We start from the raw sequence: 72,089 nt of genomic DNA, 5'->3' as shown, positions 1-72,089 counted from the left end.
GGGGGCCCCAGGAAGTTTCATTTCTAACAAGCTCCTGGGTGGCGCCAATGCTTATGCTGCATCTCAAAGTGCACTCTGAGAACCACTGGACTCAAGGAGTTCTGCTTGAAAGAAAGGCAAGAAATGGAGCAACAGAAACTAATATAGTATTATAAATCAACTATACTTCAATTTTAAAAAGAAATGGAGGGCTTCTCTGGTGGCGCAGTGGTTGGGAGTCCGCCTGCCGATGCAGGGGACACGGGTTCGTGCCCCGGTCCGGGAGGATCCCGCATGCCGCGGAGCGGCTGGGCCCGTGAGCCATGGCCGCTGATCCTGCGCGTCCGGAGCCTGTGCTCCGCGGCGGGAGAGGCCACAGCAGTGAGAGGCCCGCGTGCCGCAAAAAAAAAAGAAAAGAAAAGAAAAAGAAATGGAGCAGTACATAGATAGTGAAGTGCGTCATGAGAAGTTTTTTGGGTGTGTGCATGTGTGCGTGTGTGTTTTAAGGAAAGAAGTAATGATACATTTGTAATCTAATGAGAAGAGTTCAGTGAAGAAGAAAATAATAGTGATGCAAGAGACAGGGGTGTTAAGGATGGTAGGGAATTGCTGAAGCAAAATCCCTGAGCTGGTAAGAGAGGATAGAATCAATGCCAAGAAAGAGCTGGCCTTAAAGAGGAACCTGTTCAGTTCATTCATAGTAACAGGAGGAGAAGCAGAGCATATTGGAACAAATGGAGTTAGCTAGGAGAGGCAGTAGTAAGGTCTTGTAAGTTCTCTGCTGATTGCCTCTCATATCTCAGTGAAAGAGAATGCAAGGTCATCAGCTCACATAGAGGCTAGGGGAGATGATGTTAGAGGTTGGAAGTGAAAGAATGAAATAATCTAAGAGAATGGGACTTTGAATAGATTCGAAAAATATGCAATGGTTGCTGTGCAGCATCAAGGGTCCTGCTGGGGTTAAGTGATCAGAAATTGACAGTGAGACCTGTCCAGTGTGGTTGTGTTTTATTTTCTCCAGCCACATTCAGAAGTGCAGGAGCCGGTGTGGTATAAGAGAAGACTTGGATTTGAGCAATATGTGATTTTGCAAGGAAAGACAGTACAGAAGGGGAGAAGCAGATTTGCCTTGTTGGCTGTGATGAAAGCACTTTCAATTTCTGTTTTGCCTTATGAAATATTCAGTATAAATACTTTCTAAATTTATCTTTCCCATTACTGAAGCAATAATAATAGCAATTTTGAAGGCTGTGAACATCATGTTTATAATATATCATTATTGGAAAAAAAAGTAGAATACAAAACTGGGTCTGATCTGGAATTACACTTAAATAAAAATGATGAAAGAATGTGGACAAATCTGGGTCCAGAGAGAAGTAAAATGGTTTGATTCACTTAGTGGCAGGATTTGGGGGGAATTTCTTTCTTACTTTCCTTTTATTTTATGTTCAATTCAGGTCATTAAACATTAATTGAGCATCTATTGATGTCGGGCGCTGTGTTGGGCTCCAAGAGTACAAGAAAAGGAGAAGCACGCAAAAAAAAAGGAAGAGGGGAAGGAGGAATTATAGTTTTATACTTAAGAAGCATATAGGCTAAGAATGATATTGTTGTTTCTTTTTGTATAATAAATCATTATATTAAAACTATTACCGTAAATGTGGCAAATAGGATGTTGGTCTCTTTAAAAGACTACATTAGTTAATATTCTCTTAGTTGTAAGTAGTAGAAACCTACTAAATTGACTAAAGCAAAAAGGGGGTGATATGATTTAAGGACTGGATCACAGAACCTAAGGGCAGTAGACAGTAGGACCCCGGGAGCAAGCTGGAAGCTGGGACCTGAACTCAACTAGTCTCTCTGTCTGTCATCTCTGCTCTGCTTTGCCTTCATTCCTCAAGAGATACTGGCCAAGCTTGGGCCAGATGGACACCTCTGAATAAATCAAAAGTGGCCAAAGGGTTGTGTTATATTTTCAAAACATGGCTGCTGGGAGTCCCACCACTGTAAGCATGTGGATGAAAGGGAGAGACCATTCTCAAAATTAGCAGGGCTATCATCCCAGTAGATATCAGTTACAACCTCCCCTTTTCTACCTACCTCATATACTCTTATACTGCACATAAAACTCCAAAAATGACCTTACCTAACATACTACAACTATTATCTCCCGAGGGGCAAAGTCACACCCAGCTACTGTACTGAGAGGAGATTTCACAGAACCACTGTTCTTCATTCAGGATCTTTAGGTAACATCTATTATTTCTTTAGTACAATCCCAATCTGGACCAGATATGCTTCTTCCTGATTTTGCAACTGGTGGGAAAATGATAAATGTAACCAACCCTTACCCAATATACAATGGTGCAGGGAAAATAACTACAAAAAACAGATCTCTAGATGGTCACTGGCCCAAAATATATATCTTACCCTTTTGTTAGACACAACAAGTATATGAAATTACTAGTGTATTTCATGTATCACTAATAAGTTCCATTTAAGGAACTTCATTTGACAATAGTCCCCCTTGGAACAAATCTTCTTATTACCTTTACATCCCTAACTCTGCTAAGTAGTACTCCAGGAACAGAGCTATGTTCATGCACCTCCTGTTCCTTAGCAAAAACACTGAGGATTCTGCCCATCACCTTTGTATCCATTTAAGGACCTCGGTCTTGGGCCACACATGTAGGATATGATAGCAAGGTGGCTTTCCTCTAAAATTACATTGAAATATTGCCCCTGTAACTCAGGCTCTATCCTTAGTCCTGAAAGCCACATCCTTTGGTTCAATGAAAGACCTAGAAGAAGGTGCTTTGCAGGGATGTAGGTCCTCCAAGACTTCTCTTTCCTAACTGCCAGATTCTCCACCTTCCTAATGAGAACCTCAATCTTAGTTTTTAAAATGGGGTATAACAGAGAATGCAGCTATTATCTTTCAACCAAACAAGCGATTTTATGAACTTAAATTGCCTCAGTTCACTAGCTACTAACAGGAAGGATTATTCTGGATGATTTACATCCTTTTTCTATCATTCTCTGACTACTTTCAGTCCAACTCCTGAGACTGAGACTTACCACTGACTGTGACACCACCTTGAGAACACAGAATGCAGCCTCACCTGCCTCCAGTTACAATGCCCACTCCCCAGGACTGGGTTCTCTACTAGTCAAGACTCTATTAGTTGTATATGAAAGATGTCTTCTCAAAGGATTTAATAAACAAAAGGCTGTGAGAGTGAGGGATGACTGGCAGGGGTGCAACCCAATTTCAATAACATGAACTAAAACCAGGATTTAATCCTAACCAAACCTCTGCCTCCCATATTCACTCAAGTCAGCTGTGCTGATGCCTCTCACTGCAGAATGGTTTTCTGTTTTTCAGGCAACGGGATGGTAAATGTGGCTGCCAATAGCTTCTGACCTTACATGTTACTGCTCTATGTGACTGAAGGGAAAATAGCTCCTTCTCAACCCCTTGTTGGTCAGATGGACCAGTCAACAGTATCTATGCAGCCTGGTTCATATCTTATAAATGTTGCTAGGGGACACTGCCACAGTAACCACAGAGAAAAGGGGTGGACAATTCCCCAAAAGATGGGGGGATACACTTGGTCAACAATCACATAAAATTGTATACCAATAAATTTTGATAACTCCGATTGAATAAAGTCCCAGAAAGATACAAACTATCAAAACTGACTCAAGAAGAAATAGAAAATCTGAATAAACCTATAACAAGAGACTGAATTAGTAAATTTAAAACCTCCCACAAAGAAATGCCTGGGCCCAAATGGCTTCACTCATGAATTCTTCCAAGTGTTTAAGGAAGAAAGTGCCAATTCTTCACAAACTCCTCCAAAAACTAGAAGAGAAAGAAAGGAGCAATTTCCATCTCATTCTGTGTGACCTGGTTCCAAAGCCAGACAAAGGTTTTTAAGAAAAGAAAATTCCAGATCAATATCTCTTATGAATATAGATTTAAAAATCCTGAACAAAATACTAGCAATCCAAATCCAGCAACATATAAAAAGGATTAATCACCATGACCAAGTAGGATTTATCACAGGAATGCAAGATTGACGTAACAGTCATAAATAAATCAATGTAATGCATCATATCAATAGAATAAGGGACATGATAATCTCAATAGATGCAGGAAAAGTTTTGTTTGAGCACTTCTCTGGTGGCGCAGTGGTTAAGAATCCGCCTGCCAATGCAGGGGACACAGGTTTGAGCCCTGGTCCAGGAAGATCCCACATGCCACAGAGCAACTAAGCCCAAGCGCCGCAAATACTGAGCCTGTGCTCTAGAGCCAGCAAACCACAACTACTGTGCCCTCGTGACTCAGCTACTGAAGCCTACCCGCCTAGAGCCCATGCTCTGCAACAAGAGAAGCCACCACAATGAGAAGCCCGCACACCACAACGACCAGTAGCCCCCACTCACCACAACTAGAGAAAGCCCACACACAGCAATGAAGACCCAACACAGCCAAAAATCAATCAATAAATTAATTAATTTAAAAAAAAGACAGTCTTGCATTTGATGGACCTTATCAAGTTGTGTACCCATCTTGCCAAATTGTTAAGTCTTCAAAAGTTCTTTAAAAAAAAAAAAAAAGAAAAAGCTTTGTTTGAAAATAGCTTTGCAGAAAAGTTTGACAAAGCCTAACACTTTGTCATAATAAAATAACAAAGAATAAAAGGGAACTTCCTCTACCTGATAAAAGGTATCCATCAAAAAAACCTACAGCTAATATCATTCTTAATGTTAGAAGACTGAACGCTCTCCCCCTAAGATCAAGAACGAGACAAGGATGTTCATTCTTATCACTTCTATTCAACATTGTGCAGAAGATTATAGCCAAGGCAATTAGGCAAGAAAAATAAAAGACATCTAGATTGGAAAGGAAAAAAAAAAACTATCTCTATTCTGACATTACTGTATATACAAAAAAATCCTGGTGAATCCACAAAAAAGCTATTAGACCTAATTAACACTTTCAGCAAGGGTGCAGGACACAAGAGCAATATACAAAAATCAATAGCATTTCTATACACTAGCAATGAACAATCTGAAATTTTAAGAAAATAATTCCATTTACCATAGTACCAAAAAAATAAAATACTTAGAAATAAAATTTTTAGAGGAGTACAACTGAAAAGTACAAATTATTGTTCAAAAAAGTTAACAATTTAAATGAATAGAAAGAATCCCATCCCATGTTGATGGATAGGAAGAATGTTGTTAAGATGGCAATATTCCTTAAACTGATATACAAATTTAGTGCAATCTCCATCAAAATCCTAAATGACTATTTTTTTTGCAGAAATTGACAAGCTTATTCAAAAATTTGTATGAGAATATAAAGGACCCAGAATAACCAAAACCATCTTTTAAAAAAAAGAAGCTCACACTTTCTAATTTCAAAACTTACAACAAAGCAACAGTAATGAAGACAGTGTGGTAGTGACAAAAGGATGACATAGGTCAATGGAATAGAATTAGAATCCATACATTAATCTTCACATTTATGGTCAATTGATTTTCAACACAGATGTCAATGCAATTAAATGGGGGAAGGAATAGTCTTTTCAACAGATGGTGCTGGGACAATGGGATACCTCCATATGAAAAAAAAACAAAAGAAATTGGACCCATTCTTCAACCACACACAAAAACTCCAAATGGACCGTAGACCTAAATGCAAAAGTTATTAAAACTTTTAGAAGAAAACATAGGTGAAAATCTCTGTGACCTTTGGTTAGGCAAAGACTTCTTAGGTATAACACCAAAAGCACAAGCAGCAATGGATAAAACAGATAAATTAGACATTATCAAAATTTAAAATATGTACTTCAATATATCATAAAAGTGAAAAAACCCATAGAATGAGAGAAGGTATTTGCAAAGTATATATCTGATAAGGAAATTGTATCCAGAATGTAGAAAGGACTCTTACAATTCAATAATAAGAAGACAAATAACCCAATTTTAAATAGGGCAAACATCTGCATAGATCTCCGAAGATATACAACTGGCCAATAAGCACATGAAAAAATGCCCAACATCACTAATCACTAGGGAAATGTAAATCAAAATCACAACTGTATACCATTTCACACCCACTAGGATGCTTATAATCAAACAGACAGATAATACCAAGTATTGATAGGATGTAAAGTAACTGGAACCCTCATACACTCTTAATGGGAATGTAAAATGATACGGCTACTTTGGGAAACAGTTCGGCAGATTAAACACAGAGTTATCAAATAATTAAACACAGATTAATCAAAAGATTAAAAATACAAAATAGGGCTTCCATGGTGGCGCAGTGGTTAAGAATCTGCCTGCCAGTGCAGGGGACACAGGTCTGAGCCCTGGTCCAGGAAGATCCCACATGTCGCGGAGTAACTAAGCCCGTGTGCCACAACTGACCCTGCGCTCTAGAGCCCGCAAGCCACAACTACTGAAGCCTGGGCACCTACAGCCCACGCTCTGCAACAAGAGAAGCCACCACAATGAGAAGCCCACACACCACAATGAAGAGTAGCCCCTGCTTGCCACAACTAGAGAGAGGCCACACGCAGCAGCAAAGACCCAACACAGCCAAAAGTAAAATAAATAAAAATTTATATATATATATATATATATATATATATATATATAAATATATATAATAGAGTTACCAAATGATTCAGCAATTCCAACAGAAATAAAGACAAATGTCCAGGGCTTCCCTGGTGGCACAGTGGTTAAGAATCTGCCTGCCAATGCAGGGGACATGGGTTTGAGCCCTGGTCCGGGAAGATCCCATATGCCACAGAGCAACTAAGCCCATGCGCCGCAACTACTGAGCCTGCACTCTAGAGCCCACGAGCCACAACTACTGAGCCTATGAGCCGCAACTACTGAAGCCCGCGCGCCTAGAGCCTGTGCTCCGCAACAACAGAAGCCACCGCAATGAGGAGCCCACACACCACAACAAAGAGTGGCCCCTGCTCACCGCAACTAGAGGAAGCCCACACTCAGCAATGAAGACCCAATGCAGGCAAAAGTAAATAAATTAAATAAATAAATAAGGCAAATGTCCACACAAAAACTTGCACAAAAATGTTCATAGAAGCATTATTCAAAATGCTTCCTGAAAAGTGGGAACAACCCAAACATGCATCAACTGATTTGTGGGTAAATAAAATATGGTATAGTCATACAATGGAATATTATTTGGCAATAAAAACTAACAAAGTCCTGATACATGTTATAACATGTAACATGGATCTTGAAAATATCATGCTAAGTGAAAACAATGACAAAATACCACATAATTTATGAATATTTTATATGTAATGTCCAGAATGGGTTAAGGGGCAGGGGATTTGAGAAAAAACAAAGAGAACTGCTAATGGGTCCAGGGTTTCATTTGGGGGTGATAAAAAATGTTCTAAACTTGACTTTGATGATGGTCACACAACTCTGCAAGTATACTAAAAACCACTGAATTGTACACTTTTAATTGTATGGTATGTGAATCATATCTCAGTAAAGCCATTATAAAAATAAAAAGAATTATCTAAATCAAGTCTTTTTATTGAAATATAGTTGATATACAATATTATGTTAGTTTTGTGTATACTACATAGTGATTGGATATTTGCATACATTATGAAATGATCACCACAATAAATCTAGTAACCATCTTTAATCAAGTATTGAGATAAGACCCAGATCAGAAAATGTTGAGACTGGAAGCATTCCAGATTCAGTGAAAAGATAGCCAATGGATCTTTAAGAAAACTTTTAAAATGATACAAATGAACATATTTACAAAACAGAAAAAGACTCACAGACATAGAAAACCAACTTACGGTTACCAAAGGGGAAAGGAGAGGAGAAGGATGAATTAGGAGTTTGGATTAACATATATACACTACGATATATAAAATAACAAGTACCTACTATACAGCACAGGGAACTATATCAATATCTTGTAAAAACCTATAATGGAAAAGAATCTGAAAAAGAATAGGTAAATATAACTCAATATATATATAGCTGAATCCCTTTGCTGTACACCTGAAATTAACACAACATTGTAAATCAACTATACTTCAATAAAAAATTTTTAAAAAAGAAAACTTCCAATGTTAAATTCAGTTAAAGTGGTATCACAGAGTTTATTTTCTCTTAAACTTGCTTTATTAGGGAACTTAGCACTTGTGGATATTTTAATAAAGAGTGGCCTTTTCATTTTAAAATTTTAGGGTAGGAAAATATGCTACCTCCCCTTACACTGGAACACCCCCAAAATCACCAACTTCCACATATGACAGTGTGCTCTAATTACAATCTCGGATGAGGTACAAAGCTCTCCACAGTGACACCTTATAAGCTTGATTATAAGCTTAATGTGAATTAAGCAGAAGAATGAAATATTGGTGAGATGTTACATTTTAATTTTAATTCCCTGGAACTGGTAGTGTTTGGAAAGGTTCCAAACATTAACTTATAGTATCAGTGAGTCAGTTCTCAAACTTAAGTTGCTTTTGTGACCTAGAGTTGAGGTCAGGTACAATTAGTGAAGGAGCTGAGGAAATTTCTCAGAGACCCAGAAATCAATCTCTAATAGTAAGGAGAAATTGCAATTGAGGTAGATAAGCCTATAGTCATTTTGCCCACAAAAGTTTTGAACATGGAATATATCTCACTCATAAGAAAGCAATGTGTTTTGAAAATTGAAATTATTCCAGGAAACATAAAGTCCTTTTCAGGTGATACTTAGATCCCTCACTGGCCATGACTTATTTCCAGAACCAACAGTAATTATTTTTCATCTGAAATAATTCGGTGACTTTCAAATCACCTCTATTTTTGAGAATTCATTTTAGTGAAACTAATCTATTTTTACTGCCTTTTCTGCACATGAACTTGTCCTTGTAAAAATTTACTTTGTTCAGATTATTCTTCTCAAAAAAAAAAAAAAGGCTAAACTTCACTTTGGAAAACTTCAACGTGAAGAACTTAACCATACATCACCCTACTCACACCTGGTTCCCTTAAACTTGTGTTTAAAACCAGCTGGGTTCCAGCCCTGCCACCAGAGGGAGTAGTAGAGGTCCTTTCTAGTAATACTAGCAGCAATTTTATTTATCTATTGATTTATTTAAGATTCTTTTTTTGATGTGGACCATTTTTAAAGTCTTTATTAAACTTGTTACAATACTGCTTCTGTTTTATGTTTTGGTTTTTTGGCCCAGAGGCACGTGGGATCTTAGCTCCCTGACCAGGGATCAAACCTGAACTCCCTGCATTGGAAAGTGAAGTCTTAACCACTGGACCGCCAGGGAAGTCCCAATACTAGCAGCAATTTTAAAATGCAAAAGCTCCTTTTTCTTTTCCCCAATTTTCCCACAGTACTGGACATATTTCTATTATATTTTGGCCAGAGGGAAAGTATATTTTTATCATTTTTCTCAAAGAATAACTTAAATTGTGTTACTAAATCCACTGAACATGCTGTGGGCTTCCAGCCACTCTTCCAGATTTCCTTTGACTTGAGCTCACAAAGAACTCCAATTTCACTGTTGGTGGGAATGTAAATTTGTGCAACCACTATGGAAAATAGTATGGAGGTTACTCAAAAAATTAAAAATATAACTACCATATGATCCAGCAATTCCACTTCTGGGTATTTATCCAAAGAAAATGAAAGCATTAATTCAAAAAGACATATGCACCCCAATGCTTATTGCAGCATTTTTTTTACAATAGCCAAGATATGGAAGCAACCTAAATGTCCATGAATAGATGAATGGATAAAGATGTGGTGTATATATACAATGCAATTTTACTCAGCCTTTTGGGACAACATGGATGGACTTTGAGGGCTCTGTGCTAAGTGAACTAAGACAGAGAAAAACAGATATATGATTTAACTTTTATGTGGAATCTGAAAAATGAGACAAATGAACAAACATAACAGAAACAATAGATACAGAGAACAAACTGGTGGTTGCCAGAGAGGGGAAGGATGGGTGAAATAGGCGAAGGGGTTCAAGAGGTACAAACTTTCAGTTATGAAATAAATGTCTTGGGGATGTAATGTACAGCACAGAATATAGTCAATAATATTGTAATTACTTTGTATGGGGATAGATGGTAACTAGAATGATTATGGTGACCATTTTGTAATATATAAAAATACTGAATAATTATGTTGTATATCTGAGACTAATAAAACATTGTAAGTCAGTTATACTTCAATAAAACAAACTACAACCAACCAACTCCAATTTAAACAAGTTCCCTGCAGTGTGAAACCTGGAAGGCAGGGCACTCAGGGGGCTCAGGCAGAGGCTGTGTACTAGTGCTCATAGAGGCATTTCAATATTTTAGTAACTGGCACAGCCCTATATTTGGGAACCAGCCAGGTATCAGCTGGTGCTTAAAGATAGGTCCGAAAGGAAACACAGACCTTTAGCATCAATTGCCTTGGGAGAGAAGAGAGGGACTTCTAGAGACTATAATTTTATGCTCTACGAAAGTCCATGGCACTTAAATTTTTTTACAACAAACATATTCCACTTTGGGTCATTTTTTTTTAACCTCAAAAATAGCAAAGATTTGGGCTTCCCTGGTGGCGCAGTGGTTGGGAGTCCGCCTGCCGATGCGGGGGACACGGGTTTGTGCCCCGGTCCGGGAAGATCCCACATGCCTTGGAGTGGCTGGGCCCGTGAGCCATGGCCACTGAGCCTGCGCGTCCGGAGCCTGTGCTCCGCAACGGGAGAGGCCACAACAGTGAGAGGCCCGCGTACCGCAAAAAAAAAAAAAAAAAAAAAAAAAAGCAAGGATTTGCTGCTCTCCCTGAGCTTCTGGAAGACCGTCCCAGGATCCCGGTAAATTACTAACCTGACATTGTTGTATAAAATATGAGATCCAACACTTTTATTTCTCCAGACCATGGTACTATTAACAAATAAACAAGAAGAAGGAAAGTTTGGGGCCAGCTAGGTTAAGCATCCAATCCCAGTAACTTAAGCAAGTAGCAAGGCATTGAAAAACACACTTGAAAATTCTCATCCTGGACCTTTTCCTCCCTTCTCCTCTGACAGAAGGAGGAATAAAGCTGACACAGAACGTCCACAGTCAGGCAATGCTTGGAGTATCCCTTGGTCTCCCTGGCTGGAGACAACAGGGACAGCTGGCCCCTGGACCAGCAGCATAACCTGGAAGCCTGCTACCAATGCAAATTCTCAGACCCCACACCAGCTGAATCAGAAAGTTTGGGGGTGGGGCCCAGAGATCTGCATTTTAACAAGCCCTCCAGGGGAATCTGATGCAGTAAAGTCAGACTCTCTGCCTTAGGGCATCTGCTTTCCCCTTAAGGGATCCATTGCTGGAGGCCACCTGAACAGAGGAGCCGGCTGTGGGAGGCATGGGACCCTTCATAGGAGGAAATGAGCTTCCTCCTTGAAACCCTGGGGAGAAAGGATGTATTGAGACTGCTGTTTGCCCGTGTATTCCACAACTTGTATCACAGGGCCTTTGAAGCTTCTCACATTATTATATACCAAGATGGAAAATACAGATGTTTTCTAACCAGAGAAAAAGATGGACAGAGGAGGGCAAATAGAGAGGGAAAGTTGGATCGGAGATGATTTAAGAAGGGACTTGCCTTTCTGAAGAAACATATCCTACCTACACAGGGCTCATCCACGCCTGAAATTCTACCACCAGATCCCTGCTCCTTGCGCATGACAGCCTCTGAGATCGTCAGCTGACACCTCAGTGGTGATGAGATCAGCTGAGAGCACACGGGAGGCAGTTGAGGGAAGGTGAGAGATGAGATAATGACTGAAGTACCCCTTGCACTGTTATTCCTAACCATAACCCTCATGGGGATGAAAGAGTGAACACTAGGAAGGAGGCTAGAAAGCTATGTTTCTTGAAACCAGTGTCTTGGGAGATTTCAAGCGAGTTTCACTTTGCTTTCAAAATTGTGCCATAACTCTTCCAATTTCCCTCAAAAGGCAATAGAAGGGAGGGCCAGTGGTTCTCCCAGGACACAAGCTCAGCACTCTGCTGTTTATTGGCTATGTGACCTCAGGAAATTACTTAACCTTTCCAGTTGTCTGGTCTGTGAAACAGGGCAATAGTAGTACAAGTAAGATCCCTGGCATGTAGTAAGTGTTACCTGTTATGATTATATCGAAACTTCTATTATTATTATTATTATTATTTTTGCGGTACGCGGGCCTCTCACTGTTGTGGCCTCTCCCGCTGCGGAGCACAGGCTCCGGACGCGCGGGCTCAGCGGCCATGGCTCATGGGCCCAGCCGCTTCGCAGCATGCGGGATCTTCCCAGACCGGGGCACGAACCCGTGTCCCCTGCATCGGCAGGCGGACTCCCAACCACTGCGCCACCAGGGAAGCCCGAAACTTCTATTATTGAATTAAATTAAATAAATGAAAACTTCATAGTAAGACACTGAAAGACAAGGGCTTCCTGGGAACAAGAATAAAGCATTTTGATTCACCTTGTGTTTATGTCTGAGGTTTCTTCAACTAGAATCACATTAAAACTCCTGGAAATGTCTACTTTTCATTTGGAGCACGGACAGCACTGTCACTGGCAGGTGAAGAAGGGATGTGAGTCAGAAACCCACAGGGCAGCCAACGGTCAGACTCATTCTATACGAACTGGAGACCTCTCCCAGCCAGGAGGAGCAAGGTGGTTCCTTTAATACAGGAACTTAAGAGCCCAGGAGGGAAGGCCTGAGAGCCCAAAGAACCCAACAAGAGAGGGGGTGTTACCGAACCAGGTGTTCGCCCAACTTACAGCAAGCCAGATAATGAGATGTGGAGGTCTGCAGCAGAGAAAAGGTTTATTCCAAGGCAGCCAAGCGAGGAGAGAGGAGAACAAATCTCAAACCCACTTCTGCGAAGGCGAGGAGCTCAGGATATTCACGGGATAAAGCTGGGTCGTCAGGAGCATGGAGGAAGGTGATTGGAAATAAGAAAAAGGTGAGATAATCATCATTCTGCACAGGTGCAACTAAGCTACAAGCTTCTTCATGGGACATGTACTCAGAAAACGGTGCCTTAGCACCTTGGGAGGGTGGAGTTTTGGGCCCTCTGACGTCAAAAGGACACTCGTGCATGCTTGGTTGGTGGGTCAGTGTTCCCAACCAGTCTTAACCAGTCTTAACCAGCTCAAACTCAAATTAGACACAGCTGACTCCAAGTTACTGAATAACAACTTGGGTAAACACCTTATTGATTAGGCCACGTGATGCTTGTAGGACATGCAAGTTTTTGTAAAAACAATTAAAGGGAGCTTGGTCAGTGAAGGCAGATTACAGTTCATTATTTATTAAGCAAGCTATAGTTTAATGAATCTGACTGATGACTACCCTCGGTTTCTTTAAAGAAATACTAAATATAACACAGTAACAAACTGTTATATCCATAAATAAAGATTACAGTTCCCAGGGTCCTTTGAAGTTGGGTGTGGCTATATGTCTAAATTCTGGGACAACAAAATGGGATGTAAGCAGATAACAATGGGATGTAAGCAGAAGTGAGTTTACCCTATTCTTTCTTCTTCCTCCTCTCTGCTGCTTGGAATGTAGACATGATGGCTGGAGCTCTGAGCAGCCATCTTGAACCATGAGGTGACCATGAGCCTGGAAGCCTGTGCTAACATAGATAGACAAGAGCCTGAGTCCTCTACGATTTTGTGAAACTGCCATCCAGTCTTGAACTGCCCACTTCCAGATTTCTTTTATATGAGAGAAAAATAACTTTCCAATTTATTTAATCCACTCTTATTTTTGGCTTTTCTGATACATGCGGACAAATATAATCCCAAATGGTACAGAAATTTGACACATTAGTTATCTAAAAAGATTTTTTAAGTTTTTGAGTGTACAACATAATCAGGGAAACTAGATATTTGATGATGGTTCCTGAAGAAAGGGATAGTGAGTATCCCAAATGGCAAAAGAGATAAAGAGGGAACTTTCATAATAAAAGAATAATTTCAATAGGAAGATATTTTTAATCTTAAATGTGTATGCAGTTAATACCATAGCTTCAAATTATATAAAGCAAAAACTAACAGACTACTGGGAGAGGTAAACAAATTCACAAATTATTTTAACAATCTCTCTTAGTAACTGATAGAACAAGCAAACAAACAAAAAGGTAGTAATAATGTAGAAGGTTTAAACAATCCAATTCCCTCCTGGGTATATTCAAAGAAATGAGCTCTTATGGGACTTCCCTGGTGGTTCCACACGCCTCAGGGCCAAAACACCAAAACATAAAACAGAAGCAGTATTGTAACAAATTCAATAAAGACTTTAAAACCGGTCCACATCAAAAAAAAAAAAATCTTAAAAAAATAACTTAAAAAATAATTTTAAGAAAATAAAGAAATGAGCTCTTATGTCCACCAAAAGACATGTGCAAGAATATTCACAGCAGCTTTATTTATAATAGCCAAAAAACTGGAAAAAGCCTATATGGTTATTAATAGCAGAATGGATAAATTGTGTTATGTTAATCAACAAATATGGCACAGCAATGAAAAGAAACGGATGGCCAATACAGTTCATTCATCAGTCACATAGATGTGATGTTGAATAAAAGAAATCAGTTACAGAGTATATATTCTAGGATTCTGGGCACATGAAGTTCAAAAGTGGATAAAACTGATGTATAATACAGGTCAGAATGGCATTTAACCCTTGAAGGTTACGAGCTGGAAGCAGAGCAGAAAGGAGCCTCCTGTGGTGCTAGAATGTTCCATATCTCTACCTAGGAGGTGATTACATGTATGTATGTATGTGTAAAAATTTATCACATTTATCTGTATACTTTACTATATATATGTTATACCTCAATAAATAAAATAAATTGAAGAGGCATTATTTGGGTGTTTAATGCAGATAAATTATTTCATATCCTCCCAAATATCTAGCATTTTTTCTTGTTATAATTATGTAAAGAAAAAGTAATGTTTTCTCACCAAGCACCATGCATACACCCCCAAACCCCTCCAGTTCATACTTGGGTGCAATAAAAATGTTTAATTTTCTCTATGTACCTTGACATGAATAGGTTCGAAACTTCGGCTGTGGGTAACAAGAAGTTACTTAGGTTGTTTGGGAAGAGCCTGGGAGTAGAAGGATCAGTGATGGAGAATTCCGGCATTGGACCGGGGAAGGACTTGGCTGACAGAGGTGTGATGTCAATTTTATGTGTCAACTTAACTGGGTCACAGGATGCCCAGATGCCTGCATAAACATTATTTCTGGGTGTGTCTGTGAGGGGTGTTTTCAGAAGAGCTTAGGTTGTGAATCAGTGGACTCAGTATAGCAGACGGCCCTCCCCAATGTGAGTGGGCATCATCCAACCCGCTGAGGGTCCGAATAGAACAAAAAGGCAAAGGAAGGTTGAATTCTCTCTCTCTCTCTGCCTGACTGAATGGGCTGAGATATCAGTCTTCCCCTGCTACTGCCTGATGTGGAGGGGTGTTTAAGAAAGAGATGTGTGAAAACTCCTATTAAATTGTCTGTAATGAAGGAATAGAGGGTGTGTTGTCCTCAATGTCTCTCAGTGTCCCCTATGTAAGGAAAACCTCTCTCACGCCACAGCGACAGGAAGGGCTGTGCTTTTTGAGAAGCTGGTTTGGGCTTACCTTATGATGAATGATTATTTTCCCCACCTTGTCCTGGCTGCTAAGGAGCTTGCAGCTACGGCAACTAGAGAGGGCTTTGAAATGCACCTGTGCACTCATCTACTCCTAGCTTCACCTTCTTTTCTTTGTTCTGCTTCCTTTTACTCCACTTTCTCAACTATTTCATTTTGCGTTCTTAAACATATCTTTGGAAGCTGCCACAACTCCTCCTTCAGGATACAGGTGGGGAATAAATAAATAAGAAAGGAGATGGACAAGTCCACTAAGATGGAGAAAGATTGCAAAAAAGGCTGAATAGACATTACTCCAAAGACAATGGTCAACAGGCATATAAAAATATGATTAAAATCACTAACCACGCAAGCAATGCAAATGAAAACCACAATGAGATTTTGCCTCATACTGATTAGGATAGCAGGAAGGAAGGAAGGGAGGGAGGGAGGGAGGGAGGAAGGAAGGAACGGAGAAAGAAGGAGGGAGGAAAAACACAAGTGTTGGCAAGGATGAGGAGAAAAAGGAACACTTGTACACTGTTGGTGAGATTGTAAGATGGTGCAACTGCTATGGAAAACATTATGGAGGCGCCTCAAAAAGTTAAAAATAGAACTACCATATGATCCAGTAATTTCACTTCTGGGTATATATCCAAAAGAACTGAAAGTTGGGTTTTGAAGAGATATTTGCAGACCCATGTTCATAGCAGCAGTATTCACAATAGACAAGGGGTAGAAGCAACCCAAATGTCCATCAACAAATGGATAAACAAAATGTGGTACATACATACACTAGAATGTTATGCAGTCCTAAAAAGTAAGTTCTAACACACGCTACAACATGGATGAACCTTGAAGACATTATGCTAAGTGATATAAACTTGTCACAAAAGTCGAATACTGTATGATTTCACTTATATGAGGTACGACAGAAAGTAGAATGATGGCTACCAGGGGGAGTGGGGGGTTGTTCTTTAATGGGTACAGAATTTCAGTTTTGCAAGATGAAAAGTTCTTGAGTATTAGGTACACCTACATTGTTGTGTGAGTATACACAACAGTGTGTACTTAACGGAGAAAGGATTAAGATGGTAAATTTAATGTTATGTCAATTTACCACATTTTTTAAAAGTAAAGGCAAAAAAGATAAGCTTATATCCTTTCACAGTTTTGCTCAGTATGCTTCCCAATCTCAAACTGAAGGAAGCTGGTGGTTTCATTTGGAATCTGTCACATTCCATTCCTGCCATTCAGGAGAGAGGGGAGCTATTTCCATCCAACCAGTGAGGGTAAGAAGAAATTTAATCACCTGGCTTGGATGTCAGTAAACATTCAGCATCTGAACAAAGAAGCCTTTCACTTGTATGATAATTTTTCTTAGGTTTCCTTTTTCCTGAGTAAGATTGCCAAAACTTTCAACTGCTTTCCTTGAATACATAATCAGAACCATGTGATTATGAGACAGGAATTTTTTTTTTCCTTCTGCCTCTCTCTCAACATCTACCCCCTTGTTCTTACATGCTTATGACAATGTATCTCCCACACACAACTAAAGAAGCAAAAATTTTTCAGTGAAGTGCTTTATATTGAAGATCCAAGTTATTTAACATACTGTGTGACTAAAGCAGGCTAACGGTATAAGCAGAGAAGAATATAGGTTAGTGAGTCAACACTTTTCTAGTTCATCTGAGGCCAAGCACTCTTTTCAGATGATTCATGGTTCATTCACTTTTATTCAGTCTTGGTTGCTTTACTTTTTTTTTCACTCATGGGTCGCACTCATGGGTGGTTCCCGTTCCATGCTGTGTTGAAGTTTTGTATGAGGTTAAAACATGATAAGTTTGGTTCAGATATCTGGTTTTAAGGTCATATGATAAAAGCCAGAGATAAACCAAGAAACAAAACCAAGTAAGAATGTATAAAATAAAGTGATTGTTCTGTGAATTTAAAGAGTGAAAAACTGTTCACTCCACCTGATACATCACCCCACACTCAAGTATAAGAGCTGAGTTAAATTTATATGGTAATCATACTTGCTCTGTGACCTTGGGAAAATCTTCAACTTTCATCTAATTTTTTCCAACCATAAATGATCATTAATATTCTGTACTTCAGGGACTTCCCTGGTGGTCCAGTGGTTAAGACTCTGCACTCCCAATGCAGGGGGCCCGTGCTCCATCCCTGGTCAGGGAAAAAGATTCCGCATGCCGCAACTAAAGGAGCCCATATGCCTCAGCTAAAAGATCCCACAACTTAGTGCCACAACTAAGACCTGGCGCAGCTAAATAAATAAATATTTCAAAAAATATTATGTACTTCTGACTCAAGAAATGTTGATTCCAATGAGGAACAGAAATGCTATGGGATATGCTCAGAATTTCATACAGGGGAAGAGAAAAACAAGCTGACAGAATGCACTTGAGGGAGGTCAAGGTGAGAATGGTGCTTTCTGCTTGCGACTTTCTCAGTCCAGCTTATCCAACAAACCAGCTCCACTAGGAGTCATGCTTTACTTGAAATCCAAGCCAGTCCCTGCCAATGAAGTATCAGAGGTAAGTTTCTTCTCCCCTCTCTCCCATCCCCCCTTCCTTTCTTCATTCCTCCCTTCTTCCCTCCCAGTCCTTCCTTCAGCAGGTGTATTTTGAGCACCTGCTATACACCAGGCACAGCACGAGATGCTAAGGATACAGACATGGCTCCCACAGTCATGGAGACAAGAGTAGCGTGAAGACGGACCTTTAAAAAAGTAAATGTGGAAACGAAATTACAAACCTTGTATGCTTTAACTCACCTTGGTTAGAAAAGGTAATCAGAACAGAAGCTAACTGCCTCAGTCACCTCAGTCAGCAGTTAACAAACAACACTTAAAACTGCAGTTCTTAAAGTGAGGTCCACAGAACCCTGGGATCCCCTGGGAGCTTGACGGCTTCCCAAGACTTAAAGTCTTTTCTGATGAGATCGATGGTGATATTACAAAGATGATTTTTTAAATATATTGTATAATGAAGTGTGTCAACATATGAGTGATTTGCCCCTGTGAATCTATTTTCCAAGCGACCAGTGCACGATGTTACAAAATCACTGCATGGGTAAAAGATCCATTCAAAGTGCAAGACTGATCAAGGGATTTTAATGTAAAAGAGAACAAAAAGTTCATTCATATGGATTCAGCTTCCACGTTGCAACTAGACTTTAAGAAACTACCACTTATCAAGTTTTGATATAATATCAAAGAAGAATATGGATAAGGTTCTTAGAAGACTTTTAAAATGCCCCACCCACCATTTCCAACACATGTCCATGTGAGGCCAGAATTTCTCTTTTGTTTTTTTTCTAAAGGTTTAATTTTATTTTTATTTTTTGGCTGCATTGGATCTTCGTTGCTGCGTGCTGGCTTTCTCTAGTTGTGGCGAGCAGGGGGCTACTCTCCCTTGCACTGCACGGGTTTCTCATTTCAGTTGCTTCTCTTGTTGCAGAGCACAGGCTCTAGGCGCACGGGCTTCAGTAGTTGTGGCTCGCGGGCTCCAGAGCGCAGGCTCAATAGCTGTGGCTCACGGGTTTAGTTGCTCCACGGCATGTGGGATCTTCCTGGACAAGGGATCAAACCCGTGTCCCCTGAATTGGCAGGCGGATTCTTACCCACTGCGCCACCACGGAAGTCCCCAGAATTTCTTCAAACGAAAACAACATATTAATTGGACACAGAAGCAGGCATAAGAATCTTCCAGCTGGGACACCCCTGGTGGTCCAGTGGTTAAGACTCCGTGCTTCCACTGTAGGGAGCGTGGGTTTGATCCCTGGCTGGGGAACTAGGATCCCACATGCCTGGCGGCCAAAAACAAAAAAATCCTCCAGTCTTCTATTGAGCCAGACATGAAATAGGTTTGCAAAAATGTAAAACAATGCCACTCTTCTCATTAATAATTTTTTTGTTTTAGAAAATATACTTTTCATAAAATAGGTTATGTTAGCATAAAATGGGTTTATTATTTTTATTTTTAAACAATAAATATTTTCAAGTGTCTCAATTATAATTTCTAATACAGTAACTGTAAATAGACATAATCCCTACATACAAAAACACTTTGGAGTCCTCAAAAATTTTTAAGAGTGAAAAAGAATCCTAAGACCAAAACTTTCAGAACCACCATGTTAAAAGAATGGCGTAAGGAAACTGAGGTTTCTTTTATCTCCGCCACTGAGAAACTGAAGTAAGTCATCTACAGAGTGAAGGAGGCTGTGGGTGGAGGGTAATCTAAGATTTGAGAAGAGATGAGGAAGCTTGAGATGGTCACTATGGAAAGCCAGGAGGGTGCTAACAATATAACAGGACGCTGCTCTCGGGCTTCTCTTAGCTTCTTCCTCTTGGACATCCTTTCTGATGCCAGCGCCAGTGTGAGCAGGGGCTTTCTTGCCTGGGGAGCTGTTTCCAGATGACCCAGAGTGCCAGCCTTCATGCTGTCCTCACTGTCCCAGAGCCACACTGAGATTCAAGCATCAGTGGGCTGAGTGTCCTCCCCCAATGCCCAGTCTCACGTGGCCCACGAGACCCAGCATGGTCAGACACCATGCTGCCTACCACCTTCTTTGTCCATTACCTGAGAGCCTCTTCCTTCACATTCATATCAACTCAGGCAAAGGTGGCCTTGAGAGAGGGCTCACCGGCCACCCGGCACTTCAACAGACACAGCCAGACTCTGAATTTAATTTGAGCTTAACCTGCCCCCCCCAGTCAAAGAATGTTCTCCCTGACTATACTATGGTTTTTCTCCTCAGCGTGCCCTCTCAGACCTCTCTATGCTTCCAGAATCCTCTCTCTGTAGTTTTTGTTTTTAGCAAATATTTTTTTTGTTTTAATTAATTTATTTTATTTATTTACTTTTGGCTGCATTGGGTCTTTGTTGCTGCGTGTGGGCTTTCTCTAGTTGCGGCGAGCGGGGGCTACTATTCGTTGTGGTGCACGGGCTTCTCAATGCGGTGGCTTCTCTTGTTGCGGAGCACGGGCTCTAGGTGTGTGGGCTTCAGTAGTTGTGGCTCACAGGTTCTAGAGTGCAGGCTCAGTAGTTGTGGCACACAGGCTTAGCTGCTCCGCGGCATGTGGGATCTTCCCAGACCAGGGCTCGAACCCGTGTCCCCTGCATTGGCAGGTGGATTCTTAACAACTGCGTCGCCAGGGAAGCCCCTCTTTTTTTTTTTTTAAACTTCTATTTGCATTTATTTTTTGCGGCATTTATTCCCGGGCCATAAGTTGTTGTTTCTTCAGTTTTTTCTGGGATATCTTTTTCTTCTGTGCAACCTCCTCTTCTAGTTTAGGAACAATCTGCTCTTCTTCAGCAAGGATCATCTCAGTGTGGCAGGAAGAACTCATGTATGGGTTGCATCTTAGGGGCTTTGTTCACCTGGATGTGCTCAATGACCAGACAGTCTACATCTAAGGCCCTAAGTTCAGCATTACTCTCTGCATTTTTGAACATGTGCAATAAAAATTCAGCCCTCTTTTTGGGCCACCTGCATCCAGCCCCACTGTTTGGCCTGGGCACACCTACCAAGTCCACCACTGGAACAATGGAATGGCACACATTGCTCTGTAAAGTGACACCCTTCAGGTACTTCGTGGATTTTCAGATATGCATACCCTTAATAGCCTGGGCAGTTTCATGAGTGTTCTCAAAGTGAACCTCTCATGATTTTGTGGGGTTTTCTGGGTCAAGTGAATAGCGACTCATTTTCAGAGGTAACTTCAGGCTGCTTGTAGTTTCTTATTAGAACCCAGAGGGGAAAAAGCAATCCTCCTCTGTCAGGCAGTCAATTGACTGTGGTGGTAAGCCATTTATTTATTCAACTGTATTTGCACAGTACCCACCATGTGCCAGGTACTGTGCTAATGATGGGAATACAATTGTAAGGAAAATGGTTATGATAAGGACTTTCATGGAGCTGACAATCAAGAAGGGGACAGATGTTAAACAAAGATAAAAATAAGTGTCAGGCAGAGTTAAGACAGCAGAGTGGGAGGACACGGAGTTTGTATCTCCCCACAACTAGGGCACATACCAAATGCTGGCGGGAGACCTCAATGCCCAAGGAGACAGGAGGAGCCCCCAAGTGACCAGGTAGGACATGGGGGGGAGTGAGGGAGGAGGAGTGGAGGCCAGACAGTAATGGCACCCCTGAGGGGTGGCTGGGAGAGGGGAGGAGTTCCCACAACTGGAGGGACCCTAGGGGGCTTGGACGATCAGCAGGGAGGGCAGCTAGCATTTCCCCTGCCCAGTCGGGCCCCAGGAAGACTGCTGGGCTCCTGGGCCAGGTCCTCTGCCCTCTGAGGCCCGCTCCAGCTGCATTGGTTCCAGGGGCGTAGGAGGGAGGGAGGAAGGGGGAAGAGGAGAGGCAGACAGGGCATGGGGGTGGACCTTCCAGAACCAGAGGATCAGAGGAAGCACAGCGGGTGTTCTCCCACTCACTTGGGCCCTGGGAAGCTGGCTGGGTTACCAGGCTAGGTCCTCTGCCCTCCAAGGGCCCCTCTGGCCGCGTTGGTCCTAGGGGCGTAGAAGGGAGGGCCGCAGGAAGAGGAGGGGCCAACGGGAAGGGACCCTCTAGGAATGGAGGATGGGGGACCATGCCTAGCATTTCCCCCACCCACTCGGGCCCAGGGGCCTGCTGGGGTCCCAGAACTGGCCCTCCACCCACTGAGGCCAGAGGCCCTCCTGGGCCCCTCCGGCTGCCTCTGAGCCTAAGCCCTGCCCCCCAACCGCCCAGGGCCTTTTCCACGCCTGTGGATCCTATGCATAGGCCCCGCCCCTGCCTAAACCCCACCCCTGCCTAAGCCCTGCCCTTTTCTGGCTTTTTGTTTTCCTCTTTTTTGCTACTATGTTTCTGTTTTAACTTCCAGTTGTTGTTTCATCTATATTTTTATTTTTTTAACATATCTGTTAGTTTTCTAATTTTATTTTACTTTTTGCTCTGTTATTGTTCTGCTCCTTTTTTCCTTTTCTTTCTTTTTTTTTCCCGCTGCCCCACTCAGCTTGTGGGATCTTGGTTCATGAGTGGGGGTCGGGCCTGAGCTCCTGTGATGGAGCTCTGAGTCCAAACCACTGGACTAACAGAGAACCTCACACTCCAGGGAATATTCATCAGAGTGAGGTCTCCCAGAGGTCCTCATCTCGGCACCAAGACCTGGCTCTACCCAACAGCCTACAAACTCCAGTGCTGGAAGCCTCAGGCCAAACAACCAGTAAGACAGGAACAAAAGCCCATGCATAAAAAAAAAAAAAAAAAAAAAAAAAGGAGATGACAAAAAAATATGTCACAGATGATGGAGCAAGGTAAAAACCTACAAGACCAAATAAATGAAGAAGAAATAGGCAACCTACCTGAAAAAGAATTCAGAGTAATGATAGTAAAGATGATCCATAATCTCGGAAATAAAATGGTGGCACAGATCAAGACAATACAAGAAATGTTTAACAAAGATCTGGAAGAACTAAACAACAAACAGAGATGGACAACACAATACTGAAATGAAAAATACACTAGAAGGAATAAACAACAGAATAACAGAGACAGAAGAATGAATAAGTGAGCTGGAAGACAGAATGGTGGAAATAACTGCCAAGGAGCAGAATAAAGAAAAAAGAATGAAAAGGATTGAAGACAATCTCAGAGACCTCTGGGACAACACCAAGTGCACCAACATTCGAATTATAGGGGTCCTGGAAGAACAGAAAAAGAAAGGGTCTGAGAAAATATTCAAAGAGACTATAGTCACAAACTTCCCTAACATGGGAAAGGAAATAGCCACCAAAGTCCAGGAAGTGCAGGGAGTCCCATACAGGATTAACCCTAGGAGAAACACACCAAGACACATATTAATCAAACTAATGAAGATTAAATTCAAAGAAAAAATACTAAAAGCAGCAAGGGAAAAGCAAAAAGTAACATACAAGGGAATCCCCATAAGGTTATCGGCTGATTTTTCAGCAGAAACTCTGCAGGCCAGAAGGGAGTGGCAGTATATACTTAAAGGGCTGAAAGAAAAAAAACCTACAAACAAGATTACTCTACCCAGCAAGGATCTCATTCAGATTCCATGGAGAAATCAAAAGCTTTACAGACAAGCAAAATCTAAGAGAATTCAGCACCACCAAATCAGCTTTACAACAAATGCTAAAGGAACTTCTCCAGTCAGGAAAGACAAAAGAAGAAAAAGACCCACAAAAACAAACCCAAAACAATTTAAAAAATGGTAATAAGAACATACATATCAATAACTACCTTAAATGTAAATGTAAGGTACTACATTAAATGTATTAAATGCTCCAACCAAAAGACACAGGCTGGCTGAATGGATACAAAACCAACACCCATATATATGCTGTCTGCAAGAGACCCACTTCAGACCTAGGGACACATACAGACTGAAAGTGAAGGCATGGAAAAAGATATTCCATGAAAATGGAAATCAAAAGAAAGCTGGAGTAGCAATACTCGTATCAGATAAAAGAGACTTTAAAATAAAGACTGTTACAAGAGACAAGGAAGGACACTACATAATGATCAAGGGATCAATCCAAGAAGAAGATATAACAATTATAAACATTTATGCACTCAACATAGGGGCACCTCAATACATAAGGCAAATGCTAACAGCCATAAAAGGGGAAACTGACAGTAACACAACAATAGTGTGGGACTTTAACACCCACTTACACCAATGGACAGATCATCCAAACAGAAAAGAAAGAAAGAAATACAAGCTTTAAATGACACAATAGACCAAACAGATTTAATTGATGTTTATAGGACATTCTACCCGAAAGTGGCAGAATACACTTTCTTCTCAAGTGCACGCGGAACATTCTCCAGGATAGATAACATCTTGGGTCACAAATCAAGCCTCGGAAAATTTAAGAACACTGAAATTTTATCAAGTATCTTTTCTGACCACAATGCTATGAGATTACAAATCAATTACAGGAAAAAAAACTGTAAAAAACACAAATACATGGAGGCTACACAGTGCACTACTAAATAACCAAGAGATCACTGCAGAAATCAAAGAGGAAATTTAGTAATACATAGAAACAAATGACAACGAAAACACGATGAGCCAAAACATATGGGACGCAGCAAAAGCAGTTCTAAGAGGGAAGTTTATAGCAATTCAAACTCACCTCAAGAAACAAGAAAAATCTCAAATAAACTATTTAACCTTACATCTAAAGCAAATAGAGAAAGAAGAAGAAAGAAAACCCAGTCAGTAGAAGGAAAGAAATCATAAAGATCAGAGCAGAAATAAATGAAATAGAAACGAAGAAAACAATAGCAAAGATCAATAAAACTAAAAGTTGGTTCCTTGAAAAGATAAACAAAATTGATAAACCTTTAGCCAGACTCATCAAGAAAAAAAGGGAGAGGACGCAAATCAATAAAATTAGAAATGAAAAAGGAGAAATCAGAATTGACACTGCAGAAATACAAAAGATTAGAAGAGACTACTACAAACAACTATATGCCAAAAAAATGGACAACCTCAAAGAAATGGACCAATTCTTGGAAAGGTATAACCTTCCAAGACTGAAACACGAGGAATTAGAAAATATAAACAGACCTATCACAAGTAATGAAATTGAAACTGTAATTATAAATCTTCCAACAATTAGAAGTCCAGAACTAGATGGCTTCACAGGTGAATTCTATCAAACATTTAGAGAAGAGCTCACACCTATCCTTCTCGAACTCTTCCAAAAAATTGCAGAGGGAGGAATGCTCTGAAATTCATTCTACGAGGCCACTATCACCCTGATACCAAGGCCAGACAAGGATATCACAAAAAAGGAAAACTACAGACAAGTATCACTTATGAACACAGACGCAAAAATTCTCAACAAAATACTAGCAAACAGAATCCAACAACACATTAAAAGGATTATACGCCGTGATCAAGTGGGATTTATCCGAGGAATGCAAGAATTCTTCAATATACAAAAATCAATCAATGTGATACACCATATTAACAAATTCAGGAATAAAGACCATGTAATCATCTCAATTGATGCATAAAAAGCTTTTGACAAAATTCAAAACCCATTTGTGATAAAAACTCTCCAGAAAGTGGGCACAGAGGGAACCTGTCTCAACATAATAAAGGCCATACAGGACAAACCCACAGCAAACATCATTCTCAATGGTGAAAAACTGAAAGCATTCCCTCTAAGATCAGGAACAAGACAAGGATGTCCACTCTCACCACTATTATTCAACATAGTTTTGGAAGTCTTTGCCACGATAATTGGAAAAGAAAAAGAAATAAAAGGAATACAAATTGGAAAAGAAGTAAAGCTGTCACTGTTTGCAGATGACATGATACTATACATAGAAAATCCTAAAGATGCCTCCAGAAAACTACTAGGACTAATCAATGAATTTGGTAAGGTTGCGGGATTCAAAATTAATGCACAGAAGTCTCTTGCATTCCTGTACTCTAACAATGAAAAATCAGAAAGAGAAATTAAGGAAACAATCCCATTCACCACTGCAACAAAAGGAACAAAAAACCTAGGAATAAACCTACCTAAGGATGCAAAAGACCTGTATTCAGAAAACTATAGAACACTGATGAAAGAAATCAAAGATGACATAAACAGATGGAGAAATACACCATGTTCTTGAACTGGAAGAATCAATATTGTGAAAATGACTATATTACCCAAAGCAATCAACAGATTCAATGCAATCTATTAAATTACCAACGGCATTCTTCACAGAATTAAAACAAAAAATTTCACAATTTGTATAGAAACACAAAAGACCTCAAGTAGCCAAAGCAATCTTGAGAAAGAAAAACAGAGCTGGAGGAATCAGGCTCCTCAACTTCAAACTATACTACAAAGCTACAGTAATCGAGACAGTATGGTACTGGCACCAAAAAAGAAATATAGATCAACAGTACAGGACAGAAAGCCCAGAGATAAACCTATGCACATATGGTCACCTAATTTATGACAAAGGAAGCAAGAATATACAATGGAGAAAAGACAGCCTCTTCAATAAGTGGTGCTGGGAAAACTGGACAGCTACATGTAAAAGAATGAAATTAGAACACTAACACCATACACAAAAATAAACTCAAAATGGGGCTTCCCTTGTGGCGCAGTGGTTGAGAGTCCGCCTGCCGATGCAGGGGACACAGGTTCGTGCCCCAGTCTGGGAAGATCCCACATGCTGCGGAGCGGCTGGGCCCATGAGCCATGGTCGCTGAGCCTGCGCGTCCGGAGCCTGTGCTCCACAACGGGAGAGGCCACAGCAGTGAGAGGCCCGCGTACCACAAAAAAAATAAAGTAAAATAAAATAAAAGTAAACTCAAAATGGATTAAAGACCTAAATGTAAGATAGACACTGTAAAACTCTTAGAGGAAAACATATGCAGAACACTCTTTGACATAAATCACAACAACATCTTTTTTGACCCACCTCCTAGAGTAATGAAAATAAAAACAAAAATAAACAAATGGGACCTAATGAAACTTAAAAGCTTTTGCACAGCAAAGGAAACTATAAATAAGATGAAAGGACAACCCTCACAATGGGAGAAAATATTTGCAAACAAAGCAATGGACAAAGGATTACTCTCCAAAATATAAAAACTCATGGAGCTCAATATCAAAAAAAACAAACAATCCAATTAAACAGTGGGCAGGAGACCTAAATAGACATTTCACCAAAGAAGACATACAGATGGCAAAGGGGCACATGAAAAGATGCCCAACATCACTAATTATTAGAGAAATGCAAATCAAAACTACAATGAGGTATCACCTCACAACGGTCAGAATGGCCATCATCAAAAATTCTACAAACAGTAAATGCTGGAGAGGGCGTGGAGAAAAGGGAACCCTTTTGCACTGTTCGTGGAAATGTAAATTGATACAGCCACTATGGAGAACAGTATGGAGGTTCCTTAAGAAACTAAAACTAGAACTACCATATGACCCAGCAATCCCACTACTGGGCACATACCCTGAGAAAACCATAATTCAAAAGGACACATGTACCCCAATGTTCATTGCAGCACTATTTACAATAGCCAGGACATAGAAGCAACCTAAATGTCCAAGACAGATGAATGGATAAAGAAGATGTGGTACATATATACAATGAAATAATACTCAGGCATAAGAAGTTAGAATCTGGATCATTTGTAGAGATGTAGTTGGACATAGAGACTGTCATACAAAGTGAAGTAAGTCAGAAAGAGAAAAACAAATATCGTATATTAATGCATATATGTGAAATGTAGAAAAATGGTACAGATGAACCTATTTGCAGGGCAGGAATAGAGACATAGATGTAGAGAATGGACATGTGGATGGGGTGGGGGAAGGAGAGGGTGGGACAAATTGGGGGATTAGGATAGACATATGTACCCTACCATGCATAAAATAGATAGCTAATGGGAACAATCTATAAAGCACAGGAAGCTCAGCTCGGTGCTCTGTGACGACCTAGATGGATGGGATGGGGGGCGGGGTGGGAGGGAGGTCCAAGAGGGAGGGGATATAGTTATACATAGAGCTGATTCACTTCATTGTACAGCAGAAACTAACAGAACATTGTAAAGCAATTATACTCCAATAAAAGAAAGACAACATAAATGTCTAAGCATAAACTGTGATGAGTGCTATGATGGAAGAGAGTGGATTCTACAATTGAGAGAGAGGAAGCCAGAGGCAGTCAGAGAAATCTTCCACTGTGAAATGGAAGTGAAGGAAGCTCATGTGAGCTGGGATATGAGGAGTACGTGGGAGTTAAGAGGAGCTGGAGGGAGGGGTGCAATGGGAATGTTCCAGTCAGAAGGAGCAGCAAGTGCAAAGGCCCAGGGGTGGATGCACTTGACCAGATACAGGGGTATAACTAACGCCAGTACATGGTGATAAAAAAGGAGAGTAGCCCAGGATGAGGCCAGAGAGTTCGGAAGGGCCAGGTGACACAGGATGTTGTAGGTAATGTAAAGGAGCTTGGATTTCATTCTAAGTGTGATGATTCCCCCAATGAAGGGCCATGAGCCCTTCCCAAAAGACCATCCCAAAAGGGATGGTCTAATTCAGAAAGACCCTCTGGCTACAAGGCATCCAATGGATTTGAGGGTGGGGAGGTGCAGGGTGCCTCAGGAGTGGAAGATGGATGAGCAATAGGAGACAATTGCAGCAAATCGGGGAGAGACCAGGCAGCTTGGACCAGAGGGCTGACGTGGAGATAGGCAAGGTGAGGACACCGGGGAGCTGCATCTCTGTCTGTATACAAAAGCATGGCACTGGAGGACTGGTGGAAAGAGAAAAGAACATGACCCAACACAGAGTGCTGGGGAGCCCCAACATTTACAAACAAGGGTCAGGCTGTCATAGCTGGAGTTGGTAATAATGACCATAATCTCCAACAATTACGGAGCTCTTGCCACGTGCCAAACTCTTCCGCCCATTTTCTAATCAGATTGTTGCGTTTCGTTTTGTTTTGTTTTTGAGTTGTATGCGTTCTTCATATATTTTGGGTATTAGCCTCTTATCCAGTATATGGTTTGCAAATATTTTCTCCCACTCCATAGGCTGTCATTTCATTTTGCTGATTGTTTCTTTTGCTGTGCAGAAGCATTTTAGTTTGATGCAGTCTCACTTGTTGATTTTTGATTTTGTTGCTTGTTGGAGTCCTGATTTCTTAACCAAATCCCAGATCCTGGCTAACAGCCAGTTATTCTTGAGATCCCCCTGAGAAATCACCAACATGAGCAAGAATTCGGACTGAGGCCACTCTGTATGCATGACTTATTGAAATACAATGCCATGTAAGTAATGAATGGCAGACTGCAGAAACACACCTCTCCTGAAGAGCTATGCACAGTCATTACCTCTAACTTTGGCTCTCTGTGTTCAACGTAAAATGTTTATTAACATCATAATCTTGCACTGTATAAATATTTCTCACTTTGAATTCATTTAACCATATTCTTGAAAAATAATAAGGTATATACTGTAAAAACAAGTTGGCTTAGAATTTTCCTTCTCAAATGTGTAATAGGACACTATCCAAACCAACGTGCTAATATAAATCATGTTGGATCACGTGATGTTATGGTTACAACTGAAAGGATTTTGGATTTTGGACTCAGGTAAACATTTTTTCAAGTTCCTGCTTCACCATTTATTAACTAGTTCTTTAACCTTGCTGTGTCATTTTCTCATCCGAGAAATCACAATCTCACAAGGTCATTATGAAAAGTAAACAAGACAGTGTATAAAAGTGCTGTGCCCTGCATCTGACCACTGTGAGCCTCTTCCTCTCCCACTCCTCAGGTGGTCAGACTTCAGGGGTCAGGCCAATAGCTGGCTGTGTCATACAAGTGTAATACTGGCTGAGCCTCAAGAGGGGTCTTAGGAATCACCTACTTTACCACTCTACTCCCCTTGATTTAACAGATGAGAAAAATTGAGGCCAAGAGAAGTGATTCCATTTTTTATTCTATTTAGTCAATACATTTATTTATTCAAATATTTATTGAGCACCTCCCATGAAAAGCACTGTGTAAGGTCATTGACATTTGAGCATCCACTGTGAACTCAACAGTGTGCTAGGTGCTATGAACACGAGACCTATAAAAGGTGAAATATGTTTACAGACACACCTTCTCAAGACACCAGTGCTTGAGGAGGAGTGGGGAAGGGGTGCAGGAGGACAGACAAAGGCTATGGAAATGGTTATGAATGATCCCTTGAAATGAAAGAAATAAATTAATAATCAACACATAAAGCAAAAATTATTACAATCCATGATAAATCCATCCATATTGAATCCATCATGATCAATCACAAGCCACCCCACAGTTAATCAGTACACCCCATCTTGCACAGAACAGGACCACACCAAAACCTCTGGCCCCAGAGTACCCCCCAGATGTGATTCTACTCCCCAAACGGAAGGTAAACATTCATGGCAAAATCACCTGCTTTCCAGAAACCCTGTGTGGAGTAGAAACCCTCTTGAGGTGCTTTCCACATCTGTAATTAGGAGAAACTCTTATTCTTTTCCTGCCCAGTCTCAGTGAATAGACTACTTCTGGACCCTGAGGAAGTCAATTCAAACAGCAGACAGGTGGCCATGACAGCGCACAGGGAATATCAATGCGATCTATGTGGGTGTGTGTGCGTGTAGTGTATTTGGGAACTCACTGGCACAGAGGCCAGAGTGGAAAAGGGCAGAATATTCATTATCTAATGTTACAGTAATGTTCTGTAACAAACAACCACAAAACATCAGCAGCATACAGCATTCAGCGTTTATTGCTCACGTGGCTGGAGGTGGCCCTGCCAATCTCAGCTAAGCCCTCCCATGCGTTTGCAGGTTGATCGGCACTTCGCTGGTCCAGACTAAGCTCAGCTGGGCGGCTTGGCTCTAAGCAGCAGGTCCAGCCAGGTGTGGCTCTTCAGAGTGGGTTGGGCTCAGGCCAGTTCTATGTGTGTCAAGTCTGGAGCTCTGATTCAGAGAACAACAGCTATTGCGGGCAAACTCTTCTCAAGGTGATGACAGAAGCACAAGAGGACAAACAGAAAACTATGATGCTTCTTAAGGCCTAGGCTCAAGATATGCACATTGTCCCTTCTGTCCACATTCCATGAGGCACTCAATCAGATGGCCAAGCTCAGAGTCAAGAAGCAGAAAACGACACTCAGCTCTAGGGGGAGGAGCTGCCAAGTCACATGGCAAAGGCAACGGGTGTGGGTATAGCATGGGAAGAACAGGGCTAATAAGTCAACATATACCTCAGACAGGTAGAAAGAATAAGTAGCTAAACCAAAACAGACCACCAAAAACAGTGTAATGCCATCCACTAGCATTCGATCAGTAAGAAATACAGCTCTAAAAAAAACACTCCCTTCTGCAAGACGAAAAAGTTCTGGAGATCTGTTGTACGACAATGTGAATATATTTAACACTGCTGACCTGCACACTTCAAAACGGTTAAGATGATACATTTTACATACGTGTTTTACCAGGATTGAATTTTTTTTTTTTAAAGAGCAAAATTAGGGAATTCCCTGGCAGTCCAGTGGTTAAGACACGGGGCTTTCACTGCCGTGGGCCCAGGTTCAATCTCTGGTCAGGGAACTAAGATCCCACAAGCCGCGAGACGCAGCTAAATAAATAAAAACAAAAAATAAATTAATAAAAAGAGCAAAATTATTCCATTATAGATTCTGTCTGTGGTAGCCAGCCTCCAAGAAGGCCTCCAAAAATCCCAACCTCCTGATGTTCACACCTGTGTAGTCTCCTCCCACACTGTTCCAGAAGTGATGGTGTGTCACTTCCACAACTAGGTTATAAAAGGTTGTGGCTTTCATTTCTCTCTCTCTCTTGCTCTCTCTCCCTCTCTCTCATCACTCATTCTGAAGGAAACCAGCTACCATGTTATGAAGACCCTCAGGCAGCCTTCAGAGAGGCAGACACAGCAAAGAACTGTGGTCTCCAGTCAACATCAGGTGATGACCTGAATCCTGCCAATAACCACGTGAGTGAGCTTGGAAGCAGATCCTCCCTGAGTTGAGCTTTGAGATGAAACTGCAGACCCGCTAAGAGCTCAACTGCCAGTTCCAGATTCCTGGTCTTCAGAAACTGTAAGATGATAAATACTTGTTTCAGAGCTGCTAAGTTTTGGGGTAATTTGTAATGCAGCAATAAAGTAATACCCTATGGGATGATCATTGATATTCATAATGATGACCCAGAGCACTGAAATATCCTGACATGTTTTCTGAATCGTCAATAAGAAGCTGCAATTGCAGAAGGTCTCCTGATACTGTTGAAGGCTTAGTTATATTCAAATTTCCTAGTGACACTCATTATGACCCTCAGTCAGCAAGGAAGTTTGATTAAGCTGAAACCCATATTTCCCTGCCCCTTCAGGGTAACTAAGAATTTATTACAGAGAAGAACCAAGAAAGAGTAAGAGAGAGGAGACAAATAATGAGCAACTCAGCAATTTTCATTCATTTAAAAGAATGCTGTAAAGAAAACTTAGAAAACGTATACCACAGGAGCAAAAGTTTTGAAAGACTGGCATACTTTGAATTAACCCAAGAAAACTCAACTAACTTTTCTTCAAGACGATAAAGAAAAGAAGAAGCTATCTTTACCAGAGTTACGCAGCATAATAGTATCTACCATTCAAAGAGAATATGGAGGAGAAACTTAGTTGTCTGGAGAATTTATACTTGTAAAAACTATCGTCATTACTGTATTGATTAAAAGGTAAGAGAAAATGTATCTGGAGTGTGTTTAAATGAAAGAAAGAAAGGGAGGGAGGGAGGGAGGAAGGAAGGAGGAAAGATGGAAGGAAGGAAGGGAGGGAGGGAAAGAAAATAGGTAATGTATGTCATCAAAGTGTTGTCTGAATCAACTGGCCACTGATAGAGAAGATAGAAGAGATAGAGACATGATAAAAAATAGGCAAAAGTGTATTTTTGTTCTGTTTTAAGTGGATTTAGTTTAACTAAAAGGAGTATTCACAACCTAACGCCAATAAAGGAGTATTCTACAACATCACTGGTGTCAGTGATAGTTACCATCAGGTGCAACGTCAGCAGAAACACTAGCAGCCAGTTAAGAAGTAAACCAAGCTGGAGGAGATGAAAGTCAAGGTCAATTTAGATTCTTAGCATATCAGGCATTACTCATTCCTGCTTCGCCAGCTCACTTTCCTGAGTCCCTCACTGCTGCTGGGACTTGTAAATTAGGTAGGAAAGATCCCAACTGTGTGTGTGCATGATATATCATACATATAGAAGTATATAAAATGCATACGTACAGTTTAAGGTAAAAAAATACAATAAACACTTGTGCATCTGTATTAGTCAGGGTTCTCCAGAAAAACAGAACCAATAGGAAATACATAGACATATAGAAGATTTATTATGAGGAATTGGCTCATTCAGTTATGGAGTCTGTGGTCTGCTACCATGATCTACTTTCAGCAAGCTGGAGGCCCAGGAAAGCCAGTGGCATAGTTCTAGTCCAAGCCCAAAGACCTGAGAACCAAGAGCCCAATGTCCAAGCGTAAAAGAAGACAGATGTCCCAGCTCAACAGAGACAGCAAATTCACCCTTCCTCTGCCATTTTGTTATATTCAGGCCCTCAGTGTACTGGATGATGCCCACCCGCATTTGTGAGGGCCATATGTTTTACTCAGTCTATCAATTAAAATGCTAACCTCTTCTAGAAACACCCCACAGAAACACCCATAATGTTTTACAAGCTACCTGGGCACCTCTTAGCCCAGTCAAGTTGACACGTAAAATTAACCATCACACTGTCCAATATATAGGTTAAAAATAGAATATTGCCAGTTTACCAGAAGACGTTTTGTGCCTCTTCCGACACACATCATCTTGAATTTTTGGTTAATCATTCTCTTGCTTTTCTGCATAGTTTTATTATACATGTATATATCCTTAGACTATAAACATATTGCTTAATTTTCTTGTTTTTAAACAAGAAATGGGAATTACATAGATTTAATTCTTCTAATCAGCATTATGGTTTTGATATGCCTTTGTATCAACAGCTGTAATTCATTCATACTATTGGCTATACCGTGTTTCATCGTTTGAATATGCAATGATTTATTAAGCCATCTCATCGCTGATGGATATTCAGGATGTTTCCAGTTTGGAGCTATTATGAACACAACTTCCTGTACATTTGTGTACATATGTCCAGTATTAACCCAGGAATAAAACTGCAGAACTGTAGGGTGTATGCCTATTCAGTTTTATTCTATCATGCCAAACTGTTTTTCAAGAAAGTTGACACCAGTTTACATTTCTCCCAGTGGAGGATGAGTATTCTTATTCCTAATATCCCATATATACATCTTCAGAGTATAAGTTTTGTATTTCTTTTATTAATTTTTTCCTAATTATTTTGTTCTTTTCGATGCTGCTGTAAATGGGATTTTTCTTCTTAATTTCCCTTTCAGATTGTTCACTGCTGGCGTATAGAAATACAATTGCTTTTTGTATGTTGATCATGTAGCCTGAAACCTTTCTGGACTCATCTATCGGCTCTAATAGGGTCATCGTACATGTCTCAGAATTTTCTGTATACAACATCATATAATCTGGAAGTATAGTTTTACTTATTCCTTTCTAATCTGGATGCCTTTATTTCTTTTTCTTGTCTAATTGCCCTGGCTAGAATCTCCAGTAGAATGCTGAATGGAAGTGATGAGAACAGACATGCTTGCTTGTTCCTGATCATAGGGGAAACATTCAGTCTTTCACCGTTAAGTAGAACATTTGCCATGGGGTCCACAGATGCTCTTTATCAGGTTGAGGATTTTGTATTCCTAGTTTGTGGAGTATTTTATCATGAAGAGATGTTGAATTTTGTCAAATGCTTTTTCTGCATCTATTGAGGTAGCAAAAATCATTTTACCTTTGTACAAACTTTGTTCTGGGCCCTTTGAGTGACCCTTTTTAGTTATGGGGATGTGAAGCAAGTTCACAACCATTACTTCCAGGAGAATGTAAAATAGGCTACTTTGGGGCTTGATTAAGACCTGGGATTTGGTCTGTGGAGCTCTTCCATGCATCTATTTGAATTCTCAAAATTAAACCAAGATCAAGGACCCATCTGGAAGGGAAGAGGTGCTGATGTAACCTCTTCTTAATGAGACTTGTCAGATGTGAGACCATTGTTATGGGAATATCTGCCCTGCCCAGCCATCCTGGTAGATGCTTTGCTTCCTAGGGAAGTGCTTGTGTGCGTTAAGGTGCTCCCCCCTGCACCCCATCTAACCCCCGTAGAAGGAGCAGCTGCATACAGGAGGCTTTCTACAGCCACTATTACCAGATAAGACTTACAGTGCAGGATGTCCGCGGTCTGGGGGTGATCTGGACTCAGGTCACTATAGTAACACATGCAGAAAGCAGTGCCTCGCTGAGGGTCTCTTCAGGCTTCCAGGGTACCATGTGCCTCAGTTAGTACAGCAGTTCCTGCAGTAGACAGACAGGACCTAATATCACATTGCCCAACAGCTGAGAAGCCCTGAGACAACCAGGGCCAGCAGGCGGCACTCTCAGTAGTCAAAAATGTGAAACTCAGCTCTTAGGGTCACTTCTGAGTTCTGCTGTCCTGGAAGCAAGCACAGGAGGATTTGTTCACTGACTCTTGAGAAAAAAAGTGCTGGATAGCTTTCCTTTGACCCATCAGATACACCCTCCAACCTTCTCTTCCCTCCTCTGTGTCCAGGAGATTGGCATGCACTGGCAGACTCAACAGACTCTCTAGCTCTCTGTCTTCCAGTTGGGACTGGCCAGTGGGGTTTGGTCACTAGCAGGAGATCAAAGGGCAAGAGAAGGGGAGGGGAGGTCATTTATTCTCCTGATTCCCTCCCTGTTGGGTCAATAAGGGGTGTCTATCTATCTCTCTTCCTAAGGCCACATTTCCTATCAGACATCTCTATCCAAACAGCGCTCACACACTCTCTCTCTCCCCTCCCCCCCTAGCCCAATGAAGGCTCCCTTCCACTGCCCCTCACACCTCCCCTCACTTACTAAGACTAGGACCCTGTGTTGCTTTAACTGACCCCACCTGCATCTCTGTAAATAGCCCCTTTACTGAACCCTTTTCAAATAACCCAACTTGAGTGTGCTGTTTCTTGCCACCACTATGACTAGTACAGAAAATATGAGATCCTTGGACTTATCTTGGGAGGGACATCTGGGGAGAAGAAACAGAATTTCTGCTAACCATTCTGCATTTGAATTTTGAAAGAAATGTGAACTCTAGGTTTTTTAAATTTTTTTTTACCCGAACTGGTAAAGCAGAGCACAGGTTACAGCAAGGCTTATACATCTATCCCCCTACCTGCCTGGAAGCACCTGGAGGGTAACAGTATTCACCTTTGGAGTCCTGCGGATGGTAGATGTTCAAGAAATGTTCATCAAGCACAACTGAACTGTAAGACCTTAGGCGTCACCTCTCTCTCCAGGTCTGTTCCTTCATCTGTATAACCTCTATCCAGGAACACTGAAATTTCACCCACTTGAGCTACATAAGAAAAACAGTTGGGCTTCCCTGGTGGTGCAGTGGTTGAGAGTCCGCCTGCTGATGCAGGGGACACGGGTTTGTGCCCCGGTCCGGGAAGATCCCACATGCCGCGGAGCAACTAGGCCGGTGGGCCATGGCCGCTGAGCCTGCGCGTCCGGAGCCTGTGCTCCGCCACAGGAGAGGCCGCAACAGTGAGAGGCTCGCGTACCGGGGGGAAAAAAAAAAAGTCGGTGCAGGGGTAATTGAAATATTCTTTAGATAAATGCTTTTATGTCAGCTTTATTGTTTTCAAGAACACAGAGTAATATGATCTTGGATAACGAAGGAGGTTGGGCAGAATGTCATTGGAAGTACTTTTAATCAAGTATTTTAAATGGCACACAATTAACATTGTTTTAAAGCAAAATGGCCCTTCAAAGGGTGCTTCTTCCCCTTAAGTAATTTACCTGAGAACAGGAACCAGATTAAATAGCAGAGCCATGACATGTGCCACTATGGACCTGTCTATATTTGACACCAAAAGAAATCTGCCTTGTATTGTATTATTGTGACAAAATGCCAGGTTACAAAACACCGTGTACAGCATGATCCCAACTTCATAAAATATTCATACCCATTTATCTATGCGGGACGGCGGATCATTTTGGGAACGGACGCTTCTTGCCTGCAGGTGCGGTAAAGTGTGAATTCATTTTCTGCTTTTTCTTTTTACAACATTTAAAAAACAAATAAATGCTCTTTCCATTGGTGAAGGAGGAGCCAGAGGGTCCGGCCTGCAAGGGCGAGGCTCCCCTGCAGCGGAGAGGGGCTACGAGAGGAGGACCGCAGGTGCAGGGACTCGGGGCCGGCTCCCTCCTGCCTGAGGGAGGCTCCACTTACCCCACGAGGGAAACGGGCGCAGAGGGCGCAGCGAGAAATGGGTGGGAGTCGGGGGAAAGGGAAGCGGTGGGCCGCCGGGTGCGCGGGTCTCGCCGGGCGCTGCGGGGGCGGGGCGGCTGGGGGCGGAGCGCATGGGGGCGGAGTCTCGGCGTGGGACGGGTCTCGTCGGGGAAGGGGCGCGAGGGGGAGGGGAAGGTGTGTCGGCGTGGGTGGCGAGTGGCTGGGGACCGGATGAGGGGTGGGGCACTGTTGGGGCGGGGTCTTGGTGGGGGCTTTGGGGTGGGCTCCGCCTGGGCCGGGGTGGGTCGCGGGCGGCTCCGCCCCCCGTGGGTGGGAAGGCGGAGCAGACCGGCCCCAGAAAGCGACGGGACTCCGGGCGATGGCGGCGCCCAGCGCGCTGCTGGTGATGGGCGTGAGCGGCTCGGGGAAGTAGGTCCAGGAGGGCCGGGGCGCTGGGGGCGCAGTGGAGGGGCGGCGCGGGGCGGCGGAGGCCAGATCCGCCGGCGTTCCGGGCCCGCGGCGACGGGAGGGTCCTTCCCCTTTGCTGATGAGGGAACTGAGGCCCAGGGCACCTGCTCCCTCTCCCCACTTGCCAACCTGCTCGCCTCGGGGGCACCCGGCCCGGGGCCATACCCCAGACTCGGGCTCTCCGTCTGTAAATTTAGGCAGAGGCTTTAGCGAAAGCGCCTTGTGAAGAGGCGCCTGCAGGGGCGCGAATAGAGTAACGACTTCCCCGCGCCACCTGGAGCGGCCCGGGCCGTCACAGGTGCCCATGTTTGGGGGCCTTGTGTGGGCCCAGCGTGCAAGGGAGCAAGGCCCACAGAGCAGGGCCAAGCCTCGTCCCAGGCTCCTACAGACTTTTGTCAAGCTGGACAGCGCGCCAGCTCCCTCCTGCCGGGCCCTGGACTTTTCTGATTAGATTTTGGAACGTGAATTTAACCTTCCAATTTACTGTGTTCCCCCTTCAACTGTAAGGATTCGGTGTTAAGAAGGTTTGTAAGCAGGGAGGCGCACTGCATACCACAAAACCTCTGCCCAGCCCAGTCTGGCCAACTTGGGGGCTGAGGAAGCCTTTGGCTTCCTGTTTAGACCAAAGTCTGACAATGCCCTTTATTATCAGAAAAGGCAGCTACGGCAGCATTCCACCAGAGGCAAAAAAAGACAACTAAAATATCACAACCTCCAAAGGCTTATCCAGTCCCTTCTAGAATGATCTGAATCAGGAACTGCCCATGCGGTCCAGTGTATTTTAAAGACTTTCTTTCTCCAGGTAGGTAGGTTTAGCTTCCAAAAATTATGTGGCATTTTTAGCCTCAAAGACAGGGAATCTTGTACTGAAATTTAAAATAACACACAGAGCCAGAAAGTCCCTCACTGTGTATGACTGAAGAACTCAGAGAATGAAAAACTGCCGCTCTGGTGTGATGTAGTGAAAGCCAAGAGCCCTAGGTCTTGGTTCTACTGCTGTCTGATTGTGAGCTTGGGCAGTTCATGTGCTGGCTCCCAACCCAAGCCTTGGATCAGATGAGGGGAGACTGTACCATATGTCATATGGTTATGATATTCATGCATTCAGTAAATGTTTATTGAGCTCAATCCTTCCTCAACGTCACTGACATGTAGTGAGCAAGACAGATACATCCCTGCCCTCAAAGGGTTTACATCCTAGTAAGGGAGGGAGGCAGTAAGGGAATAAATACATGTGCAGTGCACCAGGCAGCAGTAGGTGCTCTAGGGGAAAATAAAGGAAGGTAAGTGGAACAAAGAGCCAGGCAGGATAATGAGGGAGGGCTCCTCTGAGGAAGTGGTGTTGGAGAAAGACCTACAAGAAGAGAGGAAATAAGCCCGTGGATAGCCAGGAAAGGGCATATGGGCAGAGGGAATGACAAGTGCAAAGGCCCTGAGGCTTGACTTTCTTGTGGACTAGCAGGGAGGCCATTGTGGCAGAGTGACTGGGAGATGAGGTCAGAAAAACAATGCAGGTGAAGAGAAGTGGTCATATGCTGGAATATTTTGAAAGTAGAGCCAAAAAGATGTGTTGATGGACTGGATGTGGGATATGAAGGAGAGAAGAGTCATGAATGATTTCAAGATTTTTGGCCTGGGTAACTGGAAGAAAAGAGTTTCTGTTGACTGATGGGGAAGCAATAGGCAGAGCAGGTTTGGAGTTAATAATAAACTTATTATTTGACATTACTGTATATACTGCAAGATTCCCTGTCTTTGAGGCTAAAAATGCCTCAATAATTTTTGGAAGCTAAACCTACCTACCTGGAGAAAGAAAGAGTCTTTAAAATACACTGGACCGCATGGGCAGTTCCTGATTCAGAAAATTTCAGGAGCTCAGTGTGGGATGTGGTGAGTTGGACATGCCTACCGGTCATCCAAGTGGATCTGTCAAGTGGGCAATCAGATATCCAAGTCGAGTTCAGGAGAGAGGGACTTTAGGTGAAAATGTAGAACTCATCGGTGTGTGGATATGTTTAAAGACATATATATTCAGAACACCAAGGGAGTGAGTGTGGATAAGCTGGCCAAGGACTGAGCCCTGGGCCCTCTAATGGTTAGGTCAATGTCAACTGTTGTCGATGGACTGAGTGATAAAATGCCTGAGAACTGATTACATTGATCATTGGATGTAGCAACACTGAGCTCTTTGGTGACTTTTGTGAGCCCCTCTTAGGGCCCTGCAGGATTTTTAAATATACTCCATAACATTTGGAGCAGTGGGGTAATACCTTAAGAAAACAATAGTCTCAAACCAGAAAGATCCCATTTAAAACACTGTTAAAGTAATGTCAAATAATAAGTTTATTATGTTTATTGCCTTTCCTTCCCCTACCTGAATGTAAGGGATCTTTTTCCTTTTTGTTTATTGACATATGTGTCTAGAACAAAGCCTGGCACATAGTAGGTGCTTAATAAATATGTATTGACTTGATGAATGAATGAATGGAGCCATTTGAGTGGGTGGCAGTGTTAGCTTTCTTTATATTTTAACAATCTTAGTGAAGCCACCCTCAGCTTCTTTCCGTGTTTCCTTCTTTTTCCTGCTGTTGCAACAAGCTCAGGCCTCTTGAATACCTTTCTCATTATTCTGTGCCCCAGCCTACTGCCTACTGTCTTTTTAAGTCTCCTCGATCCTGATGTAGACCATCCCGCTGGAAGACATTTGGGCCCCAAACTGGTTTGTAATGTTCGGCCCTGACCAGTCTCCTGTGAGCCGAGCACTTTGCCGTATTTCTGCTGGGGGTCCCTGGTCCATATTCAAACAGTCCAGCTGTCCTCTGGTTAGGAAGTTTGGTTAGAGTGGTAGAGAGTGGTTTTTCCGTTTTCTTCTGTCTCCTTCCTGCCTGTCTACACCCCAATCTAGTTAGCTTTTCTTTTAAATTATGACGGGTGGCTGACATGTTCATTCCTGGCTAATCTAACTTGGTCTTAAGTGTGATTTCGTTTGTACACAGCGCTGATTTCACCAGCCCTGGAGTTCGGCTGGGACGGTTTAGTCACCAGTAGGCTACAACATGTCACCCTATGCAGCCTCCAAAGGAGTGAACATAATGGGAGAGGTTCCAGTTCTCTCAATCCTTTGGTTACTTTTGGGAGCAGGTCTCAGTTTGGTACAAGTGTGTCTTTTTAAAACTTCCCTGATACCTTCTTAACAAAAGAGAGAGGACCCTTGGTAAGGAATAGTATCCAGCTAGAATTTCATCACAACGTTTTGTTTTCACTGTATACATCTTTTTGGTTGCCTCCTGTTTAAGGCAAGTGAGGGTGGCTTCCTGTATAAGGGAAGGAAAGAGTTTCCTTGTTTAACACATTTGTTTAATTTTAAAGAGTGAACCAATTAGGGGCTTCCCTGGTGGCGCAGTGGTTGGGAGTCCGCCTGCCGATGCAGGGGACACGGGTTCATGCCCCGGTCCGGGAAGACCCCACATGCCGCGGAGCGGCTGGGCCCATGAGCCATGGTCGCTGAGCCTGCGCGTCCGGAGCCTGTGCTCCGCAACGGGAGAGGCCACAACAGTGAGAGGCCCGCGTACCGCAAAAAAAAAAACAAAAAAACAACAAAAAAAAGTGAACCAATTAAACAAAAATAACAAGTAAATAATTGTAAAAGTGTGTGTAAAACTTAGGCAAGAGGGCATGGTGAAATGATAGGAGGATACAGTAAAAACTTCTGAAGTTCATACTTCAATGATTGGCATTTTGGGTAACACTTCAGAAACTGATAGCATGAAGGGGCTTCGTTTCTAATTAATCGCCTGAAGGCCTCCACCCCTACCCCACGGCGCTAGCCTGTAAGCCTCAAGATGGCCAGTCTCAGTGGGCTGAGCATTATGTCCTAGGAACTAGTAGGTGCTCAGTAGATATTGGCTGAGTGAAATGAGTAGGTGAATGGATAAATGTAGCTCAGTTCCCTTGTTTTACAGGTGAGAAAACAGATTTAGAGGACAAGGTGACTTACACAGGAGGACACAGTCATTTAGTGGCAGAATAGAGACCGTGGCCAGACCTCAGTTTCTAGGACCCAAGCCCTCTTCACTGACCATGCAGCCTGTTAGGGTCCAAACAGGTAGATCATTCTCAGATGCATTGCACAGAGAGCATTCAACTCCCAGACTTAATAATGAGTGCTGGTAATTCTCCATGTCCTTTATTTGAAGAGTGTGCCCCTTTTAAGCCCCAATATTTTAATGCTTTTATGAGCTCCTTGAACCTTGTGTGGGTGCTTAGAGGTTAAATTCCCTGTCAGACCTCTCCCTCCAATATCCTCAGTAGAATTTATCACTTTAATAATTCAATATTTTTTCTCAAAAAAATAATTATCTACAAAACAGGGACCAAAAACTTAAGGAAAAAACTTCAGGAGTTTAATGAGATCTTATGTATTGCTTTGGGGAGAAAAACTGGTGATGACCGGATAATTATTTCATTTAAATTCCTGGAGAAAACTAAAGCCATGCTCTAGACTCCAGGGTCAGGAGCATCTATCTCAGTTTCAGTATCATAAGTTGTCGGTGATTATAATACCGGTAGGGCAGCCCTCTGCTTCCCAGGGCTCCTCGGATGGAAGAGGCACAGCGCAGGCTGGGAAAGGGCAGTCATGTAACATCTATGTCCTCTCCACAGATCCACCGTCGGCACCCTGCTGGCATCCCAGGTAACCTGTTCTAATGCCTCGCAGTTGCTAGTCCCATCATGTTGTCTCTTTGCTTCTCTCCCTTTCCCTCCCTGCCTTTTCTTCTGGCCTGAGTGGTTTGTAAACTCACCACAGACACCTCCATGCAGCTTGTGAAACCCACCGGAGCAATTTTGTTTTTCTCCTTGGTGATCATAAATAGTGATGAATGAAAAAAAGAGCTGCAGCAGCCCAGGGAGCGGGATTCGTGACACGACATCAGAGCCCTCCCCACTCCTGCACCTGGGTGGGCAGGGGTGGGGGGTGGTTTCCCCGGGCTGCTGGTGGAGAAGAGGGTGGCAGGGTTGTTTCTGTACCTGCCTGTTAGTTTTAGTAACCCCACGGTGGCTGTCACGTGGGCCGCACTACCTGCCACATACCCTCTTTCACTTTGTTCTTAAAGCTAGGATGGAAATTCTACGATGCAGATGACTATCACCCAGAGGAAAATCGGATGAAGATGGGAAAAGGGATACCTCTGAATGACCAGGTAAGGTTTGCTGTCTGTTTTTATTTCCAACACAGATGTCCTGTGATGCAGGGTGACACAGGTTAAGATTCCTGCAGTGCTTCTTGTAGTAGAGTTCCTGAGTCATGCACTCACGTACAGTGCTCCAAAAGCCAGGTGCACAGCGGGTCCACCACATATGTTAGCTTTGGCCCTGAACTCCCATCTAAACTCTAAACTGGCATCAGCAGTGATGCCACCCTCTGCCCCAGCTCGGCAGGATCTGCCGGAACACTTTGTTGAGGGATTTTAATCTGCAGAATGTAATCCCTGAGAGGGCAGAGGCTCCCATCTGCCTCATATGTGGGGAAGTTCATCTTTTCTTCCCAGGACTTATCAGCCTACCACCTCGCCAGGCCCTGGCATCTTTGCCTGGCAAAGCAAAGCCCTGGCTGCTTCCCCACCAGCAGCCTGAGGAACCCCCCCCCCCGCCCGCCCACCCAGGTGCAGGAGTGGGGAGGGCTCTGATGTCACGTCACGAATCCCACTCCCTGGGCTGCTGCAGCTCTTTTTTTCATTCATCACTATTTATGATCACCAAGGAAAAAAACAAAATTGCTCCGGTGGGTTTCACAAACTCAGATCTGGCCCTCTGGAGCCACGCGTCCCCTCCTTGTATCCACTGGAGCCACCCTTGCCTCTTTCAGTTGCTCTACCACCATGCTCCTCCCCGCAGGGCCTTTGTATCTGTTGTTCCCACTGTGAGGAATAATGCACTTCCTTGCCCTCTTCTCAGTTACCCAGCTCATGCTTCACATCTCAGCTCCTATGCTCCTTCTTCAGGGAAGCTCTCCCTGACTTCTAGGTAAAACCTCCTATAAAAAACTCTTATGGCACCGTATCCCTTATCATCCTTGTCCCAGCTGCAACATGGCATTTGATGGTGTGAGAATTTGATTACTATTTATCTCTACAACTAGATTTTACCTCCAAAAGGGCAGGCACTATGGCCATTTCTGTTAACCATTATATATCCCCAGAGCCTGACACACAGTACATGTCAGAAAATATTTGTGGCAGATTTGTGAGTGAATGAATGAATGAGTATAAGAATGAATGACTAGCACCTCATTTCTTTATACACTGTCATGAGGCCCTTTCCTAGAGGGTCTCTCTCAAACCAGAGTCACAAACTGGATTCACTGGCATGATTAGCTGTAACCCAGGAGAGACTGAGGGCGGGGCATAGGGCTGAGTCCACAGAGCAGCTGAGAGCCGGGGCTCTAGCTGGGCCCACGTGCCAAGGGTGTCCAAAGGGCAGGTATGGTATGGAACTGGCCAAAGAGCAACACTGGTGTTTTCACTTTCATGACCTTGGCTCACCCCAGTTGGGCCCCACTTTCTTCTCTTTGTCCTGCCGTGAAGGACTGGAGTCATTAACCCATATTAGGTCTAATTCTAGAGCACTCTGAGGGTTTCTCTTTGTCCCAGGGAGTGCACCTCGATTTGTAATAGTTCAAACTTTAAACCATCAAAATCAAGTTTACAGCATCTGACTTTAGAAGGCAGGAGGAGAGAAGCAAAAAAGGGATACAGAGTAATAATGTAAACAAAATAATGATATTATATGAGAGATAATAAACATAATATAGATAACCTGGCCTCACCACTGAGCTTGTGTGACTTTTGGCAGATGGCTTAGTCTCTCCGTGCCTCATTTTCCTCCTGTGAAGTAGGGATGGTGACAGGACCTGTTTCATTGAGTTCTTGGGAGGATTAAATGAGATAATATGAAAAATGTGCACAGAGAAGTGCCTGAAGCATTCAGTGAATATCACTTCTTATTGTTGTTGCTAATATCTTATCTATATATACATACATGTAACAGAAACCATTTCTGTGGAGTGTGTAAAATGTGACTGTGCTAGGGTTATTTTATTTTTCTCCTTGGCAGGTACAAATGAAAATTAAAATAAGGAACAAAGTAAAGCAACCCAAATGGACAGATTTTAAAATGGCATTTAAGCAGCCTTCCTCTTGTTCACAAGTGAGGCTTGTTAAGTGGGCAGTATGCATGGGGGGCTGGGGAGGAGAATTCAGAAGAGGAATTTATTGTACAGAAGAAAAGGTTATCAGTTACTGGAAGAAACACAACAAGTTACTAAATATATTCAGAGGCAGCTGTACAAGTTAGCCTGACCTTAGAGAGAAGCAGAGAGAAAGAGGTAAGATGGCAGATGGCTTACATTTTTGATGAGAGCCCAGCGAGTCTAAGAGTGAAGGTGTGGGTCACAGCTGAGCTGGCACCAAGGACCTCCTGGTTGCTCTGGCAACCAGCCCCCCACCCCAAAGATACTGTACTGAACATCAGTTAGAGTGTTAGAGGCAGACATAGCGGTTGGCCTTGCGGAAGTGTCTCAGGAGGGTTTGGGGAGGGTATTGTGCTCAGAAGGCTGAGATGTGAAGAGAAAGAACCTGAGTTGAATATACCAAGGGCTCCTTAAGTCTATTTCAATTAAATTAAATGTAAACTCCAGTTCCTGGGTTGCATTGCCACATTTCAAGTGTTCAACAGCCACATGTGGCTGGTGGCTGCTAATCCAGGTGGCACAGATAGAGGACATTTCCCTCAGGGCAAAAAGCTCTATTGGACAGCGCTGGTATAGAAAGATACGCCACCCAGGATGCAATACATTATAGCGTGATGATGATAATAATAAAGAATTTCCAAGCTGCCAGTCAGTGAGTCTCCCATATGTGCCAGGTTCATGCTGTCCTGGTAGCGTATGGTGACACTTGAGCAGACTTCAACCTCAAAGTCTATTTAAAAGAGGTTTTTTGGAAAATTTTTCCCTGATTATAAATATAATACTTATCCTGTATAGAAAATTCAACCAGTGCCGAAAAATCCTTTCACAGAATTTTCATCACCCTTGGTTTCATCTTCTAAAAATACCTACTAATTGAATTTGAGTTTTTCCCCCTTATCCTTTTTGGGGTATATATTATTTTTACATGCATTCTTTCCTCTATGGGCTTAAGTTCACTTTTGCACCAGATAAAACCAGTCCATCGCCCATTGTCCTCCCCTCCTACTTTCCTTGCCCTCTCTCCACCTCCCCCAGCAATGCTGGACACACTCATCTTCCACCTGTTCCTCTGAGCTCCTGCCCTGCCCTTTAACCATCATCCCCTTCCAGAAGACACTGTTTCTCTAGATAGGCCAAGTGCTTAAGCACTGGGCTGGGGGTTCAGGGTACACTGCCCCCCACCCATCCCTGCATGTAAGGACTATCAGGAATGAAGGGACCTAGAACATCAGATCCAGCAAGCAGGGATGTTCATTTGGGTTATGTTGTTTCCTCCTCTCTTTCCCCTAAGACTTTTTGTGTTTGACTTGCCTTAGTTACCATATTGTCCGTAGTAACTATTTACACACAGAGTTCAGTGAATTTGCTTTAATATATCCTCTGTTTTGCCCCAGTTTCTGCATCTGTGAAAAGGACATCTCAATCACTCCCTTTTTTCACAAACATGAACACAAAATTTGGAGCTCATGTGCCCAAGTCCTCCCTAAGACCCTAACAATAAAGTCCAGACTCCTTAGCAGGTCACTCAAGGTCTTGATTCTCTAGTCCTGACAGTTTCTCCTGACCTTCCTCACCTATCAACTCCCACACCTCCTGTTCACCAGTGCTGAGCTCCTGCCTCATCCATTTAGACAAGAGTCTTGGTAAACCATCTTTAATATGCCAAGTCTTGCCCTTCCCTCTGCTTGACAGGCCCTGCTTCCATTAAAATCCTCTTTACCCTTTAAGATTTAGTCTTCCTAGGGCCTGATCAAAATTGCTCTCTCCCCTTGTCTTATCATAGCCCTTCTTATATTTCTTGGAGCCCTCATTACTGTCCTGTGGGTAGTTTAATTGATAAATACCCATCCTCAGGCTGTGACCCCCTCGAGGACAGGGACTGCACTGTTCATATTTATATCCCCAGTGCTCGATATGGTGCTTTGCACATATTAAGTATTCATTGTTTGTGGAGTTAGAGCCCACTGCATACTAAATTTATTTATTAAAGGTCTTTTCAAAATTCAAAGTTGGAAATGAATGCTGTTTATTGCAGCTATTAAATCAGCCAAAAAGTAATGTTTAAAATGGAGTCTACTCCTTTTCCTGTTTAAGTCCCAAAGCAGCTCAATGTATTATATATGATTCCCCCATTTTGCAGATGAACAAAGGGAGGCACAGAGAAGTAACTTGAGCAAAGGCACAGAGTGAGGGGGATCTCTCCAACCTCTAAGACTCTACTTTTTCTACTGTGTTAAAGGCCCTGATACTACACACACAAAAAAATAATCTACAAGAAGTGAATCAGGGTTGATTAAGTGGAGCAAGAAAGGGTGAAAGCAAGGGTGAGGGTGAGAGCAGGAGAGAGGCACAGCCCCCGGTGAGCACATCCATTGTAGGGGCCTAGGCCTTGAAGGGTATTTGAGGCAGGTGACACCTGGCTTTACACAGCAGGTCTGAGAATTCTGGTTTCCACATGGGAGTCTAGGTAGCCTCTGGAGCTGCTTTGGAAAAACTCTCTGCTTGTGGCCCCATGTGATCCTCCAAGGAAGGATCCCAATTGTGTAATTATGACTCAATACTTGGAAAGTTCTGTAAAATAAAGTTGAAAGTGCTTCTGTTTTATCTCCAACCTTCTCTCATTGTTTTTATGGCTGGTGGACCCAGACCTTACCGGTGCAGTGAATAAACTGGTCCAACATACATTCTGATTGGGCAAATGTCTGAAAGCATCCATTTTTGTTTAAATAGTTTAATGTTTCCATGTATTAATATTAGTTTTCATGGTTGAGCTTCTGAGGAATTTTATTATGACTAAGTGATGCAACATGCTTAATTCTTGACGAAGGCACATATTGAGGCACTATTAAAACAATAAAAAAGTATGGATTCAAAGTAAAGTTCCATTTTCCTACACATAGGATAGGAAGCTTATTACCCAAACATGTTTTTCGTTATTTTTAATTTGTTTCGTCTTTATTGTGAAATGTTTCAGGCATGCAGAAAATGTAATGAATAATAAAGTCAATACCCAACTTAACACCATAACATATTTGTTTCCTAAGCCATAAAATAATAGAGATTGATCTCTGTACAAAGAGATATTTGTGCCGATGGACTGGAGGAAATGTGCAATCTAAGTAAAACAACAGAACACAAGTTTGCTCCTCCGCTAATGTGAAGAAAGAAGAGATATCTAAAGTACTAGAAATTAAACAAATTATCCCCTCTCCTTGGTTCATCCAAACCCACTAGGAACATTTTACTCATGCAGAAGAACAACTCATTTTTTTGTGTGTTTGCATCTGTGAATCAGTCCTAATGCATCATTATAATTGCTCCTTGAACTCTAAGTAGGCATGTGAATACTGAATATGTGAATTAGCATTTGGCCCTCTGAACCTTCCAACTACCTCTTCTAAACCAAACATTCTTGCTGAATGGGGGTTAGCAGCCCACGGCACTAGTCTCATGATTTTGTTTCACCTAGAGACTTGTACAGTGACAAGGGATGTATTGTGGAAAAGGCTGTCTGCCTACCCAGATAGGACAAGGGTAGTCAGGCTCTGTCTCGTCAGCTCAATGCCTGATACTGTCAACACATTGAACATGCATTCATGTCTCATATGAGAACCCCACTAGTCAAGTTCACAAGATTTCTACATAAAACCAGAATGCCAGGGCTTCCCTGGTGGTGCAGTGGTTGAGAGTCCGCCTGCCGATGCAGGGGACGCGGGTTCGTGCCCCGGTCCGGGAGGATCCCACATGCCGCGGAGCGGCTAGGCCTGTGAGCCATGGCCGCTGAGCCTGTGCATCTGGAGCCCGTGCTTCACAACGGGAGAGGCCACAGCAGTGAGGAGCCCGCGTACCACAAAAAAAAAAAAAAACCAAAAAAAAAACCCAGAATGCCAGTTGATTAATTTACAAGGAGAAATTTAAGTGCCACATGGCCTGTAACACTTCACATGGATCTGATTTCAGAAGCCAACATACAATCAGGTTTCTCAGTGAACATGCAATCAAAAGAGTAGGAGAGTTAGGGCTGAAGTTTCTAATGGTGTGAGACCATCCATCCCCTTACAGGAAGATGTTTGCTAATGAGAATATGATATTCAAAGTCCTATGGCCAGAACTCAGTCCAGTGGCCAGACATGTCCTCTGGTCAGTACTCTGCTGTTTAATTCCGTAGTGCTCCTGCCCTGGGCTTTCACACCCACCAAGCCTTGCTGGGACAGACGTGCTTCCTTTATGTGTGTAAAAATATGTAGTTGGATCATAGTGATGTCCTGCTAGCCTGAGGGTCCTTTTTACTCCTTCAGATGAGTTTATACATCTCTGCTCCTTTCTATTAAGTGTTGCTCTTTAAATTAAAGCTTTAAAGAACAAGCCTCTTTCCTTCTTTTCCAAGTGCTTAGGAAGTTACCTCACTGTGGGCCCCATATGCTATAAGCAGACTCCTTAACTTTTTAAAAGTTGACATCATTCCTACAGCTTGAAATGGGATGCCCCCATTTACATGTAAAACACACAATGAAGTTAGTGCCCTTAATGATTAGTATACCACTTTACCAAGTAAGTGGCCTGTGCTGCCCTTCCTGCAGGCCTCAAAGGCACTATGTCTTTGTAGGACTGGATCCTAGGTAGGAAACTGCTCATCCTGCTGACGTGTGAGTCTTTAAGGCCCAGTCACCCTGCTCTGCTACAGCCTTCTATTAGAGGAGCTGTTTTGGAAAATATAGCCAAAGAGGTTTAAAAAAAATTTTTTTAAGGTCATTGTATAGCTAACAGTGTTCTCTTTTTCATTCCTTTTAGTTCATGAATATAATAGAAAAGCTTAGCTATTCACAGTGAGAGTACAGGAAAGAAAGGAATTTAGAAAGTTGAGTGCAAATGGAATCTTAGAAGTTAAACTTAGGCTGATCATGTCTAGAGTACTGAAAGAAAGCACCCAGAGCAGTGTCTGGATCTCCCTAAGCACACAACAAACGCTTGTAAATGGATGAAGGAAAGGGGAAATCCAAATCTGTGCTTGAATTGGCAGCTTTTCCCATGGGCAATTTTCCATCATCAAATACTGCACAGCTCAGTAAGTCCATCTAATTATCCCCGCTACCTATAATCCTTGACACTCTTCTTCCTGGACCCCTGCCATAAGCCCAGAAAATATGTGTTACAGTGGCAATTTCAAGTTCCGTAAGTATAGCTCCTACAACTTTTTTTCTCCTCATAGACTTCTCCAGAACATTTAGTTTTTGAGTATGATGTCTTAGAAAACCTTGCCAATAATAAACCTTAAACATATACACTCTTTTCCAAGAGCACATAGGTCTCCTCATAAAGCACAGAGTTCTTTGTGGTCTGCAAATCTGGAGCTGGTAAGCCTCATTATCTTGTTACTTTGTTTAGAAATAACCACAATGGTTCTACTGACTACAGTCAGACAAGTGCTAACATAAACAAATGTTTCATTCATTAAATACATTTGAGCTACAATGTGTGCACATTGTAGTAGCTGTTGTAACTTGAGTAATAATTTCTGTGAATTATGTATTAATAGCTGTTGTTTTATTATTTGTGTAAGTTAGGTGATAGTCGTCATTTGATCTGTGTCTTGTGTGGATTTTGTAACTGTTGCATTTGTACTTCTAAGTGGTCTCTGGTCGACTAGTGTGTACACAGAGGTGAACTCTTTTTTTTTTTTTTAATTATTATTATCTTTGGCTGCGTTGGGTCTTCATTGCTGCGCACGGGCTTTCTCTAGTTGCAGCAAGCGGGGGCTACTCTTTATTGCGAGCACGGGCTCCAGGCACGCAGGCTTCAGTAGTTGTGGCACGTGGGCTCAGTAGTTGTGGCTCACAGGCTCTAGAAAGCAGGCTCAGTAGTTGTGGCGCACAGGCTTAGTTGCTCTGCGGCATGTGGAATCTTCCCGGACCAGGGATCGAACCTGTGTCCCCTGCATTGGCAGGCGGGTTCTTAACCACTGCGCCATCAGGGAAGTCCCCATAGAGGTAAAGTCTTAAAAAATTCTATCACTAGTAAAACTTCCAGGAACCTCAACCCAATATTAGCACACATGCTTTTCAAAAATTTTATTTAATATTAAAAAATTAAATATACGTGTGTGTGTTGTGTGTGAGAGTGTGTGTGTGTATGTGTAAAATCTTCTGCTTCCTGAAAAGGGTGGGTCCTAGTAACGGGAGGGTCTTTAGTTTGCTGAGTATAGAGTGAAGGCCTTGGTGGAATGAACGTTTCACTTACTGAGTATTTAGTTACTCTGAATAAGAAATGGGAAAGCCTGAGCCAAGGGGAGATATTCAGGAACTAAAGGAGCTCACCCAGAGCTGGAGAACTTGAAAGGATCCTGGTGGAAAAGATTGTGGGGGGGGGGGCATAGCCAAGGGCTTAACCAAGGTCAGAAGCAAAATGAGAAATTCTCAGGTGCCAGAATCAAAGTGGCAAGATTTAATTAAACCTAAATAACCTCTTCCCCCAAGTTTTGGAAATGCATGTAAGCCAGGAGGCTGGGAACTGAGATTCTGATGCCCCTGTAGAGATGGGAGATGAGGCCTATATGATGCATGGAGCTGGACCTGAAACTAAGTGCGAGGACTTGCATAAAGTATTTAAAGGAAGACTTTATTTGAGTGAGGATTACAAATATCTCCACTCACTAGATTCAAGAAGCAGCAAAGAATCTGGCTGTCTCCCCTGGACCACAGGTGGAAAACTAGAGACTTTCCTATGCCCAATTCACTTCATATGACATAGACCAAGTTGAAAAATTAATGTAATGCTAGTCTGGAATTGGCAAAACTACCTATGGAAATGTTTCCAAAACTCAGCACTCCTACAAGGGAAAAAAAATCTGAAGATGCACCTGCAGTCAAAAAGTACAAACCATACAGGTAAATGAACCACTGTGAGAGAGAATCAGCAAAAAAGCACAAATGGAATAAGTCATACTCCAAGAAATAGACAGAATCAAATGAAATAATATAATATTGCAAATCAACTATAATTTTTTAAAAGAATCAAATGAAAGAAACAGAAAATTTATTGATAATGTTTCATTATCAATAGATGGATTAAACAATAAACTAGACACAGCTGAAGAGAGAACTAGTGAATTAGAAGGCAGACTAGAGGATATTACCCAGAGTGAATAAGAGAGCTAGATAACTAGAAAAATATTCGAGAAAAATTAAGAGACTGGTATAATAAAATGTTTCACATACAGCTAAAAGGAATCCAAGGAGAACAGAATAAGTGGGGGAAAGGCAATATTCAAAGAGATAATATTAACAGTTTCCTCAGACTGAATATATAAAATGAGTCCTGAACAGGATAAATAGTAAAACTGCAAAACATCAAGGACAAAGAGGTTTATTTTCTACCTATAGCTACCAAAGAGAAAATACATGTTCTGAATGATTGCCCAATATAACAAGAGATACTTCTCAACAACAATAGAGCCCTAAGGACAGGGACTAAGTATTCAAACTGCTGAGGGAAAATAACTGTCAACCAAGAATTCTTTACCAACTGAAATCTTATTTAAAATGAGTAAGAGTAAGAGCAGAAGACGTTTTCAGACACACAAAGACAGAAGGGAAAACTGTCAATTCTTAATCTATGGGAGAATTTAAAACAACTCTCTTGAAAACATCAAAACAGACAAAAGATACACAAAACAGACAAGAAAAATTAGTAAAGATATAGAAGATTTAAACAACAAATACATTGAAAAGCATGAATAAAAAATAAACATTCTTTTCAAGTACATATGGAACATTTATAAATACTGACCATATACTAGACCACATAGTACTAGTGCTATATGGCACAATTTGCCACAAATTCTAAAGAGTCAATATCATACCAATCAATCACATTTTTTATCATAATGCACAAGAATTAGAAATCAATAATAAAAATTCTCACAAATCATAAAATGGTTGGAAACTGTAGAAATAAGTAAAATTGAAAAATAAAAATTGACATTCATATAAATTCATAGGTTAAAAATCATAATGGAAATTATAAGATATTTGGAAATGTATGACAAAAGTGCTATCAACTAAAACTTATGGGATATAGCTGAAAGAGTACTTAGAAGGAAATTTACAGCCTCTGAATGCACTTTTGGAAAAATAACAAAAATGAAAATGATGATCTAAGGGTTTAAGTAGAAAAAAAATAATAAAAAGGAAGAATGTAGAAAAATATAGAAATAAGTGCTGAAATTAATGGAATATAAAATAAAGAAGCCATATAGGTGATGAGTGAAACGAATTGTTTGAAAAGATAAAAACAGACAAATCTCTGGCAAGATTGATCAAGGGGGAAAAGAAGCACAATTAAGACTAGGAATGAAAAGAGGCCATGAAAAATCTGATACCAGTGAATTTTAAGACTTAGATAAAATTGGACACTTTCATAGAAAAATATAAATTACTGTGGGAAAACAGGCTTGGATGACAGTGATCTGATGGCAGAGACAGTGCTCAGGGACACAGTCTACTCCCCCCCCACCCGCCAATGAAAACGTGACCTTGCTGATTCTAAAGTATTTCAGTTACCAAAACTGAATCAAGAATAGAAAAATCTGAATATAACACAATGCTCATTCAAGAAATTGAACCTGTAATCAGAGATCTTTCCAAAAAAAAAGCCCCAGGCACAGAGTTTATAAGATGAGTTTTAGCTCAGGCTGCTGTAACAAAATATCATAGATGGGGTGGCTTAAACAATAGACACTTATTTCTCACAGTTCTGGAGGGTGAGGGTCCAAGAGCAAGATGCCAGCATGGTCAGGTTCTTGTTTATTCTGAGCCTGGAGTTTCTCTTCCTGGCTTGTAGATGGCTGCCTTCTTACTGTATCCTCACTGGGTGATTGAGGGGGAGGGCAGTGGAAGGAGAGAAAGAGTACACACTAGCTCACTGGTCTCTTCTCAAAAGGACACTAATCCCATCATGAGGACCCCACCCTCATGACCTCATCTAAACCTAATTAACTCCAAATATCATTACATTAGGGGGTATGAATTTTGGGGAAATAAAAACATTCAGTTCATAACAATAATATATTGTATACAAGCTGTTTCAAAAAACAGAAAAAGAGGGAAAGCTGCCCTACTTATTTTATGAGGCTAGTATAACCTTGATACCAAAATTTAACATGGACTATACAAGAAAACAAATGCAGGTCAATCTCAATTATACAAATGCAAAAATCCTAAATAAAATGGTAGTAATCAAATGTTTAAGAGCAATGACTTTTAAAGACACATCGTGTTTCTTGAATATGCATCAAAATGATAAAGGATGAGGGCACAGGTAAGGATATGGCTGGGACATATATAAAATCAGACTGTGAGTTGAAAATCATTGAATATGTTTAAAATTTCCATAATAAAAAATTATGTTTTTCTTTAAATGCATTATGACCAATCAGTATTTACCCTAGGAGGATTCCTTTGTGAAACACTGTAGGGTGCCCTATGTAAACTTCCTCTGCCTTCTCTGGAGAAATACAAAATTCTCACACTGCTTATATCTGAGTAGAGCTTTGCTTTTGGAGGATTTGAAGAATAGGGCCAGAGAGCAGCTGACATAGGGTTTCTGTGAATACCTCTCTGCATTTGAGATCAGAGGCACCTAAAGAATCATGCAGTATAATAAAAGATTTATATACATATCAGAACCAGAGAAAATATACTTACAATGGGAAGATTAAGATGGTGGAAGTTGGGCTTCCCTGGTGGCACAGTGGTTGAGAGCCCGCCTGCCGATGCAGGGGACGCGGGTTCGTGCCCCGGTCTGGGAGGATCCCACGTGCCGCAGAGCAGCTGGGCCCGTGAGCCATGGCCGCTGAGCCTGCACGTCCGGAGCCTGTGCTCCACAACGGGAGAGGCCACAACAGTGAGAGGCCTGCGTACCACAAAAAAAAAGAAAAAAAAAAAAAAAGATGGTGGAAGTTACATACTGGTATTTTAGGGCAATTTTTATTATTATGAAAAGAGCCTCTGACACCTGGACCAGGAAAATGCTTCTGTGCTGAACTGCCTAGTGACTTGACCCCTCAGCCTTGTGCATGGCCTACTCCTCAAAACCACTAAGATCTCTCTGGACCTTAACATTGATGAAAATGATTAACTTTCTGTAAAAACGAACAAAACCTGGAAAAGCCACTTTGTGTCTGCCTTCATTTCAGGACAGGATTCCATGGCTCTGCAACTTGCATGACATTTTACAAAGGTAAGAGAAAATCAGGCGCCAGGTAAGCCAGTGAGTAAAGAAAACCGATTACAAAGTACAGGGGAAAAAATACACTCTTGAAATCACAACTGACTGCTGATATGGCATCCCAGAAATGAAATGCACCTCTATCAAGTAACCAACAATGATTTTAATCAGCCACAGATGTGTAGTTTAGTTGGGTTCTGGAGTCAGCCTTCTAAACAACTCCACAATTACTAGCTGGGAATCTTGGTCAGCCACTTGGCTTCCATAAACCTGTTTCTTCATCTGAAAATGGGGATAAATATAGTTCCTACTCACAGACTGTTGTGAGGAATTAGTGAGATGAAGCATGGGTAGCACTTAGAACAGTACCTAATATATATAGTAAGTGCTAAAAAAAATAATAATGACGTATAGCTATACCTTAGCCACCACTTTTATTGCCTCCTACTTCAAACTCTGACAACCAGGAAGATCTGGGGTCATTCATAAGTCAACAGATAACTGGCCACCAGGATTGAAGACTCAAATTGTTCAGCTCTGTAGCATGCCTCTGAGCAAACGAGGTCCTCCCCAACCCATCTGTGGGCCAGACCCCTGGGAATCCTGGTTGGGACACGGAAGATAAAGAGGTGGCAGGGAATAGGTTCTAAATCTTGCTGTCTCAGATGAAGTCATGTTTTATAAATCTAAAATCATGTGGGCCATATGAAATTAGAGTATACTTATGATTAAAACTCAGTTTACTTTTTTTAGACTGCACAGACATGGCTGGCAGCCCTGTCTTTGCATGGGCTTAGGGGTTTAAGGTTTGGAGTTGAGAACTCCTGCCCACTTGGGTCTCTAACATAAATAGACTTGTCAGAGATCTAACATACTGACCTGTGATGGAAGCAGAAGTGAAGATCCTCAGGAGAATAGAGATTAGACTTCCAGGCTCAGAATAAACAAGCTCTCACTCATGGCCCTTGGGAAGAGCCAGAAGGCTCAGGTACATAGGTTTGTTGCTGATGACACACTCCATCCACTGGGTCTCCAGTCTACAGTGGCCATGAATCAAGGCAGGCCCCTTCAGAATTCTCAGTTCTGAACTGAAATTTCTAAGTACCCAAGCCAGCTTTGACCCTTCACCTCTTTATACAGTTCCTTCCTGGCCCCAAGATGACTGCCTCTTCTGGCTGGTACATGTAGGTTTAGTGGAAAGGGGGCTCACCCTCATGTATGGTCTTGAACCACACTGGTTTTCCCTTATTGGTGCCTTGTCACTCTACCTCTATTTCTGGCTCAGTTTTTTTTTTTTTTTCCTTAGCACAGCCCTGGAAACTTCTCACATCCTTCTCACCTTGACCCCACAGGGGCTGATGCTCCCTTTTCTCCTGCTCTCTCTAGCTCTGCACTGGTAACTTCCCCAGACTCCCAGCATACTGTAGAGTAGGAATGGAGAGAAGCCAGTTGTGAAATTCAAATCCCTGAATACCTGAGGGAGGAGAGCCTGAGCTGTGCTGTGTGGGGGGCACAGGTGCCTGCCGGCAGCCGCCCATGTCTACAAGTGGTGGCTCAGTCACATCCTACATCCAAGGGGCAGAGCCAGTACTTACCAAGCATTTCCTGTGTGCTGGGCACCTTGCTGAACTTACGCATCACAGTTCTATGGGCAGGTACTCTGAGCAGCTGCATTTAGCAGACGATGCACTCACGCTCGGGGAGGTAAGTATGTTACCCAAGATGCCCCACTAGTGGAAGATCTCTACCTCAAAGCCAGGACTGCCTGACACTTGGCCACCATCTGTAACACCTTCCACTGTCAGAGAAGTGGGACTCTAGTCCTCAACCTAGACTTGACACCAATTATTTTAAATGTCTTCACTCTGGCGCTCATCTTCCCCCCACACACTTTATTTTTTTTTAACAGAGATGTAGCCTCTGGACAGCATGTAATTCTTGCCTGTTCAGCTCTGAAGAAAGTATACAGAGACATCTTGATACAAGGAAAAAATGGTGCACCTCTGAAGTGTGATGAGTCAGGAAAAGAAGAAAAGCTGGCTGAAGTGAAGCTCCTTGTGGTCCATCTGACTGGGTCGTTCGAGGTCATCTCTGGACGCTTACTCAAAAGAAAAGGGCATTTTATGTCCCCTGAGTTATTGCAGTCCCAGTTTGATACTTTGGAGCCCCCATCAGCTCCAGAAAATTTCATTCAAATCAGTGTGGACAAAAATCTTTCAGAGATAATTGCTACAATTATAGAAACTCTAAAATGAAGTGAGAATCATCTATATCAGTGCTCCAGAACACAACTGGGCATAACTCTGTCTCCCATCCCAAACCATGTTCCAATATCCTTGTTGATACTGTATTCTAGATTCTTCTTAAGGTGAATAAACCATAATGTACTGAGATATGCTTGTTTGGGTGGATTTTTAGGAATCTGTGATACTCTTGTCATCATGCTCTGGCATATTCAGAGAAAAGGAGAGGAAACTTTGAAAGTGAAGCTTCAACTGAACTTTAAATTCGTGTGACCCAATCAAATAATCAGAGGAAATTCTACAATCTATGCTGTAAACCATGACTTATTTAGAACACTCTTGATCATGCCTGTACTTGGACAAATAAATGAAACCTGGCTATCCTTGGCACCCTCTGGAGATCGGTCTCAGGAGCAGAAAAGCATACAAAATTGACCACTCACCAGCAAGTCATGTTACATACACCACACACCTCTAATTTCTCTCTCTGAGTCATTTCTAGGTAAATAAAAAGCACACGCAGTTCACAGATAAAAAAAAAATTTGCAAAGGTGGAACTTGAGTGAATGAAATGCGTGACTCACTGATTCAGTCTGCTCCCACCTCATTTTAGAGACCCCTGTGAACAAGGCTGTTATCAACCTGCCCACCTTCCTGCTGTAAAAGCTGTCAATGATGGACACTAGGCAGGCTAGGAGGGAACACCAGAGGAGCTGCTATGGCTGAAAACTGAAACAAAACTTTCCAATGGGCAGCTTTATGCCAGTGGCAGCAGGGTTGGGTGAGGCTGTGGGGAGCTTAGGGGCACTGGTGCATTGCTGGCATGCACCTTACCAGGTACCAGCAGGGAAAGCTGCAATCTGGCCAGCATGGGTTGGGTTTGAGCCCTTCCCTGATGGGGCTCCAGGAAGAAGCTTCCTTATCCCTCTATCCTAACTAGGGCCACAAGACCCAGCCACTTTGCAGGGCCACTGGTTGGTTCTGGCCAAAAAGTGAGTTTTGGAACCAATTACCTGTTTTCTTTCACAACGATATACATTTCCTTGTCTCAGGAACCAAAAATACAATATGTGCGTGGGGTGCCAATGGAAAGAAAGGGCCCTTCTGGGTGGACAGACCTTGGCTAAGAAAATGTGGAGAATGAGGAAGGTGATAGAGGAGTAAGACGTGGAGCTCACCTTCTCCTCACAGATATATCAAAAATACATCTACACGTGGAACAACTCCTACAGAACACCTACTGAACACTGGCAGAAGACCTCAGACTTCAGAAAGGCAAGAAAGTCTCCATGTAACAGGGGTCTTGGTTCTGTGGCCAGGGGTCGAGCCTGAGCTTCTGAGGTGGGAAGAGCCGAGAGCAGGACACTGGACCACCAGAGAACTCCCGGCCCCAGGGAATATCCATTGGGGAGAGCCCTCCCAGAGGTCTCCATCTCAACACCAAGACCTAGCTCCACTGAACGGCCAGCAAGCTCCAGTGCTGAACACCTCACGCTAAACAACTAGCAAGACAGGAACACAACCCCACCCATTAGCAGAGAGGCCGCCTAAAATCATACTAAGTTCACAGACACCCCAAAACACACCAACTGATGCGGCCTTGCCCATCAGAGGGACAAGATCCAACTCCACCCACCAGAATGCAAGCACAAGGAAGCCTACGCAAGCCACTGGACCATACTCACCCACTGTGAGTGGACTTACCAGAAGCAAGAGGAACTATGACCCTGCAGCCTGCAGAAAGGAGACCCCCCAAAAGTAAGTTAAACAAAATGAGAAGACAGAGAAATATGTTGCAGACGAAGGAGCAAGGTAAAAACCCACAAGACCAAATAAATGAAGAGGAAATAGGCAATCTAACTGAAAAAGAATTCAGACTAATGATAGTAAAGATGACCCAAAATCTTGGAAATAGAATGAAGAAAATACAAAAACAACACGTTTAACAAGGACCTAGAAGGACTAAAGAACAAACAGTAATGAACAACACAATAACTGAAATTAAAGATACTCTAGAAGGAATCAATAGCAGAAAAACAGAGGCAGAAGAACAGATAAGTAAGCTGCAAGAAAGATAGAATGGTCGGAATAACTGCCACAGAGCAGAATTAAGAAAAAAGAATGAAAAGAACTGAGGACAGTCTCAGAGAGCTCTGGGACAACATTAAACGCACCAACATTAGAATTATAGGGGTCCCAGAAGAAGAAGAGAAAGGGTCTGAGAAAATATTTGAAGAGATTGTAGTCAAAAACTTCCCTAACATGGGACAGGAAACAGTCAATCAAGTCCAGGAAGCACAGAGAGTCCCATACAGGAGAAACACACTGAGACACATATTAATCATACTAACAGAAATTAAATTCAAAGAAAAAATATTAAAAGCAGCAACAAATAACATACAAGGGAATCCCCATAAGGTTATCAGCTGATTATTCAACAGAAACTCTGCAGGCCAGAAGGCAGTGGAAGGATATGTTTAAATTGACGAAAGGGAAAAACCTACAACCAAGATTACGCTACCCAGCAAGGATCTCCTTCAGATTTGACGGAGAAATCAAAAGCTTTACAGACAAGCAAAAGCTAAGAGAATTCAGCACCACAAAACCAGCTGTACAACAAACACTAAAGGAACTTCTCTAACTGGGAAACACAAGAGAAGAAAAGGACCTACAAAAACAAACCCAAAACACTTAAGAAAATGGTAATAGGTACATACATATCAATAATTACCTTAAATTTAAATGCTCCAACCAAAAGACACAGGCTGGCTGAATGGATATAAAAACAAGACCCGTATATATGCTGTCTACAAGAGACCCACTTCAGACTTAGGGACACATACAGACTGAAAGTGAGGGGATGGAAAAAGATATTCCATGAAAATGGAAATCAAAAGAAAGCTGGAACAGCACTACTCCTATCAGATAAAATAGACTTTAAAATAAAGAATGTTACAAGAGACAAGGAAGGGGACTCCCCTGGTGGCGCAGTGGTTAAGAATCTGCCTGCCAATGCAGGCAACACAGGTTCAAGCCCTGGTCCAGCAGGATTCCATATGCCGCGGAGCAACTAAGCTCGTGTGCCACGACTACTGAGCCTGCACTCTAGAGCCCGTGAGCCACAACTACTGAGCCCACGTGCCACAACTACTGAAGCCTGTGGGCCTAGAGCCTGTGCTCCGCAACAAGAGAAGCCACCACAATGAGAAGCCCGCACACCGCAACGAAGAGTAGCCCCCACTCGCTGCAACTAGAGAAAAGCCCATGCACAGCAAAGAAGACCCAACTCAGCCATAAATAAGAAAATAATAAAAATAAAATGCTCCCAGTCTTTAAAAAAAAGAGAGAGACAAGGAAGGACACTACATAATGATCAAGGGATCAATCAAAGAAGAAGGTATAACAATTATAAATATGCACCCAACATAGGAGCACCTCAATACATAAGGCAAATGCTAACAGCCATAAAAGGGGAAATCGACAGTAACACAGTAATAGTGGGGGACTTTAACACCTCATTTACACCAATGGACAGATCATCCAGACAGAAAGTTAATAAGGAAACACAGCTTGAAATGACACAGTAGACCAGATAGATTTAATTGATATTTATAGGACATTCCACCCAAAAGTGGCAGAATACACTTTCTTCTCAAGGGCACATGGGACATTCTCCAGGATAGATCACATCTTAGGTCACAAATCAAGCCTCAATAAATTTAAGAAAACTGAAATCATTTCAAGCATCTTTTCCAACCACAATGCTATGAGATTAGAAATCAATTACAGGGGAAAAAACTAAAAAATACAAACACATGGAGGATAAACAATACACTATTAGGTAACCAAGAGATCACTGAAGAAATCAAAGAGGAAATGAAAAAATAACTAGAGACAAATGACAATGAAAACACAACGATCCAAAACCTATGGGATGCAGCAAAAGCAGTTCTAAGAGGGAAGTTTATAGCTATACAAGCCTACCTCAAGAAACAAGAAAAATCTCAAATAAACAATCTAACCTTACACCTAAAGGAACTAGAGGAAGAAGAACAAACAAAACCCAAAGTTAGCAGAAGGAAATAAATCATAAATATCAGAGCAGAAATAAATGAAATAAAAACAAAGAAAACAATAGCAAAGATCAATAAAACTAAAAGCTAAACAAAATTGATAAACCTTTAGCCAGACTCATCAAGAAAAAGAGGGAGAGGACTCAAATCAACAAAATTAGAAACGAAAAAGGAGAAGTTACAGTGGACACTGCAGAAATACAAAGGATCATAAGAGACTACTACAAGCAACTATATGCCAATAAATTGGACAACCTGGAAGAAATGGACAAATTGTTAGAAACGTATAACCTTCCAAGACTGAACCAGGAAGAAATAGAAAACATAATTACCAATCGCATGTAATGAAATTGAAACTGTAATTTAAAATCTTCCAACAAACAAAAGTCCAGGACCAGATGGCTTCACAGGCAAATTCTATCAAACATTAGAGAAGAGCTAACACCCATCCTTCTCAAACTCTTCCAAAAAATTGCAGAGGAAGGAACACTCCCAAGCTCATTCCACAAAGCCACCATCACCCTGATACCAAAACCAGACAAAGATATCACAAAAAAACAAAACTAAAAACCAATATCACTGATGAACATACACACAAAAATCCTCAACAAAATACTAGCAAACAGAATCCAAAAACGCATTAGAAGGATGATACAGCACTATCAAGTGGGATTTATCCCAGGGATGCAAGGATTCTTTAATATACACAAATCAATCCGTGTCAAACACCATGTTAACAAATTAAAGAATAAAAAACCATATGATCATCTCAATAGATGCAGAAAAAGCTTTTAAGAAAATTCAACACCCATTTATGAGAAAAGCTCTCCAGAAAATGGGCATAGAGGAACCTAACTCAATATAATAAAGGCCATACACGACAAACCTACAGCAAACATCATTCTCAATGTTGAAAAACTGAAAGTACTTCCTCTAAGATCAGGAAGAAGACAAGGATGTCCACTCTCACCACTATTATTCAACATAGTTTTGGAAGTCCTAGCCACGGCAATCAGAGAAGAAAAAGAAATAAAAAGAATACACATTGGAAAAGAAGTAAAACTGTCACTGTTTGTAGACATCATACCATACATAAAAAATCCTAAGGATGCCCAGAAAACTACTAGAGCTAAATCAATGAATTTGGTAAAGTTTCAAGGGACAAAGTTAATGCACAGAAATCTCTTGCATTGCTATACACTAACAATGAAAAAACTGAAAGAGAAATTAAGGAAACAATCCCATTCACCTTTGCAACAAAAAGAATAAAATACCTAGGAATAAACCTACCTAAGGAGGTAAAAGACCTGTACTCAGAAATCTACAAGACACTGATGAAAGAAATCAAAGATGACACAAAAAGATGAAGAGATATACCATGTTCTTGGATTGGAAGAATCAATATTGTGAAAATGACTATACTACCTAAAGCAATCTACAGATTCAATGCAATCCCTATCAAATTACCATTGGCATTTTTCACAGAACTAGAACAAAAAAATCTTAAAATTTGTACGGAGACACAAAAGACCTCGAATAGCCAAAGCAATCTTGAAAACGAAAAATGGAGCTGGAAGAAGTCAGGCTCCCTGACTTCACACTATACTACAAAGCTACAGTAATCAAGACAGTATGGTACTGGCACAAAAACAGAAATACAGATCAATGGTACAGGATAGAAGGCCCAGAGTTAAACCCAGACATCTATGGTCACCTTATCTTTGATAAAGGAGGCAAGACTATACAATGGAGAAAAGACAGCCTCTTCAATAAGTGGTGCTGGGAAGACTGGACAGCTACATGTAAAAGAATGAAATTAGAACACTCCCTAACACCATACACAAAAATAAACTCTAAATGGATTAAAGACATAAATGTAAGACTGGACACTATAAAACTCTTAGAGGAAGACACAGGAAAAACACTCTTTGACGTAAATCACAGCAAGATCTTGACCCACCTTCTAGAGTAATGAAAATAAAAATAAACACATGGGACCTAATGAAACTTAAAAGCTTTTGCACAGCAAAGGAAACCATAAACAAGACAAAAAGTCAACCCTCAGGATGGGAGAAAATATTTGCAAACAAAGCAGTGGACAAGGGATTAATCTCCAAAATATACAAACAGCTCACAGAGCTCAGTATCAAAAAAACAAACAACCCAGTCAAAAAATGGGCCAAAGACCTAAATAGACATTTCTCCAAAGAAGACATACAGATGGCCAACAAATACATGAAAAGCTGCTCAACATCACTAATTATTAGAGAAATGCAAATCACAACTACAGTGAGGTATCACCTCACACCGGTCAGAATGGCCATCTTCAAAAAATCTACAAACAATAAATGCAGGAGTGGGTGTGAGGAAAAGGGAACCCTCTTGCACTGTTGGTGGGAATGTAAACTGATACAGCCACTACTGAGAACAGTATGGAGGTTCCTTAAAAAACTAAAAGTGGAATTACCATATGACCCAGCAATCCCACTACTGGGCATATACCTGAGAAAACTATAATTTAAAAAGACACATGCACCCCAATGTTCATTGCAGCACTATTTACAATAGCCAGGTCATGGAAGCAACCTAAATGTCCATCGACAGATGAATGGATAAAGAAGATGTGGTACATATGTACAATGGAATATTACTCAGCCATAAAAAGGAACGAAATTGGGTCATTTGTAGAGACGTGGATGGACCTAGAGACTGTCATACAGAGTGAAGTAAGTCAGAAAGAGAAAAACAGATATTGTATATTAATGCATATATGTGAAATCTAGAAAAATGGCACAGATGAACCGGTTTGCAAGGCAGAAATAGAGACACAGGCGTAGAGAACAAACATATGGACACCAATGGGGGGAAGGGGGGGTGGGATGAATTGGGAGATTGGGAATGACATATATACGCTAATATGTATAAAATAGATAACTAATGAGAACCTGCTGTATATCATAGGGAACTCTACTTAATGCTCTGTGGTGACCTAAATGGGAAGGAAATCCAAAAAAAGAGGGGATATATGTATACATATAGCTGATTCAGTTCACTGTACAGCAGAAACACAGCATTGTAAAGCAACTATACCCAATTAAAAAAGAAAATGTGGAGCCCTGGATTTTTGTTGCTGCCAGACTATTTGGGGCACCTCATGCCTGGCTTTGGTTTACATCAACATTCATATTCAGGATCTAGGCCCTTAAGTTGTCCAGGCAATATACTCTGGCTGGACGAGAGTCCCCCAGGTGTACAGAAAGGACTCAATCATTTCAGTGTACTCAGTAAGTACTGGGTACTGTGATGGGCACTCTGGAGGGTTTGAGAACCTGCAACACAAAGCTCTGACTCTCAGGGGGCCTAAACTGGGGTGGAAAGAGAGGGCATCTCATATCCTCTGGTACCAGCTAGAGTTCTCAGTGAAGGCAGTTCTTCACAAGAATTTTCAAATATCCTGCTGGACTTCCATGTAGGACCAAATGAAAAAGAGTGTTTATAATTATAGGACATTGAATCTAACTCTATTTTATACATAAATAAAAGCTTTGTGGGGTTTTTTTGCAGTTTTAATATACACTGGAATTTCCAAGAATGCAATAAAGGGACAATTGGATTCTATTTTATTTTTAACTTTACGAAGAATTGTTTACCATTTCAGAAAATCACAGTGAACTTGTCAAATACAACAACCTACATCCACCTGCATTTGTAATTTTTCATTCTCAGTGAGCCGATGGCAAAGCATCAAACTAACTCTATTGTGCTCTTCTAGTGAGCCATGTCCAAGCATCACATATTGAAACCCATCAGTTTATTACATTACTTTCCTTTTTTTTCCTCCTTTCAGAATTAAAGTATCATATTATTTGCTTAGGCAAGTTTTATTCGGAGTTAATTTCACTTCATGATGGTAAAGGGGGCATTAGAAAATATTTATTTAAAAAACAAACAAGAAAAGGAGTCTGGTGGGGCTGAGAATCAGGGCTCTAATCTTCCCAAGAATGGCCGCAGGGAGGCCAAGGCGTGGACCAGTACTGCCCTCTGGTGGCCATGGGGGACATAGCAAGCACAAACTGCTCTCCCACCCCTGAGAATCCCTCTGTCACTGAGGGTCAGTTCCTGGGTCAGGGGCGGTGGAATGCTGCTCACCCAGCCCTGACCACACCCCTGCCCAGCCACTATGACCTGGGAAGAAGGGGCAGGCGGGAAAACGTTTGCAGTGGTTCAAAAACAGAAGCCAACCAAAGAGTTCCTCAGTCCTGCCAATACCACTTACCACCCCCTCTGGCAGCACTCCCTCCACTTTGCCTCTCTCCATTCCCCACCACTGGAGGAAGTTCAGGTTAAACATTTCCCTCTCCTATAAAATGGGGTCACCACCTGCCTCATAATGTTGTAGGAACTGATATAACACATGTGATATAACACATGCAAAGTGCTGAGGCCAAAACCATGGAAAATGGAAAATCCATGCTTTATCTAAAAAGGGCAGCCACTACTCATTGCCAGACGATGAGGAACACACCTGCATTAAACAAGTTGGGTTTATTGCTCACTGCATAAGGGAGAACACACACCTTTAGAATCGTGAGGGGAAATCTCTGTAGGATGCTACAAAGGACTTATGATTTGGACAAGTTAGGTGATTTGGGGGAGGGTTCAAAGAAGCAGGGCTCTCTCTAAATGGATGCTGTGAGGAAGTGCAGGATGACTGGCTATCTCAGTAATGTGAGAGGCATGAAGTGAGGCTAAAACTATCATTCTTAAAGAAGTACATTAGCCAGGACAGGGAGACAGAACATTTAGTCTTTTTTTTTTCTGGGCCATGCCATGCGGCTTGTGGGATCTTAGTTCCCCGGCCAGGGAATGAACCAGGCCTTTGGCAGTGAAAAGCGCGGAGTGCTAACCACTGGACCGCCAAGGAATTCCCAATATTTGGTCATTTTTGTGGTTTAGACAATGTTCATGTTTTTCTCTTCGTTCAGGCAGAATTACAGAATGGTCTTTTGTCTTGACCACAGTCACGGAGCAGTATTGTAGGTGTTCTGTGAAATTGTCTATTTTTAGCAGGAGAGGCCTACCTTTTAGTACTAGGCCAGCTCCTGGATGACAGGCACTGCTTTTCCTTCATCATCAGAGATCCTTGTCATTAAGGTTTTTTAGGCCTTGATCTGAAATAGTTGAGGACATATAACTTATAACATTTATCTTTACAATAAGCAAAGAGCTCAGAGGGTTTAACTTGAATTTCCCTTCTCAAGAAATGAGAATTTGGTAGGTTTTCTACCTTCAGTAAGGGCAAGATTGTGGTAGTCGGTTATACCCTGAGGTCAGAGGGTTGAATGACAGCGAGCCAGTGGATTAATCTCCCAGAACACATACCTTCCCCTTCCATAACTAGGGCTCTAGTGGTTAGGGTATGCAAAGCTGGAAGACCTTGAGAAGTTCTCTCATCCCACCTAGCAAACACATTTGTCCAAAGAACACCCAGGGCCTCTAAAAATGTCTGTTCCTGATTTAGCATGTATCAATATTTCATTCCTTTCTATTGCTAAATAGTATTCTCATTGTATGCATATACCACATTTTATTTATCCATTCATCAGTTCATAGATATTTGGGTCAAATGCTAACTCCATGGTTTAACCTTTTAAGAAGCGGAACTCTTTTCCAAGTAGTAGCTGCACCATTTTACATTCTCACCAGCAATCCTAGTCAACACATGTTATTCTGTCTTCGTGATTATAGCCATCCTAATGGGATATGAAGTGGCATCTCATTAAAGTTTTGATTTGCATGTCACTAATCTTTTCATGTGCTTATTGGCCATTTGCTTATCTTCTTTGCAGAAATGTCTATTCTAATCCTTTGTCCATTTTTTAATTGGATTGTCTTTTTTATTGTTGAGTTTTAAGAGTTCTTTCTATAACCTAGATACTAGATTCTTATCAAATATACGATCTGCAAATATTTTCACCCATTCCGTGGGTTGTCTTTTTCACTTGATCAACTTTTTCTAACCTTAACTAAAAAAAAATTTACGGCTTCCCTGGTGGCGCAGTGGTTGAGAGTCCGTCTGCCAATGCAGGGGACACGGGTTCGTGCCCCGGTCTGGGAAGATCCCACATGCCACAGAGCGGCTGGGCCCGTAAGCCATGGCCGCTGAGCCTGCATGTCCGGAGCCTGTGCTCTGCAACGGGAGAGGCCACAACAGTGAGAGGCCCGCATACCGCAAAAAAAAAAAAAAAACAAAAAAACTTTATTGCTAAAAATGCTAACCATCATCTGAGCCCTCAGCGAGTTGTAATGTTTTTGCAGTAGTAACATCACAGATCACTGATCACCAGAACACATATAATAATAATAAATAAGTTTGAGATATTCTGAGGATTAGCAAAATGTGACACAGAGACATGGAGGGAGCAAACGCTGTTGGAATAACGACCTTGATGGACTTGATGCAGTGTTGCCACAAACCTTCAATTTGTTTTTAAAAAAAAAGAAAAGCAATAAAGTGAAGCACAATAAAACGAGGTCTGCCTGCACTGGACAGCAACCATGCGGCAGGCAATGGAGCTCCAAGTGTGGACAGTGCTCATCCCTTGCTCTCAAGTCTCTTGGGGGAGGTGGCACAGGGTTGCTATATAGGATGTAGGTGCTGACTCAAGGGACAGAACATGCAGTGGGACCCGAGGGACAGAACTTGCCCAGAGACGCTGACCCTGAAGCTGATTCTTAAAGAATGAGTCAGAGTTTGCCAGACACAAAAGAGTCAAGTGGAAACAAAGAGTCGTGATGTGTCCAAGAAGTGGCCTGTAAGTAGTTTGATGAGCCTGCGACACAGCGTGTATGCGGGGGCTTCTGGGAAGTGAGGGAGCTGGGGCGGGATTAACGAAGTGCTTGGATATCAGGTCAAGAAGTCTGGATTTCATCCTGTAGACAATGGGAAGTAAGTGAAAGATTGTCCTTAGGGAAGCGATGTGATCAAATGTGCATTTTAGGCAAGTCCAATGAGAAGTGTTTGAGTTTCACCTTATAAAAAGCTTCTAGGTGCCCCTCACACTTACATAGCTGCCAAGTATTAATCCCCTACTGTGTGCCTAGGCATGCCCAGATACCTTTTTTCCCCCTATACTCTTTATCCCTTTCTCTCTACTGGCTCTTAGTCTGCCTCATCCCATGCCAAGTTTGTAAACAATGTTACAAATAATGATACTAAGACATTAAGGTGAGAATATTGCCATCGCTGTAAAGCCAGGCAACCTTGGAAAGAGCCGTTTCAGTTGAGGGACAGGAGCAGTGGTCAGGAATTGATTGGCACATCAGGAAGGTAAAGTGGGGAATAGAGATGTTCTGTCTGGGAACCTTACAGTGAAAGGAAGGAGTTAAGCACTGAAGATTGTAAGAAGCATGTGATCTCCCAGGGAGCCTGGGAGGAGAGAGCCTGAAGGCACAAGAAAGTTGGTGCGTGGATTTGTTTCAAGAGGAGGTAGAGGAGGGATGGATGGAAAGGTCTTTTCCACTGTCAATGGAGGATGACTGAAGGCTGAATGTAGATTGTCTGTGGCGTGGGGGAAGTTGGGGAAGGCTTACTTTACTGCCTGCCTTCGATTTTTCCAGTGAAGATCTACTGAGAATGGAGAAGAGGCTGGTGAGAAAGGAATCTGAAGGGAATGGGCAAGGTTTGAAGGAGTGTTTGTGTGGGAAGGAGTGGGACATGTTGAGAAGGATGATCACCAACGCCCTGTGGGGGCCCAGCGAGGTTGGGGACCACAGGCAGGATGGGGCCCCACACAGCAAGGCTGGGAAACTTCCTTCAGCATCCTCAGGAGACCCGTGTGGGAACAGAGAAGGTCTGAGTGGAGGTTGAGGTTTGGTTGTGTGGGTCAGAGGAGATGAAGGGTGTGAGAAAAGTACGGGGACGTGATAGATAACAGCATCCAGTCTGTCTAGGAAGAGATGCTTAACAGGGAGGGGACTGTGAGAACTGAAAGGTTGTGATCGGAAGTGAGGATGAAAGAAAGCTGACCATTTCAGACCCAGGGCAACAGGTGTGGGCTCAAATCCAAGGGATAGCTGTTAATGTGGGGAGAGAGCTGACTCGATCAACTTTTTTTTTTTTTTTTGCGGTACGCGGGCCTCTAACTGTTGTGGCCTCTCCCGTTGCGGAGCACAGGCTCCGGATGCGCAGGCTCAGTGGCCATGGCTCACGGGCCCAGCCGCTCCGCGGCATGTGGGATCTTCCCAGACTGGGGCACGAACCCGTGTCCCCTGCATCGGCAGGCGGACTCTCAACCACTGCGCCACCAGGGAAGCCCTTGATCAACTTTTAAGCACAAAAATTTTTAAGTTTGATGAAGTCCAACTTATTTATCATTGGCTGCTTGTACTTTTGGTGTCATATCTAAGAAACCACTGCCTAGACCAAGGTCACAAAGATTCACACTCTGTTTTCTTCTAGCTTCTAAGAGTTTTACAGTTTTAGCTAACTTTTATGTCTTAGATACATTCAGAGTTAGTTTTTCAATCAGAATATGCAATGTAATAAGATCCCAGGTGATCTCTATGCACAATGAAAGTGAGAAGCATTGCTTTAAATTACTAATAAATTCCTTTTTTTTTTTTTTTTGGCTGGAGCATATGGTAGTTTTTAAAATTTTTTTTTGAATTTTATTTTTTTATACAGCAGGTTCTTACTAGTCATCAGTTTTATACACATCAGTGTATACATGTCAATCCCAATCGCCCAATTCATCACACCACCCCCCCCCCCACCTAATAAATTCTTATTTCCTTTAAATCAGTGGTTCCAACCCTGGCCTTACAATCACTTCAGAAGCTTTTAAAACTTCCTGAGCCTTACAGATATAACAATTGCACTTAGTCTGAGGTGGGCTTATTTCTTAATCTTTTTAGTTGACTCTGATGTGAAGCCAAGGTTGAGAACTGCCACCTCCTCTTTGCAGATTAACATCTTCTGCATCCCTCAACTATCTCCTCAATTTCTTGAGGATGTCCACTAAGCTATCTCCATCCACATGCCTCACCGTCTAAATCAATGTTTCGCGTCTTTCTCACTTGAAAAGAAATCCTTAATGAACACATACTTTCTGTATAGATTTCACCCACATGCCATTGCTAGGCTGGTTTGCACCCACTGCCTGCTTTACATCTGATGCTGGGACCTACAACAGTGCCACATTAAGACTGTGATCAGTGTTCACAGTTTGTACATGAGACTAAGTTTAGTGCCTGAATATGACACATATCACACTTCGATCAAGAGACTACAAGACTGAGGTCATATTGGGTGATAGTGGAAATAGGGATGAGAAGAGGAAATGAAGAACTTCTAAGACTGTTTTGGGAAAACCAAGACTGGCCAAGAGTATGGTCTACAGCCGACTACATTTTAACATCTAGCCATCATGTTCTCTTTGAGGCATTATTCATCTTTTTTACTTGAAAGATCGGGATGAAAATGGGTAAAAAAAACACTCTTACATTCTCTTTGCAAATCCAGAACCACAAGACCAATTCAAATGGATCAATGACCTGTACCCTGTACATAAGAGCTAAATCCATAAAATTCTTGGAAGAAAACAGGGGAAAAATCTTTATGACCTTGGATTTGGCAATGAATTCTTAAATATGGCACCAAAACCACAAGCAACAAAAGAAAAAAAACAGACAAATTTGACTTCATCAAAATGTAAAACTTTTGTGCAAAGAACATTATCAAGAAAGTGAAAAAACAACCTGCAACTGAAAGGGTTTAATATCTAGCATATATAAAGAACTCCTACAACTCAACAATATTTTCAGAAGGCAAAGGACTTGAAAAGACCTTTCTCCAAAGACATACAAACAGCCAATAAGGCACAAGAAAAGATGCTCATCATCAAGTTATTAAGGAAATGCAAATCAAAACCACAATTGGATAACCATCCAACACTTAGTAGAATGGCTGAAGTTTAAAACCAAGAAAAGCAGAAAATGAGAAGTGCTACCAAGGAGACAGAGAAAATTGGAACCCATACCTTGCTGATGGGAATGTAAAATGGTTCAGCTGTTATGGAAAACAGGCAGTTCATCAAAAAGTTAAAAATATTTATAATTACCATATGACCCAACAATTCCACTCTAGGTATATATCCAAATGAATTAAAAACAGACTCA

The 72,089-nt window shown here is 41.9% G+C and overlaps 1 protein-coding gene and 1 pseudogene across 4 annotated transcripts; one reads left to right on the top strand and one right to left on the bottom strand.

Annotated features, from left to right (window-relative positions):
- Window positions 1-20,893: 20,893 nt before the first annotated feature.
- Window positions 20,894-21,407, bottom strand: LOC114884728 (annotated as a pseudogene).
- A 16,599-nt stretch (window positions 21,408-38,006) lies between these two features.
- On the top strand, window positions 38,007-58,678 carry IDNK (IDNK gluconokinase). 4 transcript variants are annotated; one of them, XM_029203723.1, is made up of 5 exons: window positions 38,007-38,082; window positions 42,784-42,814; window positions 43,236-43,322; window positions 55,563-55,606; window positions 57,504-58,678. In XM_029203723.1, exons 1-5 carry the CDS (start codon window positions 38,033-38,035, stop codon window positions 57,847-57,849), a joined length of 558 nt encoding a protein of 185 aa, XP_029059556.1. In that variant the 5' UTR covers window positions 38,007-38,032; the 3' UTR covers window positions 57,850-58,678. The 4 variants fall into 4 exon arrangements, with proteins under 4 accessions (XP_029059556.1, XP_029059558.1, XP_029059557.1 ...); XM_029203725.1 differs by having other exon boundaries at window positions 38,008-38,082; window positions 43,240-43,322; XM_029203724.1 differs by lacking the exon at window positions 42,784-42,814 and having other exon boundaries at window positions 38,008-38,082.
- The last annotated feature ends 13,411 nt before the right edge of the window (window positions 58,679-72,089 follow it).

Source organism: Monodon monoceros, unplaced genomic scaffold (assembly GCF_005190385.1).
Source record: "Monodon monoceros isolate NGI ecotype Baffin Bay Population unplaced genomic scaffold, NGI_Narwhal_1 Super_Scaffold_5, whole genome shotgun sequence".
In the NCBI taxonomy this organism is placed as follows: domain Eukaryota; kingdom Metazoa; phylum Chordata; class Mammalia; order Artiodactyla; family Monodontidae; genus Monodon; species Monodon monoceros.
Note: the sequence above shows the minus strand (reverse complement) of the source record. Positions and strands in the feature narration are given on the sequence as shown.

What these genes read in the sequence shown, in the direction of transcription:
- IDNK (XM_029203721.1), top strand. Translation starts at nt 42,721, where the DNA reads ATGGAAGAGGCACAGCGCAGGCTGGGAAAGGGCAGTCATGTAACATCT. An exon ending in GCACCCTGCTGGCATCCCAG is followed by an intron (nt 42,815 to 43,239) that starts GTAACCTGTTCT and finishes TCTTAAAGCTAG; the next exon opens with GATGGAAATTCTACGATGCA. An exon ending in TTGCATGACATTTTACAAAG is followed by an intron (nt 55,607 to 57,503) that starts GTAAGAGAAAAT and finishes TTTTTTTAACAG; the next exon opens with AGATGTAGCCTCTGGACAGC.